Source organism: Xenopus laevis, chromosome 4L (genome assembly GCF_017654675.1).
Source record: "Xenopus laevis strain J_2021 chromosome 4L, Xenopus_laevis_v10.1, whole genome shotgun sequence".
Lineage (NCBI taxonomy): Eukaryota > Metazoa > Chordata > Amphibia > Anura > Pipidae > Xenopus > Xenopus laevis.
Genome location: NC_054377.1, coordinates 93528488 through 93600576, shown reverse-complemented (window position 1 = coordinate 93600576; position 72089 = coordinate 93528488). Strand labels below are relative to the sequence as shown.

At 37.9% G+C, this 72089-nt stretch overlaps 1 protein-coding gene across 1 annotated transcript; it reads right to left on the bottom strand.

The window, feature by feature from the left end:
- Positions 1-30745: 30745 nt before the first annotated feature.
- tnn.L (tenascin N L homeolog) lies at positions 30746-69051 on the bottom strand. Its single transcript, XM_018258476.2, has 17 exons — positions 68949-69051; positions 61386-61747; positions 55053-55613; positions 52044-52418; positions 51403-51666; positions 50395-50580; positions 49205-49294; positions 46408-46671; positions 45368-45495; positions 44634-44766; positions 42652-42782; positions 38519-38651; positions 36610-36761; positions 35884-35980; positions 34891-35058; positions 32957-33120; positions 30746-31418 (listed from the first exon to the last, which is right to left on the bottom strand). Exons 2-17 carry the CDS (start codon positions 61735-61737, stop codon positions 31341-31343), a joined length of 3276 nt encoding a protein of 1091 aa, XP_018113965.1. The 5' UTR covers positions 61738-61747; positions 68949-69051; the 3' UTR covers positions 30746-31340.
- Between the last annotated feature and the right edge of the window lie 3038 nt (positions 69052-72089).

Here is a 72089-nt window from a genome sequence, read left to right as displayed (position 1 = left end):
CCTGCCGTCCAAGACCCATCTTTTCCCCGCCCTCCCCTGTAACCGTGGAGTCTGCTTCCTCTATAGTTACACAAGTGCCATACCTATATCATAGACTTAAAGGAACAGTAACACCAAAAAATTTAAGTGTTTTAAAGTAATGAAAATATTATTTAGTGTTGCCCTGCACTGGTAAAACTGATCTGTTTGCTTCACAAACACTACTATAGTTCATATAACCAAGCTGCTGTAGAGCAATGGCGGAAATTGAAAAATGGCTATATGGCACAGGTTAACTAATGGATAACAGATAACAGATTAGACAGGCAGATCTTATTTGCTATCTGCTGTGTAACCTGAGCCTTTTCTCCTTTGAATGGCTGCCCCCATTGCTACACAGCAGCTTATATATATAAACAATAGTAGTGTTTCTTAAGCAAACACAGCAGTTTTACCAGTGCAGGGCAACACTGCATTATATTTTCATTACTTTAAAACACTTTTATTTTTTGACGTTACTGTTCCTTTAATGTTAAATTCTTTGTTAGAAAACTGTCCCTTGATTAACTATCCAAAATGTCACCCTTCACCAAAAGAAAATGTTCCACACAGAGCATATGTGAAATGTTGCATGATTTAATGACAATCACAATGGAGAGAAGGCCGCAATATCTCATATAAAGAAAAACCTGCAAGACGTTAAAAAGGAAAACAGCTATTTTCCCAATCACTGGGGAATGTGACCAATATTCTTAAATATTGTTTGTGACATATTTAAAAAATGTCCTTTATATCCTGACATTACAAAGTAAGAAAAATCAACATTCACTGAGGATAATATATTACTGGGGGACTGGAGGCATAAATCACGCTTTTGAAACATCACTTAGAAGTGAATAGTTGCTATATTTCTTGGCCTATTATGAAAGTCCAAAAACATTTCAAAAGTGATATATTTCTTTTTTTTTTTTTGAATGGCTAAAACACAGATTTACTTTGTACATAAAACAATGTGGGTAACACAGTCCAGTGTTATGTATATACAGTACATATTTCATCCAGTGTAGCCCTAGTGAATAACAAATACCACGGATTAGGACCCTAAATGCTGTGCTTATTCTGATCTTAATTCCTATCAGAATAATCTATAGAAGAAAGTTGACTGCACTCCATGTAAACAAAGGGTTTTATTGGAGTTGTTGTTCCTTGGATGTCTGGATAGGCATCACCATGTAGCATTATCTTAAATAATGACAGCATTCACATGCATTTAAGACATTTAGCCAATTTTATTGAGTCACAGACTGGCTTGTGATAAAGCTCAACATTTCAGGCAGACGGCTCTTGCTTTGAAGGGAGGGTTATCCCCCAAAACATTGAGCTTTATTACAAGGCAGTCTGTGACTCAATAAAATTGGCTAAATGCTTTACATGTTTGTGAGTGTTGTTCCTGTCCTTAATCGAGATAATGCTAACATTAGAATACTTCTATGCTGTCACTAGTTTTTAGGGTCGCCACCTTTTAAAAAAATCTTCACCGGCAGGTGGAGGGGGCGGGGTTAAAAGGGTGGGTTGTGACGCTAAAGGGGGCGGGCCATGACGCGCTATTGGCTGGGCAGGTCGTGACTTCAAAGGGGGCGGAGCCAAATGCACACATTTGCCAAGAAGCCCTGGAAAAAAAGGTTAGTTTTGAGCAGGCTGGGGGCAGGCCACGGGCTTTTTTTTAGGTGTATTACAAATTTACCGGCAGCTACATTGCCGGTAAATTTGTAATACCGGCCCCGGCCTTGGCTGGTGTTTTACCAGCTAGGCCGGTAAAATACCGGCCGGGTGGCAACACTACTAGTTTTCTAGAATTACAGTTTCTGGGGCTCAGTTACATAGTGAATAGGAAATTTTGCTCCTGTGTTAGTAAATTCCTTCTGAGAGCTAATCCAGTGCTAAGTCAACCCTTAAATGTGATATATTAAACACAATATGTATGTTAATAAATAAATGCAAAAATGCAGCATTTATTAAAATAGGTCATAGTAGGAGTGAACCAGTAACAATGCACAAGGCTACATTTGCTGTAGCTATGTAGCAGAGGATGCTGGTGGTGAAACATTTCATTGCTATTCCTTGCCTGCTGCAAAATTTACTCATTGATAAATACATTTCTAAAAATCCAGTAGGAACAAATAGAAAGTGGGTGAGTTTTTCTGTGTTGAGTTCTAATCTCACACATTGATAAATACAGTATGCCCCCAAGACTTTACCCATGCATTTAGCATCCTAAGGCTCTCAAGTTTTATGCAGACTTTTTTAAAAAAAAAAATAAAAAAGCACACGTTTATATTCTCCAACCAATTAATAAACCAACATTAAAGGGATTGTGGCACGACTTTTATGGTGTCATTTTTATTTCTAAATTACACGCTTTACACTGCAAATAATTCATTCTAAAATATAAAATGTCATTCCTGAACCAGCAAGTGTATTTTTTTTTCATTTATAATATTGGTGTGTAGGCAGCCATCTCAGGTCATTTTGCCTGGTCATGTGCTTTCAGAAAGAGCCAGCACTTTAGGATGGAACTGCTTTCTGGCAGGCTGTTGTTTCTCCTACTCAATGTAACTGAATGTGTCACAGTAGGACCTGGGATTTTAACTACTGACTGCTGTTCTTAGATCTACCAGGCAGCTGTTATCTTGTGTTAAGGACTGTTATCTGGTTACCTTCTCATTGTTTGTTTGTTAGGCTGCTGGGGGTCGGAGGGAGGAGGTGATATCACTCAAATTTGTAGTACAGCAGTAAAGAGTAACTGAAGTTTATCATAGCACAAGTCACATGACTGGGGGCAGCTGGGAAACTGACAATATGTCTAGCCCCATGTCAGATTTCAAAATAAATATAAACAAATCTGTTTGCTCTTTTGCTAAACGGATTTCAGAGAAGCACTATTAACTGATGCATTTTGAAAAAATCATGTTTTCCCATGACAGTATCCCTTTAACCTAGCTGTCATTTGGAAAAAGTGAGTACTGCGAATACATGAAAAAGAGCATATAAGACATGTATTAAAGTTTAATGCCAAACAGAGCAGTAATGAGGTAGAAGAAGATAAATGTAACATTGGCTCACAATGTAAAATAATAATACAGGGAGCAATGCACAACGTTACAAGGTGAAGCTACTGCTTCTTATAGGTCAAAAAAGCAGTTCACCATCTTTATTTCTCACTCACACAGACTGACTTTCCAGTCTCTTCTCACTATTTCCCAAAGCAGCACATTCTCACAACTTCTGCAAATACATAATACTAATCAGGAGATACAATAGAGAGTGTTAAATAATCCATTAGAACTGGAAAGGAAAGAAAGAAGGTGGATGGGAAGAATGGCACTAGAAAGGGGAAAAGTATATTCTGCCTTCTATTATTTGTGCTTATTTCTTTATAGGATTCTAGAACTCTGTCGCAGAGGTTTGGTGGGCCCCAGTCTTCCTTCAGAGGCATGTATTCATCAGAATACATACACATATTTTGTCACTAGTGTAACCCACAGCACCTTAATACCCCTCTGAATTGTGTCTGTATGTTACCCTCCCATTTAGACTGTAAGCCCTATGGGGTAGGGTCCTCTAGCCTTTTGTTTCCTTGACATTGAGCACTTAATCTGCATTGTAATTATATTTTATATTTATGTGAATTGTATTTTATAATGCACTTATTGTTACTTTTTATTCTGACCCCTTGTTTGTTACTACTAATTTATTGTTTTGTTGTACAGTGCTTTGCCCTCAAGGAGCGCTTTACAAATAAAAATATACATACATACATACTAGTGCACACCACCAGTTAAGCAACACACAGAACATTTTCTGTAGACACACTTTATTCATTACATGCTCAAGCCTTCTAAAATTTGAAAGAAGTAACCCACAGAGGTAGAATTTTGGCCATGCCCACTTTGTAGCCACATTCCCACAATACCCATCAGGAATAATGAAGCAATTGATGTACCAATACTTTATAACAGACGCTAGGACTGCCATCTGTCCATTTTTGAACCAGACAGCCTGATTTTCATAAGGGCTGTCCAGATTTCCAAACTAGGAACTTTGCACTGATTGACTGGTGCTGTGATCAGCCAGTTGGTGTCATAGTAGGGTGCTTGATGTCATAACCATGCCCCTCGATGGCACCCACCCCTGACATCAGTCATACCACCCCAATGTCATCCACACCATCCCCTGCCCAGATTTTGTGAGAAGAAGGTGGCAGCCCTATCAGCCATACTGTGACCCCAGGTATTTCATGTCAAGGCTGATCCTAAGCATTCCACCTCACTGTCTCAGACATGTCAACTAACCTGTATTTTTCAGGAGACACCCTGATTTAAGTCATTACTTTTCATTGTCACCTTAACTACAAAATTGAAATACATTAAATCATCACCAGAAGTTATCCAATGTCCATCCGAACAGTGGTTGCACCTCTCTTTGCATCTCTACAGTGTGGCCCCAAGCATTTCATGACACCTACTCCACAAGCCTTCCAAAAAAACCTATCCTAAACAAATAATTCTCCTCTATAGGCTGGTCCATCGGAGTCAGAGTTACATTTTACATAATGAGTGACGTCACACATTTATTTCACAGAACAATCAGGACTTTTCCTGATTGGGGGGGACAATGAATGCTTAAATGGGAACTAAAGTCTAAAATAGAATAATGCTAGAAATGTTTTTTTTTGTTTACTAAAAATACAGATGAACTTACTGCACCACAAGGCTAATTAAATAAATTATTTATGCTTTCATAGTTGGCCACAGGGGGTCACCATCTTGTAACTTTGTTAAACATATTTGCAAGACCAAGACCATGCACATGCTCAGTGTGGTCTGGGCTGCTGTTGGGAGGCCAAGCTTAGGGATCGTCATAAATTATCAAAACAGCACAAGTCAAATAATCTGCCAGAAGCCGATACAGCAAGACTGATTAATAATCAGAATATGTAGACTGCACTGGGTCCTGTGTTGTCATGTAATCTAATGTGGATTTTATAGTTTTTATTGTTTAATACAAACTTTCTCCAACTCTGCAGAACCAGTGGCTGCAGCAAAATAATCCTCCAAATCGAATCCCAGTTTATCTGTCTCCATGATCTTTGTCCCTGGAGATGAAGTAGGAAACAGTAAAGGGGTTGTAAAGGCAAAAATAAATTCCAATACTCTACAGGGAAACAAACAAAGCTATTTGAGTTATGCATGGCTGGGAAGTAAAGTGGGGGGTTGCCCCCTGCTGTTTGTAAGTATGATTGTTTCCCTGCAGAGCAGCTAGGGACCGTCTGAAGTTTTCTATCCACAGCAGTCAGAGCAAGTAAAACAAAGTTGGAATTTCCCTGCATACAGTCAGGTGTCTTATAAAAACAATACACGTTTTTTAATAAAACTATATTGGAGATAAATTTCTATTTTTTTTCCTTTACATCCCCTTTAAATCACAGACCCTTTGTGCACACAATTTATATACACTGCACACAACAACAAAAAAATTTGCATGACCTACAAAATACATAAAAGGATAAATTGCCTGACCAGCATTTTACTGACAGGACTTGAACAAATAATAATATTTCACGATTCTAACATTGTTAATAGGCATGAAAGCTTTAAAAAAAGGCTGTTGTTTTGCCAGAAAACTTGGCAACCACAGAGGGAATATATACTGTCAGGGGAAATGTAGATAAAACAAGCACAACTGCTGAATAGTGTGATTCTAATTTTTTTCCTTTGTACTAAAGCCATTTAAAGCAGCCACCCTCCATATTCATTCATCTACTATGTACCCTGCCTCTACAGCCTTGTCTGTAACCAGGGTCGGACTGGGAAAAAAACCAGTGGTAGTAATGGGCGAATTTATTTGCCTGGCGCAAATTTGCAGCGAATTCCCACGATTCACAGCCGGCAAATAATTTATGCAAAAATTTGCCAGCGTCAAAACAATAATGGACGCCTGCGTCCGTTTTTTTGGACGCTAGTGCATCAAAAAACTGGACACCGGCGTCAAAAAAACAGATGCTGGCATCAAAAAGCAGACGTCGTCGCCGCTTCGCAGATTTTTCGCCGTTTCGCACATTTTTCGCCATTTTGCAGGAAATTTGCAAATTTTTCGGCGAAGCGAAACTCGGCAAATTCGCCCATCACTACCTAGTGGGTCCCAGCTCTTGTGGGCCCCTTGCCAGCCCAGACCCCCTCTCTGGCCTTTCTGGCCAGACCACCCTCTTTGGCCACGGCGCGGCAAGCAAAGGTATGGAATGCATGTGCATGCAAGGGGGTTGCGGCAGCAGTTGCGGCGAGGGTCCAGAGGGGGCTTTGTGGCAGGGGTGGGGGGCCCTGAGACAGCAGCCCCGGTGGGTTCGGGGCCTCCCAGTCTAACCCTGTGTAACCAGTAGTCAGCTGTTGTTTTTTATGGTGATCATAATCACTTCCCTCCCCATCCACATACATATTTATATATAAAATAGTCCAAAGGCTGCAGACCATGTGTAGCCGCAAAACCTGGGTACTAGTACAAACAAATACACAGGACCAATGACAGCACTTCTACAATTTAAAGAATTGCCAAAGGAAAAATGTAAATGTATTAAAAGAGTAATAACCCTTTCTTTTTGTGCATTTACATTTTTCGTTTAGCAATTCTTGAAATCCTAGGAGTGCTGTCCTTGGTCCTGCATATAATATCCCGGTGTTGCTGGTTCTTTTCTGGAAAGTATGTGCAAGCCTTATGTTGGGAAGCGGCGTGCCACCCATTTCACTATATATATATATATATATATATATATATATATATATATATATATATATATATATATATATATATATATATATATATATATATATATATATATACACAGTATATATATATATCTACCTCCACAGAAAGATCCGCATTTACAGGACTTAAAAAATGTCACTTTATTGTAGATTAAGAGGACTGACATTTCCACCCACACTGGGCCTTTCTCAAAGTGCCAAATAAACAATGAAAGTGCCTTATATCTACAATGTGGCGGGAAAACAACAGAATTGCCCCTGATGTGTTAACCCCGTCATACCAAAGTGACTATCATTTTAAACATCACTAAACATACATATAGCTAAAAAAGTTATAAATACATATCAATTAATAAAGTTATATACTGATACTAATTACTTATTATACATACATTTAAAAACAAGAAACATAGTAGCAATCTTTACCACATTTTTATTGTAACCTCTCAGTTTCTGGTTTGAATACATTTTTGCTATAGTGTCAATCTCTGAGTAAAATGTTATTATATAAAGCTACCAGTCATTCCGTGGACTGTCAAGTGTACATCTGTGAACATGGTTGCTATTAGAATTGGACACTGGCTCCACGACCTCCATTGATGAGCAGGACACTGAGAGTGAATGGCTGGAGACAAACTGGAGGACGGGTGCTGCACTAGACCAGCGGGAGCAAGGTGAGCCAGCAGGAAGGTAATAATTCCCTCGCCAGTTGAGCTCCGGGTGGCTGTGAAGGACCAGGTTTGAGACTCGATAACTGTCTCTCCGGGAGGTAAACAAAGAATACTCCAGACTACTCTAGAGATGTAGGGTATAGCTATGATATCTGGGGAATATCTATATCAGGATATCAGCGAGTTTTCTTGCACAATGAGGGGCAGCAGATCGGGTTTCCAGTCTGAAAATCTACCATTTGTGTAACAGTAATATTTCATAGTGTGGCTCCTATGTATGCAGCTGTGATTTACTTTTATATATACATACATATATATATTACTACTGTATTATATATACATCTAAAGTTTTTTGTTCACTTTTTTTTTTTAAATCTCCATAGTTACAATACCGTGAACTCAAGCATTTCTGTACGCTGTCTAAGTTCACGTATACCCTCTTCAGTCATCTCTTTCAGAAAGGATTGTTCTGAAAGCAATTTCATTCTTAAAAACATTGGATGAAATTTCATCTCTCAATCATCCATTGTCTCCATTTGCAGTGTCCTATGCCAGCCTTGCTATCATTTCAAGGGTTTTTCAGGTACATTATAGCAGCAGTGTCTTTGTACATTAACATAAAACGATCTTTAGATTTTTCTCCATGCAGCCCGCTTGAACCATTTACCATTAGAGCCGACTAAAAATCTAAAAGATTAGATGCAGGAAGAGAAGATGTATCTTAGCAGCCCAGATGTAACTTCTCTTTCTATTTATTCTATATTCCACTCATACAGCATAAAGACCACAATTGCAGAAAGAACCATTTAAAAAACTGAACTTTCAATCACCCATCTGATCTTTGCAAGAGCTACATCCTTACACACAATGGTCAGTTTTGGTTCTTCAGCTGTACTTCAATATAGACTGTGTATGGAACTGACCTCCACAAGAGCCTGAATGATTGATATTTAGTGCTAAAGAGATTGCTTCTGAGACTTTGGCCAGCCTTCCAATTCCAAAGCTCTGTATTTTCACCAGTTTAGAAAGAGAGCATAGCAGTCACATTCACTATAAGTTTTTTCTGTGTCTCAGTTACAAGCTTTCAACCCTTCACATGATGAAATAAACTTGCTTATATTGTAAATGGTCCTGCCATCATTTACTTTGTCTTCAAAACACAGCAATTATCAATTTCATTACAACTTCTTATGATTACTGCGCATTGTAATAACTCTCCTGTCGGGTCTTATTGATATTCATTTGGGTATCACAGGTTTTAAGTTAATCTCTCTAATTTCCTGGCATCAGCAGTCTTAAGAACTAAGAGACTTCAGCATTTAATACAGTATATTTCAGTTCCATTAAAATACCATTTTTCCATCATATCATTTAAATCACATTGATTTGGGTCACACACGTTGACATCTCAGTAATAGTCACTTTTCATCTTCCAGCATCAGCATTATCCCTGCATTGCAGCCCTACAATAAGCTTAATAGAATTCAAGGATCTTTGGCAATTACCTAGTTCCTATCTATCTTTTCAAAACATAACCTCCTTTAATGTCAGATGTGTGTGTGCAATGATATTCAAAGCAATATGTTAAACACTCTTCTGACATTTACTGGTATTACATTTATATCATGGCCCATCAAGCAATAAAGATCCGAAGATGCAGAGCTTAACTGTAGGTCTCAAAGTGCTTGCAATTTCAACCCAGTACTAGCCCCCTGCCATAGATTCCCCTCTTATTATACTAATAGATACTCTCAAATGTTTAGCAGGGAAGTGGCCAAAGAATTGTCTATAACATTTTCATGTTGGTTTGAGGGAGTTGGATATATGCAAAGAAAAAAAATTTAGAGGCATTGTGGGTCCATATAAACCTATTCAATAAGCTGCCCCCTCAGTTTTAGGCTGTGTTTAATGAAGCCTTGGGAGACTAAGTCACCCCAAACCCACACCAATAACTGTTTTAAAATAAACAGGATTGGGGTTTATATATCCTGTCATGTTCTTCAAAAAATTATATATGTTGAATCTCAAAACACATAGCAGGATAATTATACATTAAATTGGCCCGTTTGTTCTTGGTTATGCATAAAACTGGCTCTGAAGGCATTATACATGGTATTATACATGGAATTGTGTTCAGCATCGCACTTCAGGGGCCCCACAAACCGATGGGCCCCCACCCCAGTCACAATCCTGCCCAGCCACAGTCCTCTTCCGGCACATACCTTTCTTTTCTTGTGTCCACAATTGGGGTCGAGCAGGAGTTCAGATGGCGCAGCACAAGGCTTCAGATATAAGATATAATAACAGTCCCCCAAAATGACCAGAGGATTTTATATGCAATTTACCACCTTTGCATTCATTATTTCAGTGTGCAAGATGAGTATTATATTTTCATTCATCCCCAAATCTACCAGAATGTTCCGTTGATTTGTTTCTCTAATACAGCTTTCATTATTATACATTCCCCAACTGATTTGTTAGCGTCTATCTGCATCATGGTCTGAAAAAAATTGTGTTGAAGGAGTATTGATTGTGGAGAGCCAAATGCAACATTTCTCTTGAAACCACCTACAGTTTAAAGTTCTGTTGTGTAATAATAATATAATAGATATGGCTTCATCAGCTGGACTGAATTCAACAATGCCTCTCTTTACTCTGACTTCTGTGATATATCTGTCTTTCTGTGTGTATAGTTACAATATCTGTTTACTTTTTGGTATGCAAGATTTTCTTGTTCCTTTGATGGATGAGGGGTGCACTCATCTCACACCTTGTAGAATGTTGTCCATGAAAGACCTGTCCAGTTGCAGGCAGCTTTCACCTGTCACTACCTGTTCTTTTAAATAAATTGTCTGGGCTGACTACACACCTGGAGCCTTTGTCACATATCAATGGCATGAATTAATATGAAAATCTAGTTGGCACTTTACATTAAAGAAAGAGCATTCCAAGTTTCCTTCCTCTTACAAAATATTCTCCTAGTATGCCTAGTGTTTTGCCAGAAAACATTTTATGGCACATTTACAGAGGGGCAGCAGTGGCATAATGAAGGGGCTAGAGAGCAGTTATAGAGGATGCAGGCCCCCCTGCAACTGCAGGGTCTGCTTCCTCTATAGTTACTCCACTGAGGGGCAAAGGATGCAAAGTTCAAAAAATGGTGCAGGCCTCAGCACCCTGCCTTGCTGTGAGCACCAGCAGAAGCAGATCCTTGCACCATGGCTGTGTGCACTTTTGTTTGTAAATGACCCGTAAAGTCTTTCTGCCAAACCTGTACAGGGTTATAGGGGGCTATTAGATATTCCTAACTGTCATCTTACTCAGAGTTTCCACCTTTAAACAAATGGTTGCCACTTGCCTGCTCATTAATCCCGAAGAGCACCCCCAAATTGTTGCACTCAAGACACATGCGTCTGCCACCTACCCATAGTTCTGGCCCTGCTCTGAAATATTACATGCATCTCTATAAATAATGATATATATATTCAGTATTTATTATAAAACATTTGCACACTAGTTATCCACCATGCATCTGAAATGATCAAAATAAATATTATATAAAAGTAAATCCTGTATTTACTACTCGGTCACGTCCCTTCATTAAGCTTGGTTTAAGGACACTATAAATTTCGTAAAAGTTCATTGATCCACTCTCTACATAGTCATTATCTGCTCAGCAGCAAAGCTAGAATTGCCATTTCCTAGGTTTGAAAATTCAAGATCCAGGTGAGCACTGTACTTAGCCTGGGATTGCAGCTGCAGATCTGCTGTTATGTTGCTAGAAGGAAATAAATGATTGATTAGGCATCAGTGTATCCAGAGCTAGAAATGGGAAGAAAGAAGCCTAAGGAAATGCAAGAAGAGGTTCCCTGGTCTGAGGGGGGTTGAGTAGAAATGTGTAAATCAGGATTTCATATGGCTGAATCACCCGGGATAGACATACTGTATGTGATACAGATATATTGAAAACAGTTTTTACACAATATATATCTTTTTAATCTCATGGGGCCCTCAGATGTTGGTAGGCTAGTGCAATTGCCCCCCTTCTTACCAACCCCCAATGTAGGTTAAAATATTCCATTCACAATTACAGTATATCTGTAAGGAGAACAGCAGTGTACACAATATTAGCTTGAAATTTAGTGTTAGAATTCTGTTATTTCAAATAAGAATATTATATTGCGTTGCCACTTGACACTTTTTCCCCATGTGCAACTTTTCCGACACATTCTTTATGCACTTGAGTTATTTTCATTCTGTGAGCTGTTTGTTGTATTTTCTTGTCAGCTGGAAAAAGAAGAATCTGCAGCCTCTGTCACAGTCCTCAGACCTCAGTCAATCACTAACAGGCCTGTTGCACAAGTGCTGTATTGTATATATTAACATACTATTTTGAATTACTGTGGCATGGAATATTTCCCACAAAATTAATCCTACACACGGGTCAGTTTATAATAAAATGTGGATTAATAAGTATATGCTGTGAGACAAAGTGAGGGTGTAAAAGCAAATCATAAAATCATAGTGCTATTATAAACTGTGATGTGAAATCGTAAAACCTCTCTTTAGTAACAACATAAAATAGTAAAAGGATATCTACCTAAACAGGCTTGAAAACATCAAGTGTCAAAAACAAAGACGGCTGCCAGGCCAATTAAATATACAGCCTTTGTCGTGGCTTACTGGGCATCCAGCAAGGGATCTTTCTATAATTTGGATCTTCACACCTTAAGTCTACTATAAAATGATGTAAACATTAAAAAAACCAAAAGGCTGGTTTTGCTTCCAATAAGGATTAATTATATCTTAGTTTGGATCTAGTACAAGGTACTGTTTTATTATTACAAAGAAAAATGTAACCATTTTTACAAATTTGGATTAAGTGGATAAAATAGATTCTATAGGAGATGGCCTTTCCTTAATTCAGAGACTTCTGGATAACAGGTTCCTGGATAACCGATTGAATGCCTGTATTAAAAGAACAACAAATTGTGAGGACTCACCCTGGTGGCCTAGTGGGCCGGCGGGGACGCCCACCGTGCTCCTGCCGGGACGCTGCCGCGTTGATCCTTCCTCTCTGTGTGCTGGGTTCTCTATGGCGCGCACAGTATGCACTTCCGGGTTTTATGCGCAAACATCGCCATCGTCATGATGTCATCGCGTAAGGGTACCAAATTCAAATGTATTTTTAGGGACTTTGGAACCAAACTCATTGCTGCCCTTATCTATACACTTTGATCTGGGGACTGGCAAGTGTTTTTGGGGGAATAGATGTTTATTTTATACAGGTACATAACATTTATTTGTGCAAATTCACCGAAATACAAATACATAGTCAATACAAGTGTAATGCATAACATACCACATGGCAGTGTCTCCCTCCCTGTCTGCATACCTCATGTCAGCCACTCCCTTCTGACGCGTTTCTTGCCATTGGGCACTACATCAGAGGAGGTCAGTAAGTACCAAGCATTGAAGTATTAAATACACAATGATATATATTACAAATAAACATGATGTATACAGGTGCTCCTGTAGGGAGTATGTTCATGAATTGTTGCCAAAAAGTGAGGGAACCCTCCTTGGTTCACTTTTTTTTATTGACGTCCTACTTGACTGGCAACAAGTATGTATAGATCAATTTCGCCATGATTTAAAAGTCATTCAATGCATTATGAAATATTTAGAGATATTTGAAACATAAAGGTTCAATTACATATTTATGACCGTAACCCTTGCCATCATAAATATGTAATTAAACCTTTATGTTTCAAATATTCAAGAGCAGACCCCAAAAATAGAATATGGGTCTTCTGGGCTGACCTTCTGAATATTGTAGTGTATCTCCAGTTAAAAGGGATAAAAGGTGCCTAGAATAAAAAAAAAAAAATAAAACAAATTGTGAGCACAGGGAAACAGGCAAACACAGAAAATTACTTTGTCAGCACACTATGGGGCAAATTCACAAAAGGATGAATTTTCCCCTGTGAAGGCTTCGTCACACTTCTCAGCACTTCACCAGGTGCAAATTCTCTACCACTATGTCAATTCACTAAAATGCAAAGTTGTGCCTCAGCAGCTGAATGCTGGCAAAGTTTTGCTAGCGTTCATTCATCAGCGCAAGCATTTCATAGTGAACTTTCACTGACGTTTGTTTCTGTCTAGTGAAAATGACTCTTACTGGTTAGTTCAATTTGAATAGTGCAGGTACATATATATATCGTATAGATGTCTTTATAAGAGATGTTGGTGCAAATGCCACATATTAATAAAAATGTTCAAGGAAGCAAAATAAAGACAAAAGAGATCTTCTAATGCCCTAGACATGAGCCCACCATAAAACACATGTGGCATGCCCCTCAAATGGTTAACAAAAAAGGGTAAAACAAAAATTTGTAATAGTTACAACTTTTAAAGACAATCCTGCTATAAAATATGAAGGTGGCAAAGGAAACTCTTGCGAAAGAGGTAACGTTTGGTAAAATTCGCACTTTAGTGAATCTGTGGAGTAATGATCACCTGGCAATATGGGGTGCGAAACTGTGCTAGCGCCGGTCTCTACCCTGTTAGTAAATTGGCAATGTCCCTGCAGATGGAATTGCTGGCGAATGTTTGCTAGTGACAGCCTCCATATCTTTAAATGTACATTTTCTGAATAGATGCATTGTAAACATAGAGGCCTCATTTACAAACTGGACAACGTAAGCTTATGCAGAACTTATCAGTTCTCCTTTGCTTTTGTGGTCCATTTCATAAACTTGTGTCCAATACAGTGAACAAGTTTACAAACATACTGGAAAATCCACCTAGCATGATTGTAAACAGGAGCATTATGGACATTACATTATAATGACACATCTCTTTGTGCTTTGTTAGTAAATGAGCATCAGAGGGTTAAGATAAATGCTTACGACAGTGACAATAATGGTGGTAATTTACTAAAATTCTTAGAATTCCACCTTAACATTTGCAAGTATTGCAGTTATTGTGTATATCCTTTCACCTACTGCAGCTTCATAAGCACATCTAAGGTTGTGAATATAGTATCTAGTAGAATTAAGTCAAAGGCAACTGGATACATATACTTTGTTCTCCACTGTCTGCATTGTAAAAGCACTCCAATTAAAGATACTAGCAAAATGACTAATGCAATTATTATACCATGTACTAAGCTTTACACCTTATTCCCATTTATAGGGCATTTTAAAACATCAGACACCTGTAATTCTTTGTTCTGAGGTAGATGCTGTATATTTTCTATATTATCCAGTTAGTGTTGTTGCTTGGAAGTATATGCAGGACTGAGGCCATCTTGTGTACTCTGTGTATAGTGCAGCTTTTTAAATCCACGGTAGGCACAGTTTATTTTGCTTTTCAATGTTACACTTTTAATTATCCTGCAATATTTTTTTAATAAGCACGTTAAAAGCCTATTTCCTATTATGCCTGGAGAAAGCAGAGTTCCCATATATATAATATATAATATAAATAATATATAATAAATTCACTATTTTTATTTGTTGTAAAAAATGACCTGGAGTGAGCATTACATACCTGTTAAATGTCCAATATACAGTTCTTAAAAGTTTTCAGTGCCTTTGAAGTGATCTGTAAATATAATTGCAATTGAAAGCAGCATTTGCTTAAAGGAAAACTATACCCCCCAAACAATGTAGGTCTCTATAAAAAGATATTGCATAAAACAGCTCATATGTAAAACCCTGCTTCATGTAAATAAACCATTTTCATAATAATATACTTTTCTAGTAGTATGTGCCATTGGGTAATCATAAATAGAAAATTGACATTTTAAAAAATAAGGGCCGCCCCCTGGGATTGTACGATTCACTGTGCACACAAACAAATCAAAAAAACCATACATGTTAGGTCACATGCAGTGCCGATTCTGACTAAGGAGCCGGGAGGGGAGGCAGAAACACTATTGCGGAGAGCACAATTGCGCTCTCTCACAATAGTACAGCCGAATTTCCGGTTCAAAAAACGGAAATTCGGCTCTTAAAGGTGCAGGAGCGGCTTTTTGCCGTCCCTGGAATCCTTTCAGGCGCTGCCGCCTGAGGCGAGCGGCTCAGCTCGCCTCATTGGCGGCGCGCCCCTGGTCACATGAGCCAATTAACAGACAGAGTTCTGTCTTTTGCTTCAACACTTCTTCCTGTTACAGTTAGAGCTGCAGTATTTCTGGTCAGGTGATCTCTGAGGCAGCACATAGACCATCACTAAATGGTGGTTCAAGGCAAGAGATGTAAAAGGGCAATATTTACTTAAATATATATACCTGTTTGGTAAGATTCTTTAATATGCCATTTCATTTGATTAAAAAAAAACTGTTGCTTAAATATTCAATTTGTGGATATAGTTTTTCTTTAACTCCTGGCTGTTACTTTTTAAACAATGTTGCAAAAGTCTTACGGGGGAATGTAATAAAAATCGCTAACGGAAAAACTATTCGCAATGCGAAAAGTTATGCCTTTGTGCGAACTAATTTTGCTTTGTGCGAATTCAATATAGCTTTTGCGAGCCCGGAAACTGTTTAGCGACCACTTTAATGTTTGCGCCAATGCGCAGTCAATGTAATAAAACTTCTTACTGAAAAAGTCGTTATGTTTGCTCCAAAAGATTAAGACACCTTCAAGCACTTCTTATGAGTGCGCAATTAAAATTCGCAATGCGCAATTAAAATTCGCAATGCAATAGCAGTTTAAGGAACAATATTACATTGCGAGATGTGGATTTTTAGTCTTATTGGTGCGAATTGTTTTGCTCTTTGCGATTTTTATTACATTCCCCTGTAAGTCTCCCAGCAAAGACAGGTCTGTTAATCAGCTACCTTGTCAACGACTGCTTTTTATAGCATAATATATACAAATAACTTAAAACCCATAGAAAATTCATGATGAATACCTATTGAAAAGTTGCTTACAATTAGGTTTTCTTTTAAGAGGCAAAAGTTGTGTTTTGGGTTGGCATTCCCTTTAAGCATCTTCCCACACAGCTATATATGGTATATCATACCCCTCACAAGAATGTAGTACAGTTCAGATTAGATGATATACACACCACACATTGCAGCAGTCCCTTCAAGGGGAAGTCAAGGCAACTAAATGATGTGCTTAACTGATATATTGGATTTCATCTAATTTGTCACCTTGCATAAGTAATAAGCACAGGAAAATGTCTCTTCTTCTGCTGATTCACAATTTGCTGCAGTTTAACTGCATGCAATGAAACAAGTAGAAGTCCATCTTACACGTGCTGTCATTAGAAAATGATTTTGGGAGAGGTGATAATACAGCTCATCATGTAGCTCCTATTGTAACGTATATAGTGAATAAAGTACCCCTATTGTGAAATATAAGGATATTATAAGTCACTGAGGAGTTCCATGACCATATAAAATTTTATACAGGTATTCTGAGGTTACTTCTAAAATCCTCATATTTTCCAATAAGGGGTACTTTATTTTTTATAATACACAAGTTTTAGTGAGTCATGTGACAAAAATGACATCACTACTCACCGTTTATAACTGATAGTAATAGGGTTTCACTAACTTTCTTTATTAAAGTGTCTCGTAAAACTACAGTGCACACAAGGGTAAAATTGATTGTTACGAAAGAGAAGAGAAAAGACAAAGAACTGCGAATTGAAAAAAAGCTAATAACAATTAATTTATAAGATTCTTAGTATTATATCAATTACAGCACAGGCACTTTATAACTTAAATCAATCAATTATAATTCATTAAGTAATTGATATAATACTAAGAATCTTATAAATTAATTGTTATTAGCTTTTTTTCAGAATTATTAATTGATAAAATATACCCAGAGCCGGTGTAGTGACAATCAATATTTTATTGGTTGTATTCATTTAAGCACAAGCACTTTATATTTATTGGCACAAGGTGAGAATTTTATACAAACGTATTAACTGATTGGTGAATAAACTAAGTAAAAAAGTTGGTCACTAAGTTAATTGACATACGGTCTACATAAGTGAGGGTTCATTTTAACCGTTGAAGGCAATTCGCAGTCACAAAACAAGGTTCTTTGTCTTTTCTCTTTCGTTTATAACTGATGACATCACTAATCAGCGTTTATAAGAATATAATTTACAAGATATTCATGGCTTTTTTTATTATAAAGTGAATAAAGTACCCCCTCTTTTAAATTATAAGGATAATATAAGTTACAGAGGAGTTTCATGACCATATAAAAGCACGATGCTTGATAAAGAGTCCTGTGTGACTCGAAACATCGCATTATTTTGTCTACTGAAAATGAGCCAATAAATCACAAAGAAAGTTTACTGAAACAACGTGTCAATGTGCTGCGGTCTGATGGATATTTTATATGACTGAAACCCATGGCAGAGTGGGGATTTGGCTGCTAAGCACCTGGTCCCAAAAAGGGAAAAGAAACAGAGGTGAGCGCTTCATACTTGTGTGGCATATAAAAGCACGAGGCCGAATGCTGAGTGTTTTTATACAGGTCATGGAACTCCAAGGTGACTTCTAATATCCTCATATTTTGCAACAGGGAGTACTTTATTTATTATAATACACGCGTTTCAATGAGTCTTGTGACAGAAATGACATCACTACTCATCGTTTATAACTGATGACATCAGAACTCACCGTTTATAAGGATATAATTTACAATATATTCATGGCTTTTGTGTATTATAAGGTTATTAGAAACCACAGAGAAGCTCAATGACTTTATAAAGGCAAGACACTGCAGGCTGAGTGCTTTTACACAGGTTATGGGAACTCTTAGTTGACTTGTAATATGCTCATATTTAAGTAGAGGGGCTACATCATTTTTTATAGTGCACACGTTTTAATGAGTAACGTCAAAAGACCCATCACAATGGTCCAATTGTAACTGATGACGTGTCTAAGCACTGGTGACAAGGAAATATTTTTATTCATGTTTCGTGTATTACATAGGGATATAATAATTGCATTGTTAAGGAGATGTAACCTACTCGTCTATTAGGAACCTTAGAAGCAGTGGGTACACTCAGATGCACAGAGCAGCCCTGTGGGCCCTGTGCTTCCTGCTGAGCAACAAAAACGAGGTACCGGCAAGAATTCGGCAAAACATAGTCGAAGAACAGGCAAAAGGGTTAAGGCAGGCGGCAAGAATCGAAGTAAAAAACAGGTAGGAGTAAAAAAAACAGGAATTCAAAACAGTAGAAATTCTTCGGCAGGATCTGTAAACAGAAGCCAGCTTTGGCACTGTTACAATGGAGACAGGGACTTTTAAAGAGGAATTGGCACCAAAAATTCAAATCCGGCGTAGAAAAATGACATCATGACGCTCGTCTTAAAACGCTGGCGAAATGACGCCAGCGTCATTGGCGCCTGGCCAGAGCACGTGACGAATGCAGGTGTGCGCCTGATTGCCAACAGACGGGGAGGGACGCGCCGGGAGGTAAGAGACAGGGGCAATCTCCCAGCGCGTCTTACAGGAGATGTATGGATTCTAAAGACAAAATTGTATGAATAAGGCAATATTTATATAACTCTGAAATAGTAAGTTTGCTACTTTGATGCATGTCAATTGTTTCCATCAGTGAAGACAAAATTGTATGAATAAGGCAATATTTATATAAATCTGAACTAGTAAGTTTGCTACTTTGATGCATGTCAATTGTTTCCATCAGTGCTGAAAATGCCTATTTATATAGGGGCAAGACTTTTTCATCAAAGTTGGAGGGATGTTGAAATTGAGGTCGATGCTGAAATGGAAGTTTCATTGCAGCTATAAAATCGTCATAAAATTCCATGCTTCCAATGTAATTTCAATGACTGATAACATTATGAATGGGAAATAAAATATCAATGGCTTCTCTCACTTTGCCAAACAGAAGTTTTACATCTTCCCATAGGAAATAATGGGGCAATGCACTGGTTTAGTCATTTCAGTCATTTCATTCAGTCACGTCCTTTCAGTGTCATTTTGGTTAGAGTTGTAGTTCTATACGAACACTGCAAATCGAGAAAAATGGGATAAAGTCTACATTGCACTGAAGTTATGTCAAAGTGAAAAGCTTCCAAGAAATTTAAAATTCTTTTATTTACTATATTTTTGGGTTCTGCTTTCATAATCAATGATGTTATACTGTATACACTCAAAATAAAGGTAATGTAATCATGTTTTAATTGCATGGGAACCAAGGGGATGCTGTTCCACTCCTGGTCCTCCGAAAGATCTGGTGAGCCCACTTCCAGTACCACATACTAATACCCATAACTTGAATGAATAGAAGTCCTCACAAATGAAGGGACCGTAAGCCTATACTTAACATTATTAACTGATAAAACACACTCAAGCGTGAGACACAGAAAAATGCAGAAATAATGCATTTACCAAGTTCCTTTGAGTTTATGTGTGAGTCCCTTGTAGCTAGCCAGGGTGGCTGTGAGCAGTACACAGTGAAAGTGTGTAATAAAAGAATAAAAAACGATAATGATGACGATTCAACTTATGTAATATGAAGGCAAAAAGCCTGTGTGCATACAGTATTTAGCAATGGAAATAAATGCACTGCAAGACTAACCTAACAATGCAAAAATGTAATAAAAGTAATTTTTATTATGTGCTCTTACTCTTAGCTTAGCTCTGTGTTCCTTTAACTAACGGCGGGTCCTGCAATTTCTATCTTTATTATGGTAACAAGGTTTTATTTTTATGTTCCTAATCCTCTACAATGAATCTCCCTTTCGGATATAGCATTGCTGTAAAAACAATGTTGGCTGCTGGAATCAGCAATTTGCTTTTAATTGTGTTCTGTGCAGGAGATTATATTAAGGTAGTTACAGTAACATCAATAAATGTCAGGAGCCGTGTACGTGTTGTTTTTTCGCTTCTAAGCCTGCTGAACAAAAAAAATCGTATTTGTTTTATTAATAGAGGCTTGCACCTTCTGCAGCTCCATGCCTCATAATAACTACAGGTATTGCCACATACTGTTGCACTAAATTGCCTAACTCAATAGATCAAGAGTTAATTGTAAGCTTTCAGGGTAGCTTAAGGTTTTTAAGGTATCATACATAAACTAAATGCTATACATATATAGATTTCCGATATCAGCGCAACTTAGAAGTAAATAATTCCCTGCATAGAATTAGGCTTTGAATTCAACTTTGTATTTTCTATATTATTATTTAGTGTCAACATGTTATGTATGTACTTTACAAAGACTATTCATTATTCACATCCCTGCCCAAGTGGAGCTTGGGTTCCTACCCACAGAAGTCAATTAACCTTCCTGTGTTTTTAGAGTGTAAAACCAACACAGATATTCAAAGAACATATTAATTCCTAGCTGTCAATGTCCTGGTTAGAGCCAAACCCAGTACCACAAACTAGCAATGGTATCCACAGCGACCCCCATACTGCATATCAAGTAAAATATATTGTCCTGTCTTGTTCTTCATATTTGCTTAATTGTATTTAAAAATATAAGTAGAAACAGTTACATAGTAGTTAGTTACATAGTTAAATTGGGTTGAAAAAAGACAAAGTCCATCAAGTTCAACCCCTCCAAATGAAAACCCAGCATCCACACACACCCCCCTCCCTACTTTTAATTAAAATTCTATATACCCATACCTATACTAACTATAGAGTTTAGTATGACAATAGCCTTTGATATTATGTCTGTCCAAAATATCATCCAAGCCATTCTTAAAGGCATTAACTGAATCAGCCATCACAACATCACCCGGCAGTGTATTCCACAACCTCACTGTCCTGACTGTGAAGAACCACCTACGTTGTTTCAAATGAAAGTTCTTTTCTTCTAGTCTAAAGGGGTGGCCTCTGGTACGGTGATCCTCTTTATGGGTAAAAAGGTCCCCTGCCATTTGTCTATAATGTCCTCTAATGTACTTGTAAAGTGTAATCATGTCCCCTCGCAAGCGCCTTTTTTCCAGAGAAAACAACCCCAACCTTGACAGTCTACCCTCATAATTTAAGTCTTCCGTCCCTCTAACCAATTTAGTTGCACGTCTCTGCACTCTCTCCAGCTCATTTATATCCCTCTTAAGGACTGGAGTCCAAAACTGCACTGCAAACTCCAGATGAGGCCTTACCAGGGAGCTATAAAGAGGCATAATTATGTTTTCATCCCTTGAGTTAATGCCCTTTTTTAATGCAAGACAGAAATTTATTTGCTTTAGTAGCCACAGAATGACACTGCCCAGAATTAGACAACGTGTTATCTACAAAGACCCCTAGATCCTTCTCATTTAAGGAAACTCCCAACACACTGCCATTTAGTGTATAACTTGCATTTATATTATTTTTGCCAAAGTGCATAACCTTGCATTTATCAACATTGAACCTCATTTTCCAGTTTGCTGCCCAGTTTTCCAGTTTAGACAAATCACTTTGCAAAGTGGCAGCATCCTGCATGGAACCTATAGTTCTGCACAATTTAGTATCATCTGCAAAAATAGAAACAGTACTTTCAATGCCCACCTCCAGGTCATTAATAAACAAGTTGAAAAGCAAGGGACCTAGTACAGAGCCCTGCGGTACTCCACTAACAACACTGGTCCAATTAGAAAATGTTCCATTTACCACCACTCTTTGTAGTCTATCTTTTAGCCAGTTCTCTATCCAGGTACAAATACTATGTTCCAGGCCAACATTCCTTAATTTAACCAGTAACCTTTTGTGTGGCACTGTATCAAATGCTTTAGCAAAGTCTAAGTAAATCACATCCACTGCCATCGAGGTCTCTACTTACATTCTCATAAAAAGAAATTAAGTTAGTCTGGCAAGATCTATTACGCATAAAACCATGCTGGCACAAACTCATAGTATTATGATTTGCTATGAAGTCCAGTATCTTATCCTTTATTAACCCTTCGAAAAGCTTTCCTACCACTGACGTCAGACTAACTGGCCTATAGTTTTGAGGCTGAGAACGGGATCCTTTTTTGAATAGAGGCACCACATTAGCAATTCGCCAGTCTCTCGGCACTATGCCAGATCTCAATGAATCCTGAAAAATTAAGTAAAGAGGTTTGGCAATCACAGAGTTAAGCTCGCTAATTATCCTGGGATGAATACCATCTGGCCCTGGACCTTTGTTAATCTTAACATGTTCAAGTCTCTTTTGAATTTCCTGACATTCCTTATAATCACCATTATGGCAAATTCTTTGTAAGCAACCCTCTTCAGAAGTCATAGGGTATAGAGCAGTGGTTCCCTGACTTTTTTGGTTCAGGCCCCCTCCCCCTTCCTTGGTTGATGGACTGTTGGTAAGGGATCCCCCTTAGCTCATAACAAGATATATTGAAAACCCTGCTGTTTCATATATTTGGCCATAGTTCCAACAATATATAGAGAAAAGAAGTGCTTACTCCCAAGTCCAACTCTTAATCACTCCCTGCTGACGACCCTCCCCTGATCATGCCAAAAGTAAGTATAAGGTGCATGCAGGGGGAAGGGACTGCCAGTGAATGAGTAGGTGGGTAGCGGGGGCCACAGAGGCAGTGTGATGGGGCCTCTGGGAAAGCAGCCACAGTGGGTCTCACACACCCCAACACAACCCTGCTCTACCCTGGGGGACAGACCTCTTGTTTGGAAACCAACAACCAAGATTAGTTTATCTGTATGTCTGCTACATCCTGAGCCATCGGGTGCCCAGACCAAACAAGCATGTGAGAACTAAGTGAATCTGGTCCCCTGGTTTGTGACATTACAACAGAATGTTGTTTGTGCGCCACAAGTGTCAAGACACACAGCCCAGGAATAATTAAGAAGAGCAGTTTGTGCTTTTCCATAAGTATCATGTGGTCATTGTGGGCCTGGCAGTTATTTTTATTGAAACAAATTGACTAAAGGTGTCTTTTATGGTAAATGGTTCAGAGTGAAGTCTGACGTTAGCTTTTACATACAGTGTTGTACAGGTATAGGATCAGTTATCCAAAAACCGGTTATCCAGAAAGCTCCAAGTTACAAAAAGGTCATCTCCCATAGACTTCCTTATAATCAAATAATTAAAATGTTTAAAAATTATTTCCTTGTTTTCTGTACTAGTAAAACTGTACCATGTACTTGCTCCCAACTAAGAGATAATTAATCCTTAATGGAGGCAAAATAATCCCATTGGGTTTAATTTATGTTTAAAAGATCTTTAAGTGGATTTAAGGTACGGAGATGAAATTTAGCAGGATAACAGGTCCCATGCATGTACATATAAAATTCCACTGTTAATATAGGAAACTATTTTTGTCAATGAAACCAGTAAACATTCACATTTCTGGGAATTAGAACTATAAGTGATATATTTAACTCTGCGCTAGTTAATTACAGATTAAGGAATATTAATAAATAAACATTTGTAACAAGTAACACAGTAAAGACAAAATATGTGTGAAGCTAGAAGAGACGAATGTTTCTATGGAAAATGCTTCTGCCGAAGAAAGAGCTATGGAAGTTTCCAGTCTAAGGGGCAGATTCACTAAGGGTCGAATTTCGAAGTAAAAAATACTTCGAAATTCGACCCTCGAATTGAAATCCTTCGACTTCGAATATCGAAGTCGAAGGATTTAGCGCTAAACGTTCGTTCGATCGATCGAACGATTTTTCGTTCGATCAAACGATTAAATCCTTCGAATCGAACGATTCGAAGGATTTTAATCCAACGATCGAAGGAAAATCCTTCGATCAAAAAAAGGTTAGCAAACCTATGGGGACCTTCCCCATAGGCTAACATTGACTTCGGTAGGTTTTACCTGCCGAAGTAGGGGGTCGAAGTTTTTTTTAAAGGGAAAGTACTTCGACTATCGAATGGTCGAATAGTCGAACGATTTTTCGTTCGATTCGTTCGATTTCGTTCGTATTCGAACGAATTTAACCAATTCGATGGTCGAAGTACCAAAAAAATACTTCGAAATTCGAATTTTTTTCATTCGAATCCTTCACTCGAGCTTAGTGAATCGGCGAATAGAGTCACCATTTTGCTTCATAAAAATATTTGACTTTATTCAGTTGTGTATATCTTTTTACTACCGAGGCCCTAGTAAACCCATGGCCTATTTACTAATATAGAACAAAAGACTTTTCAGCTCTGGACAATTTCCGCACTGGGTCTTGTGTTATCTCACGGCTAAAATCAATAAAACTGTATAGAATGAACCATCACAGGCTTCTTTTGCTTCTAAGTATACTAAAATAATGGAACAAACGCTTGGTACCAAACAGACCCGTTTGCACACCAATAAATGTCTTATTTAATTCCTGCGAGTGCTCATTATATAAATCCATTTGAAATAAGTGAGTTAAAAATTGGGAAATTGGGAGGGTTAACTTTTAGCCGTAGGTTAAACTGAAAGACCAAAAAAACCTGCAAACTATAAAGATTGGGATTAGTGAATGCAATATGAAACCTTAAAGCCTCAAAGGCAAAGAAGTGACATAGACAGCAATGGGTTTATCGATACCCTGCAAATGATCATGAAATTCTATTTCTAGTCACACACAATACTACAGAGAGCTGTCTACATGATAGCAACTGCTCACCGAATTTCTTCTTTTCTCCTCTGGTACACAAGAGACTGGAAAAAGCTTCTGTTGTGACAGGTAATTGCAATTGCAGAAAGTGTGTAGATTGTAGCTATAACCATAGGACTGTCAACACAGTAAATTCCTTCCTGTGACAGATTTCTTTTCCAAGCTGGTTTGGCCTTGAACAATACTTAAGACTTTCAGAACATTTTCTATTTGTTAATAGCCAAAATCTTTCGTTTTACGCAGGGCTGGATGTCACTTTGCTCAGAATAGCTCTTTTGCATATCTAAAGCAATCAAGTGCAATTATCTGTGGTGTCATTCTGTGATGGCAGCGAAATTGCTGATCATAATTTGGATGCAAATGAGTATTTTGCATGAGCAGGCTAATGGGCAGAAAGCGAAATCCAAAAAAAAAAAAAATTTTTTTTGAATGGCATTTTTGTCTCCATGTTGATAGGGGCCCTCATGTGCTCACAGTAAGGAACCTTTTTTAACAGAACCTGTTGGTCTAGTGGGATGGTGGGGATGCCAGCAGCATCTTCCCTAAGAGTTAGTGTGCTCCTGTTGTTCAGGAGTGCTGTTGGTTTTGGCACACGTGTCCATTCATGCACATCATTTTGTTTGGCGCCCCGCTTCTGACGTTATAACGCTTGGTGTGAAATTCAAATATTTAAAGGCTCCTCGTTCATTTATCCTTGCCCAACATAGGTCTATTTTAGATAGTTCCTGGGTGCGCTTCTAATCTTATTCTTCGTTCCTTGATCTCTACCTGTCCTTGCCCATTGCTATATCACTGACTGAACTGGCCTTTGCCGTTACTGACAACTCTTCTGGATTCCGATTCCGAAGGGTGATGGGACAATTTGGCCCTTTAGCCACATGGGAAGGGGGTTGTTCTTGGAGTGGTGATAGGGTCTTACAGTGAATGGTACAATCCGATGTCCCTGATTGGCCTGGAGGTAATGAAGAGCAAGTGTTGGGCAAACAGGCTATAAATAGAGGTGCATAAGTTGAATAAAGGCTATCTGTTACCTCAGCACTGGTTGGAGAGAGATTCCCCCACACTATATTAAGGTACAGTATATATTATATTGTTTAAAAAAAAAAAAAAGGATTGTCGCAGCTGGAGGTAAGTGGAGAGCACATCTAAACATTTATCCCATGACTGGGGAATAAAAGGCTGGGATATTTATAAACTATATAGGTAGCCTGCTGGATAAAGAGCATGGGCTGTGGTTAATTCTAGTTATTGGATTTAATAAAGCCTGTCTCCAACCTAATTTTTTGTGTGTTGTATTTATTGGGATTGGGGTTCAAAATTATACAAATTACCTTTGCCATTTACTGCGCTGACTCATTGGTTATTGACATCGGCCTGTTCCACGACTTTGCTTACTCCCCCATTACCCCATTCCTACAGTCACATATTCCAGTTCCCTTGCCTTCCCAGAACTCTCACCTTGGTCCTCTCACTAAGACCTGGCTGCATCTGAATAGCAAAGGGCTCTTTCTGACATGGCGGCTGTTATAGGCAGAAGAGTGAGCTGTGACTGGGACCTTGGCACTTGAATTACACACTATTAAAGACTCCATGAAACTCTGTGTAAGCTGTCTTTAGAGTGTTAAGATACACATGCTTGCTCATACCCCTCAACTCTCCCATTTTTCACAGGACAGTGCCAATTTTGACAGCTCAGTCCACAGTCCCAGATTGTTACTGAACTGCACTAAACAGCCAGAAAAAAATACAATGTTTCTGAAATGTAATTAAATAAGAGGCTTTTGGCAGAGAGCCCAGAATACTTGGCAGCTGCACTTAGATACATTTGTAACAATTTAAGATAAGCAAAGATACAATTGTAACTATTTCCGATAAGAAAGTCTCTTGGGAGAACTGAAACGCACAGCTTAAAAGGCAATTCACCTCCATTAGCAAAACTGTAATAACATAAAACATAAACATAAATAAACCCCAGAAATGTGTTCAGACTTTCCATAACCTGGCAAATTTTGTAAAATGGACACAGTATTTAATAATTGACAAGTGGAGTAGTCAACTTAGAAGTGTCCTATCCTGTCCTGTCCCTATTCTTGGGTGGTACACCCTGCACTCTAATCTTTCTAATTCTCTTCAGGGGAGTTCAGGCTGCTCACTAGTTTACCTGAACCTATCTTTCTCTATTGGAGTAAGCTATAATAGAAAATGAAAATATCCTTACAACTAGCTAGGCCTAACTTTGCCTAAGTTCCAGTTTTCTTCCACCTGTCTGCCCTGGGGAAATCCAGGAATAATAGACAGGTGACATCTACTGGCCAGTAAAGGGTAACAGCTTCCCACCTATAATTTAGGACTCCAATTAGGTGTCAAAACCATAGGGGACTGCCTGAAGAAAAGATAAATATACCAGTCCCCTAACATTAATATAATGTGTTATTTCCTTAAGCTATGGCTTGTCAGTTTGTGTGCAAATACAACTGCTAACGTTGGTGAGACTGACAACATTTATATCACAAGTCATTTTACCCTATCAAAAGGATCTTCCCCTCAGGGGCTCCAATTGTTAGTCCACTTATCACTTAGGCCCCCTGGGAGGTTGACCATGCCTGAGTATTTGCTCAATGCACAATTAAATATCCTACAGTATATTCATGGGGTTGTATACCTTATAATTAGCTTTTAATATGGCATAGACAATTGGATTTCAGGACATTTTGCAACTGGTCTTCATTTTATTATTTGTGGCTTAGAACATGAACTGGTATCTGCTTGCTAGGGGTCAATTACCCTACCATCTCTGGATCAACTTGTACTATGAGCTATTGTCCATAACCATGTATTCCCTCACTTGCTAAAAAACCATCCAAACCCTTCTTAAAGCTATCTAATGTATCAGCCTGTACCACTGATTCAGGGAGAGAATTCCACATCTTCACGGCTCTCACTGTAAAAAACCTTTTCTGGATATTTCTCCGGAACCTCCTTTCTTCTAATCAGAATGGGTGCCTACTGGTACTGTTACTTGGAACTTTCTATTGTTACTGGGTGACTGGCAGGAGCCAGAAGAAATAGACTGCAGTATGAAGGGACCATTTAATAATGCCACATACAGGGATTGACCTAAGGGTGAATTAGAAACAGTTAAGTTGAGTTGGGGTTGTTTAGGTACAGTGGGGTGCATGATCCTGTAGCTATGCCCCTAGCTACTGTGGAACCTGTAGTGCAACTCTTTGCAAAATGCGTGGTCACCTAATAATGTAACTGAGATGCAGGGCTTTGAGCTGTGTAACAGAGCTTTGTATGTGTGTGTGAGATTTTCTAACTAAAAATGGTCTTACATACATAATAAGTTAGGTTGAAAAAAAACACATCCATCAAGTTCAACCTTTTAACTTTTTTTAACCTGCCTAACTGACAGTTGATCCAGAGGAAGGCAAAACCCATCTAAAGCCTCTCCAATTTGCCTCAGAGGGGAAAAAAATTCCTTCCTGATTTCAAAATGGCAATCGGACTAGTACCTGGATCAACTTGTACAAGTTGATCCAGGGACTAGTCCAAGAACAAGCCATAAGGCTCCTGAATACACAAGGACCGGACAGATATCTCTCACACACACACTATATCTGACCTTACTATATACCACAACGTTACAAAGCCACTGTATGCCATTGTATAAATAAATAGCCATTGGATACAGTTGTTCCCTATGAGCACATCTGCACTTTATCATGTTCTTTATCATGTACTTTCTACTATCATATCACAATGATACACCCATCATGTCTGACGTTTAGGATTATTTACTTAACATATTACATCTGCTGAGTGTGCACTGTCTTGTCCTGTCCCTGCACTGTGCTGTCCTGTCTTGCAGGAGTTGCATATTTTTGCACTTGAACTTTTTGTCTGTTGTCCTGTACATCTATGTTGTGTTGAACTTGACTTGAACTTGTACTATGAGTTATTTTCCATAACTTGATATTGGTTGCAAATTTAACATACTATATACAGTGCTGTAGAATACATTGGCGCTTTATAAGTACGTGATAATAATAATAACAGCGTGGAACCCTTAATGTACAAGATGCAATAAATTATCAATACATTAAAAAATAATAATAATTATTATTATTAATAATAATCCTTTAATGAACATTAACATAAGTAAAAATTATTTGCACTAAAACAATGTTCTGTTCCTGCCTTGTCTTTCCCTCCCGGTTCTGCTCCAGTTCTACCTTTAACCTTGCCTTAACCTACTTCTGCATGGACCTTGACCTGACCTTGCCTTGCCTGTTCCTGCTTCCTGTTCTGACTTGTACTTTGTCTATATATTTCCTCGTCTTACTCTGCATCTTGCTCTGCCTTGTCCTCCCTCTCCGGCTATCCAGTCCCCTCTCCGGCTATCCCATCCTCTCCTACCATCTGCTCCAGTCTCTTTCTGCTCCAGTCTCCTTCTGCTCCAGTCTCCTTCATCATCCAGTACTATTCTTTCACTCTGTTCCGGATCTACGCCCGCACCGTCCTGTTCCATCCTTTCAGTCTGCTCCTGACCTACGCCCACACTGTCCTGTCCCATCCATCCTGTTCCTGTTCCACTCCTGCTCCATCCTGTTCCTCATCAGTCTGTTCCTGTCCTGACTTATCACCCTCTTCATCCTGTCTAGTCCAGTCCTGATCTTCACCCTCTCCGTCCTATTCCGCTCTGAACCTGTTCCAGTCTGACTCATCGGCCTCGTCCCCCTGTTCCTGCCCTTTTTCTGTGTCCCGTGGGTTCAGCCAGCTCTTGCCTAAAGGACTCACCTTCCTCCTGTTACCTCCACAGCGCCCTCTATCTAATCCTTGACATTGGGCTGATCTAATACTCTAGCTGAGGTTGCCAGTGTCAGACAGTGTACCACATACTTATCCAGTTTGTTTCCTTTATAAAAACCATGAAACTGGATTTCACAAACCCCTTGGTCACAGTTCCAGCCCATTTTCACCTCTTTTCACCATTTTCACTAAAGGCAACAACAGAAAGTTTAGAAAGTCTAGTCTCAGCCAATCCAGAATGTCATTGCACCAAGCACTGGTACAGGCCTTCGTCAGGGGGGCACGCCTCTGAAATTTTATGTTTTTTTGTTTGACTTAATAAACACAAAGGGCTTGTCCTCTGTTTGCATTGCCTTAAGTGCAGGTGCCTAATTTCTTGTATACACAGGAGTGCCATTTCCCCAGGGTCCCGTGCACCAAACAAAACTGCAGAACAGAGGCTGTGCCCACTAGACACCAGGTTTATCTATAACATCAGCCTGCTAATAACTGATATAAAAACTCCCTTTACAAAGGCAGCATACACCTGGTTTCAACGTTATTCGTGCATAACATACTTTCAAATTGAGACCTGTTAAAAAGTTACAAAGAAAAGGGCATCTAATCTTACCCCAGCAGGAATTTCCTACTAAAGAAATATAGCAACACATTTGCACTAAATATTTACATAGTTGAAAAAAGACCATCAAGTTCAACCCCTCCAAATGAAAACCCAGCATCCATTCACACACCCCTCTCTACTTTTAATTAAATTTTATATACCCATACCTATACTAACTTTAGAGTTTAGTATCACAATAGCCTTGATATTATGTCTGTCCAAGAAATCATCCAAGCGATTCTTAAAGGCATAAACAGAATCAGCCATCACATGTTGAACATGTTCATATCTTCAAAGACAAAGGAAAATTTATTTTCCATGTTTGAAATCTTTATTTCTGTTTTTTTTTTCCAGTTGAGTTGAAATGAATATCAAATACAGGCTAAAAGAGGCATCACATAGATTTCCTTTGCCACTAACTAAAGTACTTTATCAAAAAAAAATACTATTTACAAATGTTACACATTATAAACTTGTAGTCATGGGAAACCCTGCAGCTAAGTTGCTGTAGAAAAAAAGTGGTAGAAGAATTCTGTTCAGTTTCCATTTTTACATAAACATAAAAGAACTATGGTTGGCTTTGGTTAACAAATCCATATCATCTATGTGCCTAATAAAAACAACCAGATTACATGCTTCTGTATGAATGCAACAATGAATGGCAGCATTTGGACTGATATAAAGATATCACTTTGTCAGGACGATACACTTAAGACCATCTACATGTAAAGCTAATGAAAGTGAGTTAATTGTTCTAGAGTAACTCCACAATCATGTGTTTGAGAGAACAGAAGTGAAAGAAGGGTTTAAGAAGACAAAGTGGGGTATCACTCCTCTTGTGTATGTTACATGTACAGTGACATGTCTGATGATACTTCCACCACATTCTTTCATTGTTTTATTTTTTTTAGGCCTTGGGACGCATCTTCATTTCAGCAAAGGGAATAGAAAACTCATGTCCTTTCCATGGTTCCCAGTTTACGCCCTTAAATGTAAAGGAGACATTGTATTAATGGAGAAAATATAACAAAACAGTATATTTGCTTCCTGCATTCATCCTAATAGCATAAAGCAGATACAGGGTCTGCTTTATGAAAATATGTGCAAAATTGCACCGGTGGAGTTACCCATAGCAACCCATAATAGTGGTGCTGTTCCAGTCTAAAACAAGTATAGTAGCAGGTGGAACAGTCATTGTGTGTCTATATAAAGTCCATGTAGAAGCTGCAATATGGCTCATTTATGAATGCAGTGCAATGTGCAACATTTGTGCAAAAATTCCCACACTATTCACAATGCAATTTTTTTTCCCAAAATTTGTTATCACCAAAACATGCAAGTGATGCACCCGTATGGACACAAGGCCTCTAATTCACTTAGCACAATTCCGCTGTGCCTATTGACAGAAACAGAAGGGAACATGTCTGTGAAGGTTCTCATTCATCCAGGTCATGGTACAGCAAGTCCAGTTGATTTGACTTGTTGCTATAGATACACAAAGGGAACCCTAAAATTACTGTGAGGTCCAAGCTGATGATAATGACAAGATTCCCTTGCATCAATGTATACATGTAAGTGGGCAGGCTGAAGGGGCACAATGGAGCTTGCAAAGCAGCGTGTATGTATGACAGTCAGAAGGCGGTCCCTGCCCTGTAGAGTGTATAATCTAAGCACTTGCATTTGTGTTTACAAGTGACACATATAGTATGTTCTAGAAAGGAAAGTAGTGGTCCTGCGTAAGATATGATTTGAATAGACCATTATTTGATATACTGGAAACCCAATCGCAATGATCAGAATTCTATGTCACAGCACTGGATTCATGACTTTTTATAGAAAATAAATTGCTTACATTACTCTTATAAATAAACATAATTTGTTATCCAAAATAACAATTATAATTTGTTTGATTCTCCAGCATTCCATTATGAATATTCACCACTTTTCTTCAACAGGCTTATATTTCATTTGTTGCCCAATTTTTTTTTATATTAAAAGCTCTTAAAAGCTGTGCCCTCGAATCCACCTTTTTCATTCTGCTACCCGTGTTTGTTATTTCCAGGGCCAGCCAAGCTGAGAGGGTGCCCTAGGCAACCCCACTCCAGTATGTGTGTGCACACATGTGCCATGACAAAGAGTGGCAGTGGGGAGAGCATCAGAGGGGAGAGCAGCAAAGAGGAGCAAACACAGACTAGGGGTAGTCAGAAGACCCTTTAATGGGTACCTGCCCTATTGTTTGCCCTAGGCATGTCTGCCTACCCCTAGTTCCAGCCCTAGTTATTTCCCCTGTTTCTTATAGTCTTACTGTAGAAGTATAGTATTATTGTGAATTACTGTATATCTTGCTGCCACTATATAAATAAATGATTATACATAAAGATGCCATGTCACTTTGTTCTCAAAAGGTTGCATTCTTACATATATCAGTAATCCAATAAACGGTATCATTGTACTACAAAATAAACCTGTTTCTTTTTCTAAACAGTCCATTGCTAAACATTAGGCAGCTCTGTTATTACATACCTGGCTGTGACCGGTTCCTCCATATTGTCCATTCAGGTTGGCAAGGTGACAGTTTTTATACCAAAAGGCTCCACGATGTGAGAGGGCACAGTTAGTGAGTGCAATGTCATTATCCTTGTCCCATGTACTGAACTTCCAGCCGTTGTGATATGTAAGTGCATCGCCTGCCAGAAACAGTCAGATAAAACGCATTTAGGTCTTGCACAAATGCCAAGAAAACAGATACTATGGTTACCCATTTATTTTTTTAGTTTGGATAAGCATTTGTTCTACTGTAAAAGGAACATTTTCATAATTGTTAGGGCAGTCACCTAATATCTATGGCTCTATTTCTTACTGTCTCTTGGTATGTTTATAGACAAGAAGCTGGGGAAGAGCAGGGCTTTGTGACTGGATGCCTGTAAGTCACATGCATCTATCTCCAAGGGTTTTGAAGCATTTCATAGATGTCTTTTACAGAACATATCCAGTAAAAGTGAATCTAAAGCAACTGGACTTGTTGGGTAAACACTGAAGACATTTCAATACACATTCAGTTCAACTGACTGGTACCGAAAGTGCTCAACATATAGGGGCAAATTCATCAAGGGTCGAACATCGAGGGTTAATTAACCTCGATATTCGACTGGGGAATGAAAATCCTTCGACTTCCAATATCGAAGTCAAAGGATTTTGTGCAAATACTTTGATTGAACGATCGAAGGAATAATCGTTCGATCGAACGATTAAATCCTTCGAATCGAACGATTCGAAGGATTTTAATCCAACAGTCGAAGGATTATCCTTCGACCAAAAAAAGTTAGGCAAGCCTATGGGGACCTTCCCCATAGGCTAACATTGGGTTTGGTAGCTTTTAGGTGGCGAACTAGGGGGTCGAAGTTTTTTCTTAAAGAGACAGTACTTTGACTATCGAATGGTCGAATAGTCAAACGATTTTTAGTTTGAATCCTTCGATTCGAAGTCGAAGTCGTAGTCGAAGGTCGAAGTAGCCCATTCGATGGTCGAAGTAGCCGAAAAAAACTTTGAAAATCGACGTTTTTTTTACTTCTATTCCTTCACTCGAAGTTAATGAATTGGCTCCATAAACTCTTCCAAAAATCCAATCACAATGGTGCAATGTTCTGTAACTATTATTCGATTCAACAAGTCCAGTTGTTCTAGATTTTCTTCTACTAGATATGCCATGACCTGAATTAATTAAATCCTTCATAAATCTATTGCATGATAATACTTTATTTTAATATGGTCTGGGCTACAAAGACTATTTTCTTAAATGACAAGGAGATGTGAATTCTCTGGGTGGGGGCAGTGCTCATTTTAGGCATAAACTAGACCATCCAGTTCAACCATCTTACTTATCTTTCCCAGGCATCCCTCAATAGACATATCTGTCGGCACATGCACAACTGTTATGCATCTTTGGGGATAGGCCCGGACTGGCAATCTGTGGGTTCTGACAAATGCCAGAGGGGCTGGTATAAGGTCCCATAAAAAGTCAGTATTTAGTGGGCTGGTGGGGACTGTTTGGGCCTCTATGTGGGCTGATTGGGCCTCTGGGTACCTGAAATGCCAGGGCCTATTTTAATTCTCAGTCAGGACCTGTTTGGGGATGTATAACATTTGCACCACCCAGTGAATTCACTTTTCCTTGTTTAATGACAATTACCCACTAATGTAGCATCTCTCCCTCTCTTTATCTGTGGCCCTATATGTTTTGTTATAGTCTGGTGTAACTCCTGTAGACCTTAAGGGAAATTAAGGGGATTTGGCCATATACAGTAGTGGCACAGTATCAATAATGTCTGTACAATTTTGGTACTAAGATAGAATTATAAATACAAACCGAGATAAGCACATACATATATATATATATTGTTTCCATAAAAACCAAGAATGGTCAGCCTTCTTACTACTAACACATTTCATAGCCATACCTGCAGTGCCAGAGTAGTCACCGATGGACAGCTTATACCTATCTCTGGAAGTTCCCACCCGGAAAGTGCGGTACAAAGCATAGACTGACTCATCCCCAGAACGCAGATCTACACGTATTTCATAGTTTGTTGCTGGAGATGAAGTCATTTTATGAATCCACTCGAGACCTGCAAAAATGAAAGATTGTCAGGAGCTACAGATCAGCTCACATTTACCAATCTTTTTTCCATGCTGGGACAATCTGTTACAATGCATAAAAGATTGGTCTGAATCCTTAAGATTCAGCTTGCAACAGGAGAAGTGTTAAAAGTCAGTGATGTCCCTGACCACTACCTCCCTAAAATAGGTGTCCAAAATGGTGTCCAATTAATATAAGCAGTCAAAAACATTCTAATAAACGCAAAGTATCTGCAAAATTTAATACGTTTGCTGACAGTCTAATGTGTTTACAAATGTGCTAAAATCTGAGCTCTCTGGAAAGTTTCCCTAATTTAAATTTTGTAAATCCACACAATAGTCTTTATAGACTGAAATTGTCCAAAGTGAGTACTTTATATTGTGTATTGTGAACTACAAGATACACCGTCTCCTCTAGCCTGGTAACAAATGATAGCTTTTATTAATTTGAAATATATGACAGTTTCCATTTATTGCTAACAAGAACAATCACATCCAGAAGAGCCACTTCAAAAATTAGCATACTCAGCTTTCAGTAAGAAGAACACTTTTCAGAACTGTAAATCTGATTTAGAAGTATATAAATTAGCTACAAATATATGGTGAGAAATGTTTAGATATGTCGCATCTGATGAAGGTAAAAATCCCATCAAGTCAGACTAAGGGGATAAAACATCTTTAAAACAGAAAAGATCTTGAGTGCCAGTCAAGCTATAAAGTAAATTATTCTTAATATAGGGCTGGAGAACAAATTGTTGCATTTCAATGGAACTGTGACACTTGCAATCTTCATATTTATTATAGTTATAACCTACCAAGCCAGAATTCATCACTTGGATCACCAAATCCCTCCACATAAGTCCTCCATCGCTGGTAAAAGTCGAGCTTTCCACTGCTTCTTCTCTGAAAGACCTGTAGTATATGCAGCATATAAAATATTATTCATCTGGTTACCATAAACAGGATGCTGCATTGGTTATACAGGTATGGGACCCTTGTCTGAAAACCTGCTATTCAGAAAGCTCTGAATTTTGGTAAGACCATCTACCGTAGAGTCTCTTTTAAACAAATAACACTATTTTTTAATAGTGATTTCCTTCTCTTCTGTGATGATAAAACAGTACCCTGTACTTGATGATAACTAAGCTGCATGAATCCATATTGACTAAATTATTCTACTTGGTTTATTTCATGTTTAAAAGTATTTTAGAGGACATAAGGAGATCCAAATTACAACCCCTTACTTGGAAAACACCAGGACCCAAGTATTCGAAATAATAGATCCTATATTTATACCAATATAATGTTATTTGCATATAATATGGACAATATGGTAGGATAATTTTATTGGAAATTGATTTCAATGGAGGCCACTATTAAATTAAGTTATCAGTTTGTTTTTCAACTTCAAAACAGGAGTCCATCAAAAAGATGAAATTTATAGTATGTATAAGGCATTGGGAGACTGCCGTAGGCAATGGTTGTACCATTTTCATTATAGACTCCCTTAGCAAGAACTGGAAAGATTGTGTGAGACTCACAGTCCATCCTCCACCATCAGTCTCCTGATCACAGTAGGCTCTGACTCCTTTTGTAGGATCACCAGCTGGATAGATAGTGTATACGCCACTTTGTCTATTTCCACTTTGTTGGACTTGACTGCAGTCAGATGGGTGGGTGATGATAATGGCGACTAGAAAAGATAATAAGTAAGCCAAAAAGAGAACATATGACCCACCACTAAGTTTTTTTTAACATATACAATTTTAAATCATAAAACATATTTTAAACCAAAACTACTTCAAACAAAAATGGGTGCATATAGCTATACCTTCTTTTATGTTTTATATACAGTTATTCACTAGTAGTGAAAAGTTTGACCTTTATATGTTTAACCAACACAGTGCTTATGTACTAGCTCTAACAGACCCTAAGGAGCGCTGCCTGCACCCCCCAGCAGATAAAATGTCACATGGTATATGCGGGCATAATAAAGTTCCTCTTAACAAACACCCAAGAGCATGACTTGCAAACTAATCTATACAGCATTCATAGAACTCAACATTCTATAGCAGATGTATATTTTGCCATGGTTCTGCCTGTAAATGGTAAATTCCAATTAGTCTGCCCCTTATACAGTCCTGCACAAATCACTTATTGCTTTAGGTTGTGTATGTGACTGACAGAGAGGCCTTGCGCATGCCCCCCATAGAGGAAAATTAACACTGCAATGTTTAACCCTTGTTATAACACAGTAAATATTGAATCTAAAAATAAAGTGGACTCCTGTGCTTATATCCTCTCAGTATTTGAAGAAAAAGTTACTTTAACCCATTTCCCTGATTCTACATTTTCCCTGATTTTACATAATTTTATCCTGTACCCCTGAAAAACATAAAATTGGGGTTCTACTATATATATATATATATATATATATATATATATATATATATATATATATATATATATATATATATATTATGTCCCAATTAATACAATTAAAGGTCCATTTTCAAGAATAGAATAGTAATTGTTAAAACATCAGTACTCATGGATTGAAACCACTGATAATGGAATTACATATTTACACGTTTCTATCAGTCTAGAGCTCCTATGTGTGCTCAATTTCCAAGGATGGTACCCTTTTTATAATTTGAATCCTAGTGTCTTAACTTAAACTTGTTGGTGTAAAAATATTAAGTTTAAGGAAGTCATTTGCTCCAATCATCTTGCAGTTGCTCAGCAGGGAGGAGCAGGATGCTCCTCAAGTAAGTGACTGCAAATGAGGTAACTGCACAGACTGCATATATTTATTAAACTGACACAGAGGCGTTATTTGAGGGAATTTCTGATTCCCTGAACAGAGTAGATCATGTGCCTCCACCAATGTTTTTGGCTGTCATGAAACACCCTTCTTTAATCATCCATAGCTCACTTTGGTGCAATATTCCTTCAAGTTACAGACAGTATGGCCTGACACATTTGGTTAACTAACACTAAATCCAGAAAAAATAGCTGCTAATTGAACAGTACTACAGATACAGTATTTGCAAGAATCACCCCCTTAGTTTGCTCCAACCATGTATAGAGAAATCTATCACAGGAAATTAAAATAATTTGTACCATATTACAGAAGAGTCAGAAAAGACAATCCTGCCTTTTTTACTAGATGGAAAAAGTAAATACAATAGCAAGTTAAGTTTCAACTATTCCTTTCAAGAAAGTCGAGAAAGTAAACAGTATAATTTAAGCCATATATCACAATGTGCAATATGTGTTTTTAGTTCATATATGCTGCAAGTTTGTAGCAAAACATTTTGCCATCTCTGTAATATTGTCATCAAATTTCAGATACCCTCTCCCTCAGTTTTCTACAAATCTGTTACATTTCAGAGCAAATGTAGTTAATTTTCAAATATCTCTTTGTTTAAACATGATAGACAACCCTACCTGTATGAAATATGGTACTGGCTTGGCTGCTCCTGCGATCTCCTTTGAAAGCTTTCAAGTAAACTGTGTACTTTAATCCTTTCTTCAAGTTTTTCAGAGCAAAACTTCTACTTGAAGAATCCAGCTGGATCTCCTTTTAGAAACAAATAAACATACTGCATAAGTACACAGCATACATTCGTTCTCATGCAGGCATTTAAAGGGGATCTATAGTCAAAAAACAACACATAAATAAATATATCAGCAATTTATTTGTATTACAAATAATGCACAATTTACAAGATAAATAAGATAACAACTTAAGTTTCTCCTGCTTCCCCATGTGCCTTCAGATCCATCCATTTCCATCTTCTGGCATCTGCTAGTGCTGCTTCAGAGGATTTTTCGGCTCCGTTCTCCACTGCCCAAAAGGATGAAAGCTGATTTTGTTTGGCCTTACAACAGAAGCTCTGCTGAGTAATAAAGACAGATGCAGAGAACATAGCTGAAAATTCCTTCTAAACAGCACAGCCAGCGACTGACAGGACAGCTCTGAGGGCACATGAGGAAGCAGGATGAATTTGAGCTGTAATCACTTAAATGGTGCAAAATAATTTAAAGCAAGTAAATTGTTGATATATTTATTTTTGTGTGGGGAACACAAAAACGTTTCTTGTTTTTTGTTTTACAATTTTTCCATTTAAATTATCTGGTGAAAAATGAATCAACATAGAAATAGTAATTTTAGTCAAGTTCTGGCAACAAAACAAACAGACTGATTAAACAATGGATGGTGTTATTACTAATTAAAATAAATACTCATTACCAAATGGGTGAATTCCAAATTGAAGGAAATACAAATGGAGTATACAAATGGAACAGCAGAATGTAGGTTCTTAAAAAATGTCAATAAAAGCAACAAAGTAATATTTGAGAATCTGTTCTGTGTATTGTGTGTATAGAAGTTTAATCATAGAAATATTCCTATGGTTGACATACAAGCCAAGAAATAAATCTGATGTAAACAGACAAATGGAATACAACCACACATTCTCAGTTTTAGCCAGGCTTTAATTTAAAACTGATAATTCATACTGTACGGTGGGTTAGGATAAGAGAAAACAAAATGGAATTCTATTGTCTGAAAGGATAGACCAGCAAATTGTTATCTACAATGGAGAAGATAATGAAGAAAGGTTGTCGAGGGTCATATTTACCAATGTGTTTTAATATATATTATTTCTAAAAGCTGTGTACAGGAAGAGTGAAAATCAAGGTAAAACACAAATCAGCTTTACTAGCACTCATTAACTTGCATATAAAAACAATTATAAGAAAAGGCAGGGTGACTTGTTATCCCTCTGAGTATAGGGTAAAACATTAATCAACTCAATTAAGGAAGTAAATAACAGGTACTATCAGAACTGACTTATGCATCTTATCATTGGTATCAGGGCAACCATCAGGGGGGGACAGGGGGGAGAGTTGTAGGAAGCCCGAGGGTAAGGGGGGCCTGGCCATGCCACACTTACATTATTAGCCGGGCCCCCCATTTTTGTGAGAGCTGCTGACTTCGGGAAGGCATGGATGTTTAAGGGGCCCTGGCCACCAATTTTCTTATAATGTGGGGGGGGGGGTCTGGCCACCAATTTTGGCCACCAATTTTTTTTTCTCATGTGGGATCCTAGCCACCAATATTTTTTAATGGGGGGGGGCCTGGCCACAAATGTTTTTTATGGGGGCCCTGACCACCAATATCTTTTTATTAACATGTGGGAACCCTAGCCAACAATATTTTGGGGGGCGGACCTGCGGGTTGGGGAGGGCAGACCTGTAGGTGGGGCTTTCGGTTGGTCGTAGCCCAGGGGGCCCAGGAAATTTTGTTGTATGGGGCCCTGCGATTTCTGATGGTGGTCCTGATTGGTATTGTCACACGATTGCTCCTGTTTTATGGTTAAAAACTAAAAAGTTTTCTTGAGTTACAGTGCCATTTACACAACAGAATATTTATGGAGCACGCTTCATGACAGATGACTTGTCAAGCCACTTGAAAGTCAGAAAGTGTTGAGACTATGGATGCGATGAATCCCGGATTTGGTTCGGGATTCAGCCAGGATTCTACCTTTTTCAGCAGAATTCAGATTCTACAGAATCCTTGCACTTGGCAGAACTGAATCCGAATCCTAATTTGCATATGTAAATTAGGACGGGAAGGGAAATAACGTGACTTTTCATTACTTTTTCCACATGGTCCTATATGCAAATTAACAATCTGAATCCCAAATAGTGTATTTGGTGCATCCCTAGTTGAGATGCAATTTGTATTTAACAGAGTTAAAAATAGGAGTTTGCTTGTTACAGTCAATGCAATTTTCTAGATGATTCATGTGTTGCCTCTCTGCAAGTCCTCAAAAAAGGACAAGGGTGATAGGGATGGACAAGACAAGGTTTCACAATATTGCCTAATTTCCTGCTGCATACGTTATACTTTAGGGGCATATTTATTATGCTGTGAAAAACTAAATTTACTGGATAAACGGTGCAAGCTGTGTAAAATAAATGGAGAAATTATCAAGAAAAAACATGTAAAAATGTTATGCCGTTTTTTTACATGGTGTATGATGCCGCTGTCTTTTTTACACAACATAATAAATATGCTCCTAAGTGATGATCTGTGGCCCCTGAAGATGCCCACATTATCTCCCTGTCTTTTTTTTTTTGCCAGTTTGTGAATGGCTGCCAATTACCTAATATCAGGGACAAATTGCCAATATATATTCTATATACACAAAATTCAATTCACAGTAAAAAAGTAATTGGTAATTAACTGAGATTCACATTACATGGCAGAAGTAAACTAGTACATTCTTCATCAGGACTGATTAATAATCAGAAATAAAAGTATCAGCTTCTATGACAAATGAAACTTCACCTTCTACTAATGTGATAATTTATATTGATACCCTGCATTTGTTTCTCCACAGTAGGCCATGTTGCACCCAGTATGTGCAGTGTCACAATGCTGATACATTTAAGTTTATGAACTCAAATAAGAAAAATATGTTGGCCACTTATACTATTTAATAGGACTAAGTTAAGTAAATCATTGATGGAGAAGGACCTAGTGATACTTGTGAATATTAAACAGCTTTAACAAACAATGCCAGTGAGCAGCAGTAATGACAAAGCATTGTCCTGTAAAAAAAGGAACCGCGAACCGATGCTGGCATGCATGGACGCAAAGTCGCGCATGTACAGCCGACAGAGCCGACAGTCTAGAGAGGGAACCGGACCAGGGGTAGGAGCCAGAGAAGGTACTTGCCTGTTGCCCCCCCAGCTTTGCGCCCTAAGTACATGCCTACTCTGCCTACCCCTAGTTCAGGTTCTGTTACCATCAACACTATATTCAACCTCACACAGTGTCCGTGTTTGTGCAAACACCCATTTCATTTGTGAGTCATTTGCGAATATTTATGCACAATGCGAATTCGCAAAAGAATGAAAGACGTGGACAGCATTACAATTTTTATACATATAGGGAAAAACATGTGCAATACAACCATTTGTGAATAAATATGTACTGCACAAACCTTATAAATGACCCAAACAAAGGGGATAAAATTAATAGAAGATCTTAGTTATGAGGGAGCACAGATTGTCAACACAAGAGAAAAGGTGTCTAAGGGGATATGACAACAAGTGGTCCATATAATAAACTCTAGTACGGACTGATCCACAGACTGTCTGCCCTTTTGGATTCAGGAAAATTGTATACAAATTCAGATTTTTTTTAACCTTCCTCTGGATCAAAAAGCAGTTAGTTTGGTTTCATTTGGACATAATGGATGAACTTGATGGATATTTGTCTCTATTCAACCTAAGGTAATATGTGATTAAAGAAACGTCATAACAAGATCAAACAATAGGGTGCGTATGTGGGCTATTTTGAAGGTCTGCTGAAATTCTGGACCAGTACAGCAATTTTAGTCTACAAAATACAACATTTTCAGCAATATTCATTTTTGGGCTTTAGTTCTTCTTTGATATTCAGTCTTCTCTGAACTATATTTAATATTCAGTTTCATCTGAGCCATACCGTAACTGGTACTGTGGGCAATTATAAGTTGAACTAAGCAGGGTCATCATAACTGTACCTCAGTGTTGCCATCTGCATCAGTATAAGTGAGTATATAGCCATCTATCTGTGCAGTGGGTGGAGTCCATGTGAGGGAGGCTTCAGTCTGTGTAACGTCAATAGATTGTAAGTTTGTTGGGGGGTCAATATCTAAAAAGAACAAATATAAAATCCAGGGATCTGTTATATTTATGAATACACCAAAAGCAAATACTTTACGGAAGATATTCCAAAGTTTTTTAATAGGCCTTTTCATACAGCACCAAACATTTTTCAAAGAAAATAACTCAAATGCCCTAATTTTGGTACTGCTGATGGGAACATTCTCAAGCTATAAAAATATGGTCTTGTCTTATCCAGGAAAGTTTTATTCTAAACATAATTTGGCTAAAAACATTCCATAAATGTCCATTTAGACTGAAAATAACAGAATTGCTGTCTATAAATAAATTGATGAACGACACCTATAGTGCTTGACTCTGAAGATGCACAGATGTAGGTAGCTCAAAATATTAAGGAAATGGTCATCTTCCCACATTTCAGAAACTGGCTTGAAAAACAATCTCTCTTATAATCTTATGGAGTGGGGTTTAATTGGTTACAGGAAGAGGTAATTTATAACTATATATATATATATATATATATATATATATATATATATATATATATATATATATATATATATATATATATATATATACATATTAAGCTTTAAGCTAATAGTATTTATTCTAGATTTAACCGCGATTTTCGTTCAGTATTTCTAGCTTAGGGGTGAATTCATTGACAAAACTCAAAATGTCACTTCTCACTGTCACTTTGAAAGAAGGAACTCCTTTATTCATATATTTGCTAATAAACCCTCTAAATATGGTGCCCTAAAATGCTTTCATTAAGTGGAATTAGATCTTTAAGGTATCTTCAACTTGAAAAACTGAAAAAACATATGGTACAATACTTAAAAAGCTCAATAAACACCATTCAGGCAATAAACACAGTAAACTTAAAGGCCTCATAAAAGAAGGGCTGAACTTATCTCAAGCCCAAGTTCCAGATGCTATGCTTTACAGGAAGCAATTTGAGACATATGGGGAACACACATGAAGCCAATAGAGATTCTGGCAGTTGTATCGAAAAACAGTTGTAAAGCCATGGTTGGAGATTGCCTACCTTAGGTAGGCAAACCAAATAAATTAGACCTGCACCCTAGCAATGAATTGCAATGTAGTTTGAACTTCTAGACATCTAACACTAAAAACAGTTATACAACATTAGTTCCAGAGATAGCCGAGGTGTGTAATTATTAAAAACCTCAGTATTGTATATTCCTTGTTTGCCCCAGTTACAGCAAGAAGCAGAATGAGGGCTTTGTCAAACACTAGCTCACAGGTTGGCTTCCACTACATTACAACATTTAGGATCTACAGAGGTTAGGTGTGTCTTCCCTCTATAATAAAGGTTCCAGGAACGCTTTATAAACATATTCATTATAAATTTACTTCATTTTATTTATCAGCAATATACTTTACTGGTTTTAGTAAGAAATACATCTCATTTTAAATATAAACAACATTCACTGAAACATTTTTTGTCTACTTAAAGAAATTGTGCTACAATTACCCCAAATTCCCCAGTGTCCCATTAACCAGTTATTTTCGGAATCTATAGGGTTTACCAACATTGCAATATGCATAAATACATGTGGATACACATGTACACAGTATAAAATTTACAGTACAAACGAGTCAACACACAAACCACAGGCAGAGATCTAGTGTAGAAATTGTTGGTAATTAGGAACACTGGTTTGGGGGAAGCAAAGAGTACAAAATAAATGTTATTTAAACAATAAACATAATAATGACAAGAATATGCACAAAAATATACTAGCAACCAAAATGCTTATATTCTAATTTAAACTATTGCAGTTTTCAGTTGGAGAATATTCTTGTGATCTTCCAGTATAGTCATATAAATATTCCTTAGTTTTAAAATCCTTACCTGTATAAAAGTTGGTGCTGACTTGTATGCTCCGACGGTTACCTTTAAAAGCTAGCAGGTAGACCGTGTACTTTAGCCCTTTCTTCAGATCTTTCAGTTCAAAATTATTTACTGCAGAATCCAACTCAATCTCCTGTTACAATGACACAGGCCTGATAAATTACAGATGAACACGATGTTTGCAGGTCTAGAATTACTAGAAGGTCACCATAGCCAGTGCCTGCAGCAGTACATATTATGCTCATATAAATTTAAGCTGCTGATTTTGGGGCTTTGCTTACTAAAACATTTCTGTTGCATTTTTTTAAATTGATGGGATAAGATAGAGTTGGGCCCATGCAAGTGCTGTGATTGTTTTATTTATTGATGCAAGTACACAACCACTGATAATGCTGTTTTTCAAAGATAAAACAAGTTGATTGTTGGTAGTTAAGAAAAACACAATATATGACTAAGTACAAAAAAGGTTGGCAGGTCATGTGTACTTATTGAGTATGTTGGTCATTTTCTCCTTTAGACAATTATTTGATGTTACATTTTACCTACACTGGTCATTAAACTTAATGATAAAGACATATTAGACTGACTGCAATTCTTCTGGAACCTTAAGTCGCATTAAATATTCAGTTGAGCTGCACAACAGATACATATTAATCTATTTCATTTCAGCTATAAAAAACTTTAATATTTCAATTAGCATTAGACTTGTCTGTACAGCCATAATCATAAATCACCTGTCTGCCTCCATCAGAGTCTTCCAAGACTAAAACATAGCCATCAATTTGTGCAATAGGGGGATTCCAGGTGAGAGAGGCTTGCTGTTGTGAATCAGAAAATTGTAGATTCTTTGGTGGGTCAATTTCTGAAGGAATATAGAGAACAATTTATGTTTTTGTTGCAAAAGCAAAATGCGAATAGATTGTGTAAGATTGGTTGGCAATTAGTTGGGATGTAGTAAACCATGTATCTTGCATTTGGCCAAATACTAAATCTTCCACTAAAGATCAATTGTGGCAAAAAATTGAACATTTAGTTAGTACAGAGCTTTCATGTCACATGACTTCAAATTTTGTTGAGCTGAACACTTGGATTGTGAGAAAAGATTTAAATAACTACATTGATTGAGGTTTTTTTTACTGTGATTGTGTTTTTTTACCACCATTTTCATATTTAAGAAAGCTCTCCAATGGTTTGCAGAAAATAGTGATGGCGGATGTGATTGTGGTCATCATTTTCGTTTAAAGTTGCAGTTATATTCCCAATTGATTTCTATGGCAACTTGGCAGGACAAGATTTTTATTAATTTTTTTAATTTGATTTGACAAATAGGGTAAAAAAAAAGTCACAGAAAAAGAAATAATCTGAATTGTTAAAAAAAAATTATGATCTTGTTTGCAACAATAGCAAATTTTTTGTGCCATGCTTGAATGTTTAACTCAAATATAAATAAATCAGCCCAAAGGAATTCAACCTCATGCAAATCCTTCAAGAGGTATTGGATTGGCTGAATCCCTAGTGAGATTTTGAGGCAGCAAGGTGGCATCAGAAGGTGAAAGTTTTACAACAGATTAAGATAAATAGAGACAATAATATTTTGTTGTATTGAAAAAATTCCAAACCAAAAATGGTAAGATCTATGGAATCTACTCTTATTCCTTAGTGAATGTTAAATTCACACTTATGCTTCCCATAGCTTCAAACCTTCCTTGAAGGCACATCATTTTGATTATGCAAAAATCTTATAATTGTTATGATTCCTTTCTTAATTTCTCACCAGTCACTGCTGTGACACTGGTTCTCTTGCTCCGTTTGGCGTCTTTTTCTGCCCATAGATAAAAAATGTATTCTGTGCCAGGAGTTAGGTTACTCAGAGACGTTGAAATTTTCTCTTTGCCTAAAGATATCTCTTCAGTGCTGCCATCAGGCGATGAATAGCTCAACATATATTTATCTATGTCGGCTAGGGATGCTTTCCAGGATAGACTGGCTGTATCCTCACCCACTTTTGTGGTCACTAGATTTTTAGGACCATCAATCCCTGCAAGCACAATATTGTTAAGGTAAAATAATATTTAACTATATATATTTAAATATAAAATAAACCAAATGTATTTGTACCATTCTTAAAGGAGAAAGATCAAGGTTTTAAGTGGCTTTTAAATGATCTAAAATATAGTACAGATGCAAAGGGGCTACGAACTCTCAGTATGTTAGACAAGTTGAGTAAAAACTTTATGATACAAAAGACATTATGTTTGTCCAAGTGAAGTAACCCATAGCAACCAATCAGCATGTAACATGTTAACCTGTTATAAAGTAAGCATCTTGTTGGTTGCTATGGGTTACTGCACCTGGGCAAACTGACTTTCATGACATATTAGGGTTAGTCTTTTTTGTGATGCAATCTACATCTGTAAATATATAAAAGTGGAATGCTCATACATCATACAACAATAGCCAGTTTAGGAGCAACTCAAGAGAAGAAGCCCTTAATGAACTATAATAAATAATATTCTGTAAATTGTCTCAGCTGCTTAATAGTTTGAAGGTAACTGGATCTGGATAGGAAGCAAGAGGTGGTATATGCAGTTCTTTGGGAGAGATTTCTATAGCACCCACATATGTCTTCCCTAGCACACGTGGGGCTGGTGTTTTCAGTACTTCAATGGACAGTTATAGGTGAAGGGTACATTACCACCACCTTAAAGACACAGTCCAGCTGAAACCACTGGGGTGTTTTTCATGTTCCCTGAGATATGTACCCCTGATCTTATTAGGTTCCTCTAGAGAAGTGAAGAGGGAGGTTGAAGGGTTTTTGAAAATGGTTATAAAAATTGGTTGGAAGTGCATGCAATGCAGTTTAGGAGCAACTCAAGAGAAGAAGCCCTTAATGAACTATAATAAATAATATTCTGTAAATTGTCTCAGCTGCTTAATAGTTTGAAGGTAACTGGATCTGGATAGGAAGCAAGAGGTGGTATATGCAGTTCTTTGGGAGAGATTTCTATAGCACCCACATATGTCTTCCCTAGCACACGTGGGGCTGGTGTTTTCAGTACTTCAATGGACAGTTATAGGTGAAGGGTACATTACCACCACCTTAAAGACACAGTCCAGCTGAAACCACTGGGGTGTTTTTCATGTTCCCTGAGATATGTACCCCTGATCTTATTAGGTTCCTCTAGAGAAGTGAAGAGGGAGGTTGAAGGGTTTTTGAAAATGGTTATAAAAATTGGTTGGAAGTGCATGCAATGTTCTTTCTCAGCTTCACATCTATGAAGGTGGGTGGCCACTGTAATGGAAAGGGTAATTAAGTTCTCCAACTGGTGGGGCAGATCTCTAGACACCATCACTAAAGGTCCCCATAGACGCGACGATTCTTCTTGCCGAACGACCGATTTTAGGGAAGCCCGACCGATCCTTCGAAATTATCGTGCGGTTAGTGGTATTCGAACGATCGTACATCTTACGATTTTTCGTCCGACATCTGTCGGGAAATTGATCGGCCAGGTCAAAAAATCTTTGTCGGTCCCAGTGCAATCTCTCTATGTTTGCAGGGCCAAGCAGGCAGCTCCCCTTTGTTTTCCTGGTAAATTGGTCTTTTTAGTTGATGGTAGATTCGTACGATCGTACGATCGTTCTGAGAAGATCGTGGTCTCACGATCAGGATCTGATCTTTTAAAAATCTCAACATCTATGGCCAGCTTAAGGCCCTTCTATTCCAGCCAGTTTCTACAGCAAGGTTCTGGAACTCACTAGGATTTTGTTACGAAATGCAGTTTCCCTGATGAACCTGCATTATTATTATTATTATTATTATTATTATTAACATGTATTTATATAGCGCATGAGTAGGAAGGAGGCAATAGCCACCGGCATCTCCAGGAAGGAGTTGGCTATACATTTGGTTTATATCAATGCACCATTATCTGACAGTGAATTATCCCACAGACATATTTAGGGCTGCAGTTAAAGCTCCATTCATTTGTGATTTAAGGAAATTGAAGAAACAAATAAAATACAAATAATAATGTGCAAGAAAGCACATTGAAATGTAAAATACAAGTGATTTAAATCTGGATAAAGGCAAAGATTTAGAGTGTAATCTCTAAACATCCTTAGACAGATTTAATTAAGATATGGTTGTTTAAATAGTGCTGTTTAATGGAAGATCCAAAGAAAAGAACACAAAAAACAATGCTATAAAGACGTTCAAGCTGATAATATTATCTGTAAGCCAAAAGGGAAAATAAATTTGTATATTACACACTGAAGGAAAAAACAGGTGGAGAATTTCATGTCAAGAATTTGAAGCATAAGGAAGGCCATGGCATATCTTTCGGCTGCAATATATGCAAAAAGGATCCATTTACAGTATCTACTTGGTGGGTTATGAGTGATGTTGGCATCAAATTAGTCACTAACTATAAAGTAGCAGAAAACCAGGCAGCATTGATTGTGTCTGTGGCCTTGATCTAATAATCACTACAGTACTTACACTAATTGTGAAACAAAGATATATACAAAAGATTACAAGTACTAACTACAGAAGTAATAATTTGATACTATACCTGTAGTCCCAACTGCAGTAGCTGGCTTTCCCTCCTGACCACTTCTGACAGTCTGGACGCTGATTTTGTAGGATGTGCTAGGCTGCAGACCTGAATATAAAATCAAACATTTAGGGGCCGATTCACTAAGGGTCGAATTTCGAAGTTAAAAATACTTCGAAATTCGACCCTCGGATTGAAATCCTTCGACTTCGAATATCGAAGTCGAAGGATTTAGCGCTAATCCTGCGATCGATCGATCAAAGGATTTTCCGTTCGATCGAACGATTAAATCCTTCGAATCGAACGATTCGAAGGATTTTAATCCAACGATCGAAGGAAAATCCTTCGATCAAAAAATCACAGGCAAGCCTATGGGGACCTTCCCCATAGGCTAACATTGACTTCGGTAGCTTTTAGCTGCCGAAGTAGGGGGTCGAAGTTTTTTTTAAAGGGGAAGTACTTCGACTATCGAATGGTCGAATAGTCGAACGATTTTTCGTTCGATTCGTTCGATTTCGTTCGAATTCGAACGAATTTAACCAATTCGATGGTCGAAGTACCCAAAAAATACTTCGAAATTCGAAGTTTTTTCATTCGAATCCTTCACTCGAGCTTAGTGAATCAGCCCCTTAATGTTAATGGTCATCTCCCTATAGTTTATTACAACAGAAATACATTTGGAAATTATGATATGATATGAAATTATATTATGATTTCCATTAGCAGACCATCTAACCACCAGGCACCCTAGATTTATCAAAAGTTTTCCTCCTAGCAAATTATTTTTTCACATTCATCAAAAATCTTTCCAGTTCTAGAATATTATAAGTAGAACAGGTTAAACCTGTCTAAAATCATTATTTCCTAGGGGACAAAAACTTGAAGACTTGCTCCAAGTTCTGTTGATCAATTCAAATAGTTTGACAAAATGGTTGCAGTCCTTAAAATCCCAACACAATCGACCACTACAAAAAATCATGAACGCATTTTTGTGACTTTTTAGGACTGAATTTTCATACATATGGAGCATTCAAAAATATTGCAAACAAGTTTTTTTTAAATTGCCCCAAATGTTTTCACATTCATATACTATGCAATTCTGCTAAATATTCCTAGTTGATGTATTTCTAGTAAGGAGAGGCTCTTGTAACTGTCATTATTATTCATATATTATGTTCAGGAAAAAGATAAAAGCCTTACAACCTTACCTGTGATGGTGTATCTGCTCTTGGGGTCTTGACTCTGTGACACTATAAGCTCTCTCTCAGCCCCATTAGGCTGCTCAGCATACTTCAGTTTGTAATGATCCACATTTACCAAGGGATTTTCCCATTCTACTTCCAAAGAGTCTTCTGTCTCTTCTGCAACCCACAGAGTCCCCAGTGAAATACTATCTAAAAAGCAAAGAGTTGTCATTCATTTTCTAACCATTTCGAGGAGCCTTCCTGTTTTGATGGTAAATAAGGCAGCATCAATACACTGTAAAAGGGTTTAAGTGTGAGGTCAGTATAAAAAACCCTCAAATCTCCATTTGCCAGGAGTGAGTGCCCAGGATCAAATGGACTCATTCTCCCTTTCTGTACTCTCTGCCCACTGAAGGAGAATGCAGTAGTCCAAGGAAAGTGAATAGCCACCCCCAACAATTATGGCCCATGGCCAACAGGGGTATGAATACATACTTTGGAAAGTAACAAGATTCACCTCTAATACACCAAAACACATTAATACCTATAATGTGCTCATATCTCTAAGGGCTCCAACACTTTACTGGGTGGATTCTATAAAATATGTAAAATATCTGCACCAAAACTATGACCACTCATTTCTTATTTGCCAGTCCTGTGGACAGGACCACTTAAAGGTACCAACAGCCCATGGCAAAGATTGCATTGGTGGGCCTCCATTGCCCAATGTTTTGCTGGCTATCATTTTCCTTTAATTACAAATTAGATTAGAGTTACTTAATTGAGAATCTTTATGGAAATATTTTTATTGTGTTTGATGATTTTTTTTGTAGTAATATCACTGCTTTGTTTTAGTTTTGTCCTGCTCATCTTAAAGGACCCCTCTTTAGAGATTAAAGGGGCACACAGATGGACTGTATAGAATGTCAATTTTGCATCATTAATAGACTATAAAAACCATCCAAAATTGGATTATGGTGTTTTTACAGCAAATATTGCCCTCTGACTATGACCCTCCCTCTAAATTTTTACCTGTTTTGGCAAGGAGCTCTGCTGGCTGGCTGGTCATTCCATTCTTTGCATGATACATCAGTACTTTATATTCAGTCCCGGCAGCCAAACCCATGATCTGGTATGTATCCTGGTCCACAGATACTTGTATTTCCTTCTTTAAGCCTTCATTGCCCATGGGGTAATATACAAGCAAGTAATAATCAACTTCAAGCATCATATCCCAAGCAATGTTCAGGGAATCCTCTGTAACACTGAGCAATTGTAAATTCTGCACTGCAATCACTGGAGAGAAAAAGGAAGCAAACTGGTAAAAAAAATTCACCTAAACTCTGGAGAGCAAATAAGTACTTTCTGCGCATAAATGGGATAATATTGTTTTATAGTGTCCAACCTCATTTTCTTTCTACTCATTCTCCATGTGCTTTATTACAATAATAAATGTGATTAGAATGACTTGTAAAACTAAGGAAAAGTAAAGTAAAACAAAGGGAAAGTATATATTTAATAGGTCTAGCTAGTATTTAAATGGAGGATCTTGAGGAGTGATTTTGTTTCCAGTTCCTACTTTTGATTTGATCCAATCAGAGTAGCATTTATACATAAATATGGCAACCATAAAACAAACAAGAACAAACTACTGTAAGTCTATGGATTCTTACCTTCAGAACAAGTTTCCCCAGTAAATCCCTCCTCACAGAAGCACTGGCCGCCATCACAGCGCCCATTTTCACCACAACCGACAATGCAGTCTTCTTCTCTGCAAGTCAACCCGGTGTATCCAACTGAGCACTTGCAAGAGCCATCAACACAAGTGCCATGCTCTCCACAATCAAACGGACACTCCTTGTTACTGCAGTCCAAGCCAGTGTAACCACTAAAGCACTGGCATACTCCATCAACACATACCCCATTATTGTCACAATTATTTGGACAATTTCTTTGTGAGCAGTCTGTTCCCTCCCAGCCATCATCACATTGACAACCACCAGTGTCCATCTGGTACTTGCCATGTCCACTGCAGAGACTAGCGATTTCTAATAGAAAAAAGAACAGAAACTGATATCAGATGGCCAGTATGTATATGTTTTAGATTGCCCCTCTTTATTTATTTACACTGAAAGCTGAAGGTGTGGCATACGGAGCATACTTTCGGCAATCTTGTAATAAATACTCAGAATCTTAAAGCTACGAGAGAGCAATAATAGTATGTATGGCACAGAACATAGTGCTACTTACACAACTTGGTGCATTAGTAAGACATTTAAATACATATAAAATACATATTAGTCCCAACTTTCAGGACAAGTAAGATATAAAAGGGGTTATTTATCAAAGTCCGAATATCTGAACCTCAAATAATTTGTCGTTTACGGAGCAAAAAAAAAACTACAAATTTTTTCGAGTCAGATGGTCTAAAAACTCAAAATCTGAAACCCCGGCATCTAAAAGCTCTCGAGGTCCAGTATAAGTCAATGGGGAAGGTCCCAGTGTCTGCGCTGATGTCCGTACCAATATCGGGGTTTCTGCGAAAAAAACTCAGAAAACTCCCAAAAAATCGTAGTTTTTGAGGAAAACTGAGAATTTTTAGGTGTTTTCGGGAAAGGCTCCGAAGTTTGCCTGACCCTAATTTTTTGGGCTTTTTTCTTCATAAATAAGGTCCAGAAATGCTGAGATAAATTCGGACCTTGATGAATAACCCCCAAAGTGTTAATTCAGTTGTTAAAAGTATCAAAATCCAAAGAGAGTTTTTATGGTTTAATTAAAAAAAGAAAATGCAGAAGAGGAAAGACAAGAAGGATGAATAAGAAAGGCTTAATCCTTCATGGGTATAGTTATTTTTACTGTCCATTTACAGTAAAGTAAATATTCTAAAGATTGAATTTCAGATGTCTACACATCATTTTAGATGAGCAAGATCTATTTGCACGGCATACATGTACAGTCAGCGGTATTGCATTACATTACACAGATACAACTATGAGGCAGCCACTATCCAATCATCTATATTCTTGTATTTCTCAGGGTATCCCTTAGCAATATATGTCAGTTGGATTAGAGGTATTGCTTTTATTGAACCTAACCTGCCCTCTGTAGATGGAATTCCAGGTGACATCTATTCCTTTACTAGATCTTTCCTGATCAAATGCAGGAGCATTCTCCAAAGGTCTTTGGGTTGTTATCACTTTATCCACCACCCTCAAAAAATAAGTGCTTGAAATATTAACATGTGACTCTAGATCTTCACATAATTTGAGCTTTCTGGATAAGGGATCCCATATTTGTATTAGATGTGCCTAATATTTCAAATGTTCAAATATTTCAAATTTCAAATGACACCCAGATCCTATGAAGTGGTTGCACTGTACCTTTGCCATATAGATTTGCCACGTATAGATTATTTGTATTATTTGCTATTTACCTAGTGCCAACACATATACAACCCACTGTGCCACCATGCTGCCCATAGATGACACCACCAAACGTGTAATACTAAAACAATGGTGAAGTGACTGGTGTAAAGTTATGGGACCTGTTATCCAGAATGCTTGGGACCTGGGTTTTTCTGGATAATGGATCTTTACGTAATTTGTAGACTTTATACCTTAAGTCTACTAGAAAATCATTTAAACATTAAATAAACCAAATAGGCTGGTTTTGCTTTTAATAAGGATTAATTATATCTTGGCTGGGATCAAGTACAAGGTACTGTTTAATTATTACAGATAAAAAGGTAATTGTTTTAAGAAATTGGGATTATTTGGATGGAATGCAGTCTATGGGAGATGGCTTTCTGGATAATGGATTTCCAGATAACGAATCCCATACCTGTGTTACAAAAAGTGTTGCACAACAATAGGTTTCCATGTCTTAAGCCAGTTCTGTTTGTGTTCCACTCTTTTACGTATGTAAAGGGGCTGTTTTATCAACTTATTTACATGTAAAAGCCTACACAGGGATCTTCATGCACGACAATGAAGTACATTAAAAAAAATTGTTGGTTTTTGTGAATGGTAATTTTTGCACCATAACTTTATTCTCTTCAAACAGCCACATTCTGAAACATGATCTAATAGTGGTAATTCTTTCTTACTATCACGCAATAATACGTTTTTGGATTTGAGAGAGTTAACAGAACTGGTTATGTGACTGCTATACTCTACTCCTGGGATTTCTTCCCAATAAATGATATTTACCCACACAGTTCCCTAAGCTGTATTGCAGTTGACGTCCTTTTGAGATTTAATGTTCTTATGCTGTTAGAAGCCCCTGAGAAATCAATGTTTTCATACAATACTGAACAGAGTAAACTTGCCACGTTGCCATTGAATGACCCAGTGGAGTCGCTCAGATGAGATGAGATCTAGCACTGTTATTTCTTTGCAGAACCTTATGTGACTGCAACTGTGAATGCAGAGGCAGGAAGAACCAGAGGTAATTTCCTCAGCTAAATTACACAATTTGCATCTCCTTGAAACAATTTAGCGGTGAACAGAAAACATTAAAGAAACTTGCTGTAGCCTGTTTATAGTGTAATAATAATAACCAAAAGATTCTGTTTAGAAGAGCACCGGAAAGCTTTCTGAAACAGAAGCTGCAATGTTTTGCAATAGTTTCACCAACAATCTCAAGTTTTGCAAATTCATTTTGGAGAATTAAGCAAATCTCACCTATGGAACAGCTGCTTCCCATGAAACCATCATTGCAAATGCATTGTCCATCAACACATCGGCCATTGGGGCCACAGTCAATAGCACACTTCTTTTCTTTGCAGTCCACGCCCCTGTATCCTTCTGAACATTTGCAGGATCCATCTATACACTTTCCATGTTCTCCACAGTCTACAGGACACTTCTTTTTTCTGCATGCTGGGCCAGTGTACCCTTCTGAGCACTGGCAGATACCATCAACACAAGTCCCGTATTCACCACAGTCAAAGGGGCATTTTTTCTTTCTACATGCTGGGCCAGAGAACCCTTCTTCACACTTGCAGGAGCCATCCACACATGTTCCATACTTACCACAATCAAAGGGACACACCTTCTCACTGCAGTCTGGCCCACTATAGCCTTGGGCACACTGGCAAATACCATCAATACATCGCCCGTTCCCTGCACAGTTGTTAGGGCAGCTCTTTGTAGCACAGTCATCCCCCTCCCAGCCTTCATCACACTGACAAGAACCTAATTTTGGATCAAACTTTCCATGTCCATTGCAGTTACTGCAGCCCCCTGAAAAAGACAAAATGTAGATATTGAAAAAATACTCAAAATGAAATTGTACCCCTGACATATAGTATGTCCCATTTTCACTACAAATATTATGTCACAGTAGAGGAGTGGCATACTAGAACGAGACATTGTCATCATAATTCATTATGTTCTGGGCAAATCAGGGCATGGTCTGCTCTGTGGCAGGACCATCAAAATATAGACAGAAAGTACAGAGAGCCTGGTGGGCCCAATAATTAATGCTCAGTTTCAGTATCTCTGTGTCAATATACAGTATAATTTTTGCAAAGATTCTCGGCCTAAAAACATTTCTATTAAGGGGATGTCTAATACAGGTATGGGACCTGTTATCTAGAATGCTCGGGACCTGGTGTTTTCTGTATAACGGATCTTTCCGTAATTTGGATCATCACACCTTAAGGGGCAAATTCACTAAGATGCGAAGTTGCGCCAGGCGCAACTTCGCCGCACTTCGCCAGGCGTAGTTTCGCCAGCGCTTCGCAAATTGACTAAAATCCGAAGTTGCGCACAGGGGTAGCGTAAGGTTGCGGAGTTGTGCTAGCGTTGTTTCGCTATATAAAGCGCAGTTGCGCTAGCGAAGGCTAATTTGCATACGGCGCGAAATTCAAATTTCAATGGAGGAACGTATCTGCACTACAAATCACTAGAAAACCTTCAAATAAAATTTTTATTTTGCCCTACACATGTGCCCACTGTCTAGGTAAGTTGCCATGAGTCAGGAAATGTAGGGGGGAGGAAGGGGAGCCCCAAAAAATTTTCGATCTTTTTCAGCCTATCAGCCATCATGTAGAAAACACGCCAGCGTTTTTTGGGACTTAGAAAAAATTTTGACTTTTTTTTAAACAATCCCTATCTACTCTATTGCGCTTCGCCAGGTCTGAGGTGGCGAAGGAAGTCTAGCGTAAAAGGTAGCGTTCACTACACTGCGCAAGTTAGTGAATTTGCGTAGTTTCGTCTCTAGCAAAGATTCGCCTGGCGTAAGGTTGCGAAGTAACACTAGCGAAACTACGCCAGCGTTCGTTAGTGAATTTGCGCAGTAGCGAAAATGCCAAACGCTAGCGCATTAACGCTAGCGTTCGGCGCTTCGCGCCTTAGTGAATTTGCCCCTAAGTCTACTAGAAAATCATGTGAACATTAAATAAACCCAATAGGTTGGTTTTGCTTCCAATAAGGATTAATTATATCTTAGTTTGGATCAAGTACAAGGTACACAGAAAAAAATGTTTGTTTTTTTAATTTTGAATATTTGGATAAAATGGAGTCTATGAGAAATGGAACTTTCTGTATAACAGGTTTCCAGATAATGGGTCCAATACCTGTATTCTCAAAACTTATAAGCATGATTCAATTCCAGGAGAAAAAATAATTTTTTGATCCGACATTAGTTGAAAATGTTTTTATTGTTTCCACGTTAAACAAGCAGGAATTTCAACAAAAGATCAAAGCAGAATGAGGCCTACCAATACAACTTGTAGCAAAAATGCCTAATAGGAAAATGAAGAGTAAATATGATTGGTGAAGCCATCTAAGTTGTTCCACAGATTAAAATAAGTAAATTAAAATCTAATCATATAACCAAGCAACCAAACCACCAAACAACGCTCAGCGAATGTTACTACATTATAAAATTGTACCAGCATAAAGCAACGGCTGTAAACAAAGAAAATATATAAACATATCCATTGAACCAGCAAAGATTAGCTTATAAATGTAACAAGCCCAATGTGCGTGTTTTGAAACTAGAGTCAATTTGATCCCAAAATAATGATATTTTGATCTGACATTATATGCCAATATTAACTCTTTAAAGTAAAGGACATAAACCATATTTATACTGGAATTAAAGTTTCTCTAGAATAATTGTTTACAAGTGAAAGGAGCAAATGCTTCTCTACTTAACAGTCCCAAGTACACTTAAAAATGTATGCAAAGATTTGATCGAAAATTCCCTCGAATTTACTTTGACCCTTGATAAATCTGCCCCATAAAGTTGATGATCTTTTGCATTTAATCATCAACAATCATTTTGTGCTGCAAAATGTTTCTTAAAAGGGGGCCGCAACAGTTACTATATGTTGTTTAACTATGGAAAGTAATCAAGGCTGATAAAAATTCTACAAAGAAAAAGAACTCTAGATCCCTGGACCTGTGACTCGTGTTCTTTCTAAGGCTTCCTTACTTTTAGTTCCACATTCCTCAACACTCTTTCTCACATTTGCCCTTCCCTTCTCAGCCATAAACCCATACCTAAACCCATATCTCAATATAGCATTCATAATATTGTTGCATTGGTGTATTTTTTACAAGATGATACTACAAGGGGATGTTAACATTACTTATTAGACACAGCCTGTGACCAGTGTGAAATTATACTGTTACTGAAAAACAAATCTTGACTATAAAAAAATAATAGAATTGCTGCTTTGAGAGAGAAAAGAAAGTACCTTAATCATTTAAATACATGTACCCAGAATTCAAGTACATATATTTTAAACTATATAAACATTACACACTCTTCTGGGCAGGAAAATAAGGTTAAGCTGTATGCCCCCTTACACACCAGCAAGTCAACACTAAAGGGCAAATTTACCTAGGGTCGAATATCAAGGGGTAATTAACCCTCGATATTCGACCGTCGAAGTAAAATCCTTCGACTTTGAATATCGAAGTCAAAGGATTTTGCAATATTCCTACGATCGAACGATCGAAGGAATAATCGTTGATCGAACGATTAAATCCTTCGAACGATTCGAAGGATTTTAATCCATCGATCGAAGGATATTCCTTCGATCAGGAAATTGTTAGGAAGCCTATGGGGACCTTCCCCATAGGCTAACATTGGCCTCGGTAGGTTTTAGGTGGCGAACTAGGGGGGTCGAAGAAATTTTTAAAGAGACAGTACTTTTACTATCGAATGGTCGAATCTTTCGATTCGAAGTCGAAGGTCGAAGTAGCCCATTCGATGGTCGAAGTAGTCATATTCGACCATTCGAAATTCGAACTATTTTTCCTCTATTCCTTCACTCGAACTATGTAAATGGGCCCCTCAGTAAAGTAAATGACACATCAGAGTCTGAGAACACACCAAGATTGGCAAAGAAACGTTCTACAACAGCTTAAGACCATCTTAAAATTTATGGCACTGTATAAATCTAATTTATTCTGACAGGAAATACAGTATAATCCACGTCTGTCAACCAAATGCTTATTCAAGAGAGTAGTAAATGTAGGAAGGTCTATCATGTTAATACAGTCCTTTCTTATTAAATGTCTGTGGTGCCGGCTACAGTAGTGGTGGCTCCTTTGAAACTTAAATCCTGAAAAGAAAGAAAAATGCAAGGAGCTGTATATAAAAAGCAGCTGCAATCCAGATATCCTAACACATTTTGCAGCTGTTTTTTTTTTTTTTTTGGTTTTGTTGGGAGTACTCCTCTTGCACTCATAAGTAAAACACTGCAGTGATATCCCTGATGCTAATTGGGAAGCAATGTATCTGCCCTTGTCTTGCACAGCATTATGTCACCTTTCCAGCTGACACAAGATTACCCATTCCATTTAGAAGAAAAGAGGTTCCGCCTAAATATTCAGAGGGTTTTTATACAGTGAGAGATGTGAAGATGTGGAATTCTCTCCCTGAATCAGTTGTACAGGCTGATATATTAGATAGCTTTAAGAAGGGGTTAGATGGCTTTTTAGCAAGTGAGGGAATACAGAGTTATGGGAGATAGCTCATAGTACAAGTTGATCCAGGGACTAGTCCGAGTGCCATTTTGGAGTCAGGAAGGAATCTGAGGCAAATTGGAGAGGCTTCAGATGGGTTTTTTTTTTTGCCTTCCTCTGGATCAACTGGCAGTTAGGCAGATAAAAAAATAAAAGGTTGAACTTGATGGGCGTGTGTCTTTTTCAACCTAACTTACTATGTTACTATGTAATTGCTGTGGGACAATGTACCATCACAAAAATTACCACAGTTCTCAGAACCTTTAAATGCTGGAGTTGTGTACCTTTAAGGCAGGAGTAAAAATAAAATACAAGCTGGTCCTGTAAAACCCTTTATAAGTATAGGTGTCATGCTGTTGATCCTCCACTCCCCTTAAACCATGTCAGATACAATGACCTTTCCTTCTTTACCCTACTTTATGGGGCAGATTTATCAAGGGTCGAATTTTGAAGTGATAAATACTTCGAAATTCGACCATCAAATGGCTTTACTTTGACTTCGAATATCGAAGTCCACGTTTTTTTTCATAGAATTTGGCCATTTGCGGCCGAAGTAAAATCGTTCGATCGTTCGAAGGATTTCAGTGATTGATCGAACAATTTTTCTTCGACTTCAAAAAATGTAGGCTAACATAGCACTTCGGCAGGTTTAATTTGGCAAAGTATTGAAGTCAAAGTTTTTTTAAAGAGACAGTACTTCGATTATCGAATGGTCGAATAATCAAACTATTTTACTTCGATGCCTTAGTATTCCCTCAAATTCACTTCTGAATTCTGCCCCCTATGTGTATGAGGGTAGGAATAATAATAATAATAATAATAAAGCATGATTTAGATATGCCCTGTGCAATAGAGAATCATCTGATTTCCTTTAAAACCCTAATTTTTATATGGAACAAGAAAAGGAATTTGTATACAGGGATGAGTCAATGCTGTCCCTTAGATGTAGACCTTAGCCAGGTAAGGCATGTGGTGACACCCTGAAACACAACCACTGACTTCTGAGGAGGAATAATAAGTACTAATAATAACATGAATAAAAATAATAATATAACCAGATATATGTCTGTTTTCCAAGTAAAACACTATTACAAACAACCCCATTTCTCAGATACTGTAAGCCCTTGCAAAATCAGTGGAGGGAAGGATGTTGTAGCTGAAGTGTAATTCTCACATACCATAAGTAGAAGTATTGAAATAATATGGGTGCAAGTAAAATAGAATCAAGGGTTACAGGCTGATTAGTTTCTTGCATATTGAAATGCAACTGGAGATTTCTGTGGAGGTTTAGTTTCACTTACAAGATTACCACTTATATAGCAATCCCCATCAGTGAATTAAGCCTTGGAAACAAGTACTAACATGAGTATCTTTCCATCCTGGGCCCTACAACTGACAAGTATCACCCAGTGATAGCTAAATGCTGAATATCTTTCCTCTATGGAGAACAGAGGTGTCCTTTCAGACTGTCTCTAGACTCCTAGAGGCCTCCACATGCACATCTGCCGTCCTGGAGTCCAAAAAGGAACAACCACGCCATCCCTCTGGCTAGAGAAATCTCATAATACACTTGGTCCTACAGAAATACTGGGAGAGTTTAACTCTTTCAAATATCCAGCAGCCTTTTTATTAGTCACCTTAGAATTCCATGATGTAGGTTTGTAAATTTTAAAACATAAAAGGGGAACACAATTGAGATGGGGGAGAACTATGCTGTTAGCATATCATGCTTGTCATTAAAGGACACGCCTACTTTAACACCATCAACGCAAATACATTAAAATCTACCTCTTATTTGTTGCTTTTAAATTTATGATTAAAAAAAGGACTGTTGAACCAAAATAGAAAATAGAAAACGCTCAGGACACCAGGACATAGTATTAAAATGGGATAATCCCAGGAAAAATGGGACTTTACCATTACATGTTTAACAGCATTGCTCCTTTATATCATAATATTATCCCTTTGTGGTTTCATAATATTTTGAATAGTTCATACATTATACCATATTTAATCTAAAGATACTTGTACCTGCTCCTCCACAACACCCATCACACTTCTCCTTTAATTCTTTCATCTCTGATTCTAAAGCTTGTAGTCTGGACAGCAGGTCATTAAGTTGCTTGTTTTTCTCACAGTCTGCTGCAGGGGTTTGGAGATGGATATAATGTCTAAATACAAGATTTTGCTCATCTGACTGCACTGTTTGAAGCTTCTCATTCTCTTCCCCGGGGCTGCTGTATACATGGGTAAATGTGAGGCCTTTCTCGCTGCTACAGTCATCGATTTTGGTAGTCTTTATAGCAGCAGCAGAAGTCAGCAGATAAGGGGGTGCAGACAAAAGAAACACCAGAGCTGGCCAGAAAGACATAATAATGTCCATGCCTGAAATCCTTAAGTAAAAGAGGAAAAACAGTAGTATTAGCAGAACATACAATATAATCTTAAAAATGCATGACAAATTGGGGGAACATAATATATTTCAACAACCATCGCGAATATTAGTGACCACATTTTCATTGTTTGTGTCTTTTTTGAACAATTTCAGCCTCAACCACTTCCTCGCAACATTTGAGAACACATGGCTTTTATGAACATTTCACAATCGCAAAGTAAAGTCTCCCTAAATGTAGCAGTCAGACAGGCCAAATACACTGGCATTTGAGGACCACCAGGGTTTTTCCTGGTACCCAGTGGGCTTGTCCAATGCTGCTAAGTATTAGTGGGTTTTTCTCTTTGGAATGTATCATGCATCTTAAGACACACACTTACAAATAATCACTATAAGGGCTAACTTTTAATTGTCAGGCACAAAAATACTATAAACGTAATGCTTACACTTTGGCCATCTATACTAAAGCAACATGTTCCTATTAGGTGGCCGTGATGCAAGTTGCTTCATCTAAAGGAAACCATGTACATTTTGCCTGCGTGTTACACCTATATGTAGTCAATGTTGTGCCATTTGAGCTCCTGCAAGGATGAGTAAGTACCTCTCATACACCATCCACATGTAACCACTTTTATTTCATATGCAAGTTAATTTCTTCTGCATGCAGTTTACTAACCACTGAAATTTACACATGATTGTGACTGGTCCAGTTATTTGAGTATGCACTTGCACAATATTTAAAGAAACAGTTTGTAGCAATGAGTGCACATACCAAATGCCCCCTTTCTCAATGTATATTCAGTGTGGTGTTGCTTATTACTAGCCCTGTGCTAAATGGAGAGCTAAAACAAATTAGTTCCACCCAGAGGGGTAACATACGGGACATCCCCAACATTTGCGTGGTTGACGATCGACTCCATGACCACATGGGCCCCCTCTATCGCATAGTTGTGGTGTCTGCTGTATGGTAGTACCACATAAATAAAATCATTCAAGAGCACTATGCAAATATGTATTAAAGCATATCACTTACCTTTATCTAAAAGCTGAAGCCTAGACATTTGTTTAAAATTTCAGTACCACTGAGCCCACTTACCTCTTGTAATTGGGTATTTATTCCTTCATGTCCCAGAGGGGCCACACATCACACAGTTAGTGCCTGAGTGTGAACCACACTGGTCTACCCGCTATATCCCCTTACTGTATGGAGGGGTTGTGGGAAAAAGGTTTCTAATATTTAAAATATATTATTTATACCCTTTTTAAGAAAAGTTCAGACAATTAAAATGCCCATTATTACCTTCAAACATATGAGTATGTAACTTATGTAAAATGCAAACATAAAAAAGATCAGTCAAAATACAAGTTCCCCTTTTACACCAGATATTGCGCCTTTACACCAGATATTGTTTCTTACACAACACTCAGAAATTTCTACCACTTGCAATGATATGTAGTAAAAACAATACGTATAACTTTATTTGTACCAAACACATGCAGCACAGCTAGACAGTAAAATATGTTTACAACATTCCATTTTTCATACTTAAGACAAATATATAGTGAATTATAGTCCCTGTGCTGTAATAGTGTAGGTTATTATAAGTCACAGTGTAAGAGCACAAAAATGTGCTCCTTATTGTTAAGGCAGAGGACACTACTGTCCAGGGTCTGGCTGCACTCTGGATCTTGCACCAGATATTGTACTTAAAGCCTGCTCTATCAAATAGGGCAGACGGTAAGTACAGGGCCCCCTTACAGACAGTATGGGGCCCATTCACTAACTCGAGTGAAGGAATAGAGGAAAATCGAGGAAAAAAAATTCGATTTTCAAATGTTTTTTTTGACTACTTCGACCATCGAATTGGCTATTTCGACCTTCGACTACGACCTTCGACTCTGAATCGAACGATTCGAACTAAAAATCGTTGGAATATTCGACCATTCGATAATCAAAGTACTGTCTCTTTAAAAATTTCTTCGACCCCCTAGTTTGCCACCTAAAACCTACCGAGGCCAATGTTAGCCTATGGGGAAAGTCCCCATAGGCTTTCCAAGGTTTTTCTGATCGAAGGATAATCCTTCGATCGATGGATTAAAATCCTTTGAATCGTTCGATCGAAGGAATTGCGCAAAATCCTTCGACTTCGATATTCGAAGTCGAAGGATTTTAATTCGGCAGTCGAATATCGAGGGTTAATTAACCCTCGATATTCGACCCTTGATACATCTGCCCCTTTATGTCACCACTATCTAACTTGCAGGTCTGAATGATGTAAAAGTGATAGGGAAGAAGGGGGTTCACCTATTTGCCTTTTCTTGGCCACCCCTCATGATTACAGAGCTGCTGAATGCAGGCAGCACTGTATTCATGTAGTAGGCTATAGGTCTCTGTGCTCCAAAACAGAGCACAGAGACCCGGCACAATTGACCCAGCATGGAAAGCAGGGTGCTCACTTTTAAACATTTTTAAATGTGCCCAGTGTCTGGTTTCATATTCACGTATTATTACACTGGGAAATGACTATTTTAAAGTGTTCCTGGGCGACTAATTCACTTTATTTAGAGAAACTGCCTAGTCACACCATCCATTTCCACCTCATACCATTCTCTTTTGTTGATTCGTACCTGTGGAATTGCATCTCTGAATTCCTTAGGAGAGAATCCTTCTTCAATCTCCTTAAGCACTAAATTCAAAGACTACCTCTTGGAGCACTAGCAATATCTCAACCACTGTAAACTGAAGCATAGCCACATATTTGTGTCTGTAAATATACCCACCCACTTAGATTGTAAGCTCTACGGTGCAGAAACCTCCCATCTCTTATGTCTTAACACTTAGGGGGTTATTTACTAAACTCTGAATGCAAAAATCACAAAAATGTGTGATTTTTTTTAATAAAATCAGAATTAAACCCAGAGGATGGAAAAGTCAGAATCAGAAAATCTGGCATCTCAGACCTGTCGAGGTTGCATATAAGTCAATGGGAGAAGTCCCAATGATTTTTGATGTGCGCCGAGTTTTGTGCAATACCCCAAAGTTTTTGGAGTTTTTTGGTGAAAATTACAGAAAAAAAAACTTGGGATAAATAACCCCCTAAGCACTTAATTTTAAGAGGGTTATTTACTAATCTCCGAATGCAAAAATCACCAAAAATTTGTGATTTTTTAAAAAGCCTGATTTTATAAAAAAAATAACAAATTTTTTGTGATTTTTGCAAAAGTCTGAGTTTTCAGGTGAAAAATCCGGAAAAATCGTGAAAATTTGATTTTTTTCCTGCAAAGCAAATTTTCAGGAAAATGTAATAATAAATAAGCGCAACAAAAAAATAAACGGATTTGATCGGAGTTTGTAGCAGAAAATATTGGGATAGATTCAGACTTTTATAAATAACCCCCTAAATGTAATTCTGTTATTGTATTTATCCCTATCAGTATTGTTTTAATGTACTGTACTGTAGTGCTATATAAATAAATCTATACAAACATTCCTCTATCCTTCAGATACTAATTGACTTGATTGACTTGTAAGCTCTGCAGGCACAGGCCTCCACCTGTGTTACATTAATTTTATTACAGATATAAGATTTATTGTGACACAGAAGCACATATTTGCACCAGAGCCAACAAAAGTCAGCCTGTGCTACTGAAAAAACTGGGCTGATTTATTACTCTCAAAAAGGACAAGCAATATGTTCAACCTGTAATCCAGTTATAATAACAAAAGTATGGAGATGAGAAGAACAATATAATGTGACCTGACAATAAGGATGATGCATTATGCAACATTTACACAAGCAATGGGTTCAATAAAACCCAGGAGGGAAACAGATTTTAGCGAGAAAGCTATGGAAAAATTAGGTCACGACAAAATTGCCTGCAATGTATAGAGTGTTCCGTAGAATGGGGAAAAGCTCCATGCCTCAGACTTGCTAAAAAGAGTAAGGGGCAGATTTACCTAGGGTCGAATATCGAGGGTTAATTAACCCTTGATATTCGACTGCTGGATTGAAATCCTTCGACTTCGAATATCGGCGAACTAGGGGGTCGAATAGTCGAACAAATTCGAAGTCGTAGTCGAAGGTCAAGTAGCCTATTCGATGGTCGAAGTAGCCATATTCGACCATTCAAAATTCGAAGTATTTTTTCTTCTAATCCTTCACTCGAGCTGAGTAAATGGGCCCCTAAAAGTTCCTTGCCTCAGACTTACAGAGAAGATGGTACATATTACAAGGGACAGCAAATAGAAAATGTACAACAATAAAATGGTCTGGTCATTTGTAGCAATTGCACAATAGCTAATAAGAAATGTCAAGGTGAAAATAGTGGTTTCTCAATGTGGTTGCACTGTAAGCACTGTAATCAACTATTATATATAGAGTCCAACGAAGTACAGCGCTCAACAGGTTTAGAAACCTGACGTTTTAGTCACTGACCTTTCTCAAGTGACCGAAACATCAGGTTTCTAAATAAAATTTTAAAAAAATGTATTTTTGTTTGCAAATGACCTGTTGAGTGATGTACTTCATTGGACTATTACATTATTTGTTACCAGCACCCAGGCAGTGTGAGTGCTCCTCCATTGGGACTATAAATATATATATATATATATATATATATATATATATATATATATATATACAGATGCAGCCACTTTGGTTTGTCTGTTTGACACAGAATAACTAAACACAGATATCCCATTTATCTCATTTAACACAGAAAACTGCGTCACAACATCCCATCTAATTAAAGCATTCACCATTGTTCACAATGGTGCTTTGGTATGCTAATGGAAAGGTTAAATGCATTAAATGAGTTAAGATGACTTTAGATAACGCAGTTTTTTCAATTAACCATGAGTCATGACGCATTTATCTCACAAATCCAAGTGGCTTCATCTGTATATATATATATATATATTTATATATATATATATATATATATATATATATATATAATAAACCTGGGTTTTCTAAATAAAGGATGTTTACCTAATTTGGATCTCCATCCTTTATACCTGTATATCTGACAATTTAGCTCTTAATGTTAGTAGAGAAAACAAACATTGCTATTGTCGCAGAAAAGATCGTTTATGTTATTGTAACGTGTATGACCACCTTTAGTCTACTAAAAAATGATTTAAACATTAAATAAACCAAGTAGGATTGTTTTGCCTCCAGTAAGGATTAATTATATCTTAGCTAGGTCAAGTACAGTACAAGGTACTTTTATTATACAAGCAAAGAAGGAATCATTTTAAAAATTTGTATTATTTGGATAAAATGGAGTCTATGGGAGATTGCCTTCCCGTAATTTGGATCTGTCTGGATAACGGATTTCCGGATAACGGATCACATACCTGTATAGCACTAGCAGCTCAGAGGAACACTTGTAAGAAATATAGCAACCTGCCTGGGTAACAAAGAATATATATACATACTTCCCGACATTTTGGAAATAAAAAGAGGGATAAAAAAGTTGGTGCACTTGGCCACGCCCATTTTTGTGGTCACACCCCCTAATTACCATGTTCATTTTACAAAATTTGGCAGGTTATGAAAGTTTGAACATATTTCTGTGTTTTTTTTTCAGCTATTACAGTTTTGCTAATGAAGGTGAATTGCCTTTTAAGCTGAGTCTAACTTTTCCCAAAGGACCTGTTATCTTATGTTGTTACAATTACTTATTTGCTTATCTCGAAATTGTTACAAAAGTATCTTATCTGCAGCTGTGGCTGATCTGGCCTCTCTGCCAAAAGTCAATTAAGTTAGAAATATGTATATATTATAATAATAAAATCAACTGCACCCAGGCATTTTGATTTTTTTGTTACACAAGTTCTGGCTAATCTTAATGCTCTCTCTCTCTATGAAAATCGAAATGTACAAAGACATGACATTTAAAACCAATAAGCACAAAAGTAGGTTTAGAGTTCTGCCCTTTAAAGAGGTTTTACAAAATTATTTTTCCTAATAAAAGGGAATATAATCTGAGTTACTTTCCAATATACATTTATTTGTTTTAAAGTTATTGTAAATTGTAAGCAGAGTCTGTTTACCCCTTGCTCTCCTCTGGGTCTGACTCTTTAGACAATGTGCCAGGAATCAATATGAAGTTCAATGTGTAGGACAGAAGGACAAAATCGCAGGTTTACTGCTAATGTGCAAATTTATTGTAGTCCACACGACATGTTTCGGGAAAAATCTGCACATTAACAGTAAACCTGCGATTTTGTCCTTCTGTCCTACACTTTGAACTTTATATTGGCTTATTGGATGCCAGGACGGAGCACAAGTGGGACAGTAATAGGACTAGCTGCACCCTAACTTGTGTATAAACCCCATTGTTAAGCAATGTGCCAGAACATAAACATATATATATATATATATATATATATATATATATATATATATATATATATATATATATATATATATATATATATATATATATATATATATATATATATAGATATGTAAATCTTTTATTTTTAATGTATTTTAAAAAGTTGCTTAGAATTACATTTTCTTTCACTGAGCAAAAATCGTTTTTTGGGGTGGATGATCCCTTTAAAATGCCAAGCAAGAATTTTTGTGCCTGCTTTTCATGATCTATAAAAGTGCTGTACAATACTTTGTCTGTTGCATGGGGACAAGGCACAAGATGTGCAAAGCTGATGCAAAGAAGCCTTATACCGAACACCTGTCTTGACTAGGGAGAAAAGACAGGGCTCTTTGACACTGCTCCAACTAAATCATGTACAAGATGAACCTGGAGTAAGTGCACGCCCATGTCCTGCCTGTCAGCCAGCCCTTACTTAAATATAAAGGGTAAAATAATATGCTGAACTACACCAATTGCACTTTGCACTTCTTTTAGTAAATGAGCCCCACAGTAACTCGATTACGTGCTAAACAGGGTCACCCTCTCCTATTCAGTCTGAAATACAACAAAAGTTCCTTATCCATACTGAAATTGTAAAAATAGCATTTCCAATTTGTTAAATGATTAGATGCCCGGACACAATATCAAACAAGCAGCCGAATATTAACTTTAAAGCAAAACTTTTTATGAAAGTCGAATCTTTTGCACAAAGGTTGGATACTAAGCAAAAAGAAAATTATACAATTGGTGCCAATATGTGATCTCTACCCTGTAGTACATATCAGCAATGCATTGTAAACTATAGGTGTTCTACTTACCTCAGTCTGTGGCTTTAGTTCTGCTGGCTCCCTTCATCTGACAGAGGTTTAAGTGTCCCAGTCCCAGCACAGCAAACCAATCACCATTGTAGGGGTGTTCCCTTTATTCTATCTGTGTAAGTGTCACAAGGTTATTGTGACTCGTATAAACTCTTCTTCTCCACCCCTATTTGCTCCTAATTCTTCCCTACTCTCCTTCCTACCAAATGCACATTTCTCCAGTATCCCCCTCTGTGAATTATGGAACAGAAACCTGGTGTTAGAAATAATCAATAAGGATGATATTGGCCACAGGTATTATACCTTCATCCTTCCAACCTTGTTTAACTACACACATAATCCTCTAACAGCCTCTGCAGTTTAACAGTTGCTAAAGTCCCATAAATTGCATGTTGCACTTATTTGTAAAGCAATTTTTATTTTATCGCCTGACTATTTTAAAGCCTTGAAGCCATAGTTTGTAAATAATTAAAAACTTCACGCTGTAGTCATCTGTTTCCTATTAACACATAATGGGCATTATTCTATTTATTAGCTATATTCCTATTCCTGTACTTCTCTGTCGTTAACATCATTTGCTTGATGGCAACACAAATGGCCATTTACTGCACTCAGCTACATTCTATTGCATTCTCCAACATTCCAGCAGCAGTGCACACTGCACAACTAAATACATTTGCATTGCCTAAAATGAAGTATAATGGAGAGTTGTGGCTATTTTGTTTGGATACAAACTGTGGGAACAGATCCTGTGGCTTTTGGGGGGCTTGTGAGTATAGTGGGCTAGCCAGGCCTTAAGTGTATGCAGTTTCATTATATGGTATGTCAAATAAATCCTAATAATGTTGTCGTTGGACCTAGTAACTCATTTCATGATTCTACCTTTCTTTACGGAAAAATAGTTAACCATCAGTTTGCTGACAAGAAATAAAGAGCGTTGCAAATCAGTGAATTGTGCTTGCTTGCCAATTTAATGGTCATAAACTTCTAACTAAATGCCCTGTATTTGAAAATAGATGCTCTTTCAAACAACAAACTATTAATAAAACATAGAAGGGGGAATGTAAAAAAAAGTCGCAAAGAGAAAAACAATTCGCATCAATAAGAATAAACATTCCCATCTAGCAATGTAATTTTTTCCTTAAACTGTTATTGCACGCCAAATTTTAATTGAGCATTTTAATTGCACACTTTTACGAAGTGCTTGAAGGTGTCGTAATCTTTTGGAGCAAACATAACTTTTTCAGCAAGAAGTTTTATAACTTGGCACATTGGGGCAAAATGTAAACTTTCTTCCACTGTCGGAAGTGGTTGATAAAGCTATATTTAATTTGTGCAAAGGAAAATGTGTTCGCGCAAAGGTATAACTTTTCGCATTGCAAATAGTTTTTCTGTTACCGACTTTTATTACATTCCCCCAAGAGATTTGTAATGTGCTTTTAATCTCCCCCTTATCTGTGTGTCTGTATGTCCGTCAGCCATCAATGGTTGGGCGTAAGCATAAAGAGTGCAGAGTAGGGGCCAGGGGGCACTGCAGAGGAAATCATGGGTTTACCACAATTTTGCTTGTGTTCTGGGTTAACCACAAATTCTAATGGGGGGAGATCGGAAAAAACATTTGTGGTGGGGCTGGGCCCCCTTAGGGCTCTTACATACAGGCGTTTTTTGCTGTGCTCCCCTGCATTCCTCATTCTTCCATTCAGCTGCAGGGGAATGCAGGAGTAAACGCATGCAATTATTATAAAGGGGGCTGTACTCCCACAGACGCATGTAAGCGCCAAACTCAGGTGGGACGCAGCATGTTACATTCCACCTGCGTTTGGCACTTACATGCTTCTGTGTGAGTACAGCCCCAATCACAATAATTGAGTGCGTTTTATCCTGCGCTCCCCTGCGGCTGAACAGAAGATAGCATAATGCAGGGGTGCTCACCAAAAAACACCCGTGTGGTAGAGCCCTTAGTTAGGTCCCTGGACATACACTCCATCTAATTAGCCTTGGAGTGCTCCTACAACCCTACAGTTCCTACAATCAATTAATCCTGGGTCTCTTAGCAGGTGATTAGCAATAAATAACATGTAGGAACCCATAGGTTTAGTACCTTCCCTATAACTTTAAATCCCTACACTTTGCCAGCTGAATGTGTTCCACTGAGCCTGGGATCAACAAGGCCCAGGGCCCACCGAGCCTTCAGCTTCATGGGCCCCCACACCATCCCCCGGGCCCCCCAGCCGCAAACCACTCAGTGTGGCCTCCATTGACAACGCCTTCTCCCTGCATACATGCCTGCTTGTGCGCATGTGCAAGTTTTAACGGCATGGCAGCAGTTTGCAAGTTTTATTGGACGGCAGGATGACCAGAGAGGGAGTGCAAGATTGGGTCTGAGCCGACGGGGCCCGAAAAGATCCGGGACCCACCGGGTATTTTCCCAGTGCCCCGCCGGCCAAGTCCGACCCTGACACAGCGCCAGTAAAGCTGTGCTGCCCTAAAGGGACCTTTAGCTCTAGTGAAAGTTGGAAAGCAGGGACCCCATGAACGAGGCTTTAGTTAGTGACAGGTTATTTCTTGTAACAGCACTTTCTAGGAAAGTGAGATAGAGGTAGAAAGAGCAGCCAGTGCTCCAACAAGGATTGATAGCAGGGAGTAGCTGGGTTCTGCTTGCCTAAGTAAAGGGACAGTGGTACTGAATATGGAATCAGGCTTAGATTCTTCTCCCTGCTCCATTTCTGCTGTATGGGATCCAGACCACATGAGGCAGTGAAACCCTAGGGATAACCCTGAAACTTCCTTAGCTGTCTATATATGGGTTGTATATACATTGTGCTGTCTCTGCCTGAACTGTCCTGACATTTATATAGTTTGCTGCACTGCCTCTGTGGATTTGTGAGTATTAACCCTGTGTTCTGTTTGTTTGCTGCAAGAAATCCAGGCATCCTTATTTTATTTTTAAACACAGTAGCCTAAGTGAGTTGTAGTCCTACTACACCTCCCCTTCGTTTCTTCAACATAGTAAAGACCCACCCTTGTGTGTTAGAGTCTAATGTAACAGATGTTCTATCTACTTAACTGTGCAGAGGTCGAATATAGCCAAATTAGGGTTACAAACAGTGTTCTCAGAAACATCTGGTCACCGGGGGATTC

Excerpts from the sequence above, each read along its gene's own strand:
- tnn.L (XM_018258476.2), bottom strand. The coding sequence starts at position 61,737 with ATGGACATTATTATGTCTTTCTGGCCAGCTCTGGTGTTTCTTTTGTCT. Across the intron at positions 36,762-38,518 it reads CAGTACCATATTTCATACAG|TCGCCATTATCATCACCCAC; the intron begins GTAGGGTTGTCT and ends TATCTTTTCTAG. Across the intron at positions 35,059-35,883 it reads AAGTGATGAATTCTGGCTTG|GTCTCGAGTGGATTCATAAA; the intron begins GTAGGTTATAAC and ends TCATTTTTGCAG.